Below are 72089 nucleotides of genomic sequence, written 5' to 3'. Positions count from 1 at the left end.
CCCCCTCCCGTGCTTAGTTTGCCACGTTGGTGTAAGAGGAAAATCGCAGTTGTGTATCAATTGTGGCGGAAAGCGATACAGAGAGTTAAAGCGTTATTACGATAAACGAATAAAAAACGCCGTCATCGACCCCACCGCCGACTCCGTCAAAGACAAAATCATCAAAACTCCTCAAGACTACATTGAAAGGTTTATAATTAAACCAAATAATGAATTAGACAAGTAGTATTATTATACAAATGGACCAAGAGTTCAGACCTCACCCTGTGTTTGTTAATTACGAGGCATCTCGCGACGGCGTTGTTAGAAATTGTAGACTGAAGAAGCCGGTTGGTACCGTAAATAATCACGGATACTTGCGATTTAATGCTGGGAAAAAAATCTGTCTTATTCACAGGATGGTGTATGAAGCGTTTAACGGACTGATCAACGACGGTCTCGTTATTGATCACATTGATGGATGTCCTCAAAATAACAGACTGTGTAATCTAAGAGCTGTTACACCGAGTCAAAATTCCAAATTTGGAAAAACAGGAGGGATGAGAAAGGCAAAACCCGTAAAGTCATTTGATACAATAACGCACGAAGAAAAAATATTTCGCTCTATGAATGCGGCTGGTAAATACTTCGATATTTGTAGTAAATCAGTTCGAGATGTTGCGGAGAATATAACTAAAACAGCGATCTCAAAAAAGACGGGTCACAGAATTCGATTTTCATATATAACATCAAAGGGAGATAACTCGTTTTGTGATAGCGTTGCATGACAAGAGTTACGTCCCTTGAAGTCCAATTAATGTTGCGATTAATTAATCATTTTATAATGAAAACTAATGAAATACACGCTGTTATCTAACAGCTGTATTCTTTTTTTTAATGTTTTATTTGAGTATTTGGTTTCATTTAAATGCCGTGAAACACCATTAATAAGTATTTAAGGGTTTAACGAGTCAAGGGAATTCAAATTAACACACACCTTGTGACTGACTCCGCTGTATTAGTCACTTTATATATAAGATGACTCGTTATAAGCCTGGGGCTTTCGAAAGCCAATTTAACTAATCAAAACTAACCCACGCTCTTGACCCGTGCGTGTGGTTGTCTTTTGTTCACAATCATGCAACCGGGTTAATTTAATTGGGTTGCTTTTGATTGGTTGAATTGGCCGTAGAGTTCCGCCCCGCCGTTTTATGTTTGTGCTGTCTTGTGCCGTCCCATCATCCATCAATCATTTCATTGTAAATATATTCATCCTTAATTAAGTACATGTAGTGATGTCCCCCCAAGCATATCTTCTGGGCGGTCTACGATGACGTTTGTCACCCTAGGCCTCCCTCCCGGAGATGTATGTTTTGGGGTTCCCTTGGGCTCAGATGGATGCGAAGGCACCCAAGGGGTTTGTCCTTAATTAAGTATATGTATATGCCTGCAATCTGCCACAACACTCGAGTGGAGATTTACGGCATTGTACTGTCCATGTATGCCTGCAATCTGCCACAACACTCGAGTGGAGATTTACGGCATTGTACTGTCCATGTATGCCTACAATCTGCCACAACACTCGAGTGGAGATTTACGGCATTGTACTGTCCATACAAAAATGATCCCAATAATTTTATTAAACTTTAAACTTAAATTTTATTAAAATTTTTGATATTAGAAATAAGATGTTTATAAGAATATGGATTCCCAAGACATCAATAATATATTAACTGAGATTTCAAAATTAAAAAATCAAGGAATTGTATTATCTGATAGACTCAACAGCGAGGAAATATTATCCGATTATGAGGCTATAAACGAACAATCGAAGCGAGGGCGTTTTACGCTAGCCCGCGAGTATTCTTTTATAAAACGATTACAACATACAATTAATGAGAACCTGTATGGCAATGACGTAAGCGTATTCATTGGGTTATTCACTGCCGTTGAAACAATACGAAAAAAACTCGGGCAGCTTTATGAAAAACGCCGCGAGATCTCTAGTAAGATTAAAAACATTAGGAGGATTATAGACGAAACCCCAGCTTGAAGTTACCTGTGCCCACGTCGCGTGACGAAGTCGGCATACAAATGTAACATTATATATATGTGATGTATGGAAAGACCCGGCGGAAAATTAGAAAATTTTATTTAAAATTGCTGATCAATTTACAATAATGGTAGGTGAATCACTTACTACTCGGCTAGCCAGAGAGCGGCTAGCAGCGCTTAGAAAGTTTATACCGTTACGAGACAGAGTGAGAGAGAAACTTCAAACGCGACAACAAATGCAAACTGATTTTGCTGTTGGAAGTGAACAGTTATTTGCCCCGGTAACTAAAGCGACTAAGGATGTTACGGCGGTAACTGTACCCGTTCTTGGTGCGCTTGAAAAGATAGCGGCAGAGACAAAACAAACAAAAAGGTCTTTAGAAACACTCCCTGCAAAAATAGCGGCTGCTACAACACGGAGGCCATCACCACTCGCTATAACCGAACCACAAGAACCTTATGTTACAATGGCCGACGAGGAAGAACTAGGCGCTACTGCGAAAGAACCAGAAGAAGAACTAGGCGCCACCGCAAGAGAACCAGAAGAAGAACTAGGCGCCACCGCAAGAGAATCGGAAGAAAAAGAGGAGAATATACCCCGTGTTATACTCAAGAAGAGCACAATAGATCAAATTAGAGGCTTCAGCAGCAGGGAAGAATTAATTAATTTTGCTGCCAACAATTTTGCTAAGAGCATACGAGATAAGAAGCATATCAATAGCGGTTACGAGAAAAATATAAAGTCGTTAAAGGACTGGGCAAGAATAGTGTATTGAGCAAGTAAACATAAAGATGCATTACCACATCGTAGTAAATCCGATTACGACGCATTCCACAAGGAAGTTAAGAGTATAACACCAAAAAAAGGAAAAGGATACCCTGTTGGTAAAGAATCCTACGGCGTTACCTGCCCTAATAGTGTTCTCAGTGATATATCACGGCTGGAAGTACTAATCGGAGGAAAACGAGCCGGAAATAACTCTACGGAAATAATCAATGAGGCCGCTGATATTTGCAAGCGGTTATTTACAGGCGGTATTATGGACATTAATGCATATCGAACGCTCATAGACGAGCTCGTGGATGATTAATTGGAAAACTGGTGTTTTTAATAAGGATGATCATACACTACAACCATGATAAACCAGTACTCGTCTACGTGGTAAACTCGCGATTGCCTGTTTACCGCGCGTACTATGGCGATGGTCTCGGTAGCACCATTGCGGGTTATTTACAAGAATGGCTCCAAAAGTAGCGCCGTTAGCCAAACACTTAGGAATGAAGGCTATTGATGTTATTCGTGATAAGGGAATCAGCGCTATTGGAGATGTTGCCGGAAAGGCGCTTTCAGCCGCGCGGGACAAACTAATGTCATTGGTGAAATCCAAGAGATTCTCAAAAAGAAAACAGAAACCACCGGTAATGCCATCAACGACAGTGATGCCTGCAAATGTCAGTAAAGTAATAAATAACGCCGTGGAAGAAAAATTAGAGTCGTTGGCGGCGACTTCGCCATCCGCCGATGCGGCAACCAACGTGCTCATGAACGCGATAGCGGGAAGTGGTCTACGACGAAAAAATCGCAATTGAAAACATCAACATGATAAATAATAGAATGTTTGCGCGTACCGCTGATCCCGCGTTTGATATGGACGCCCCAGTGCGCAGGGATGATTCTGTCCGTGATTATCAATTTTATTCTTATTATGCAGCGCAACCTGACCTACGATCGCGAATTGAACTTCAGGTCCAAGATACCAGTAAATACTTTCTGCCGTGTGAAGCGTTTATCGAAATCGAGGGAGAACTCGTGACAAATGCCGCCGATAATACACCATACGCAGATGACCATCGTGTTCGAGTTGGCTTCGTCAACAACGGTATCATGGCGTTATTTGAGAGCGCCAGATATCTTATTGACGGGCGAGAAATTGAATCAATAGAACGCGAGGTTGATGTTGCAACGACGATAATTGGGTTAGCGAGATACTCGGATGATTATACAAGATCGGCGGGCCCATCTATGATGTTTGCGAAGGACACCGCTAATAACGCTGACCATCTTCAGTACGTCAACGTGCTGGTGGAAAGAGATACCGCAGTTGCTAATCAAGCTGAAACAGCCAATCCAGACCGCAGGGTAAGACCGGGCGCTGAGTTCAATATCATAAAAAGTCTCAACGGTAATTACAATATGGGATTCGCAGCACGAGTAGGAATGTTGCAAGGACCACGCCGACAGTTTTCATGCGCGATTCCACTCCATCATATATTTGGATTCTGCAGAAATGTCAGGAAGGTTATCTATGGGGCTAAGCATACAATCGCGCTGACGCGAAGGGGCGATGATAACAATGCAATATGGCGTGCTGCTGGCGTCGCTGCCGGTAAAGTCGTTTTAACTAAAATGGCATTGTGGATGCCGGTGCTGACTCCATCAGTTACCACGGAAGCACGATTGTTAGCATTTATGGAACAGGGAGGGAAATCGCTGTTGAGTTGGCTAGCGGTAACAACTGATGCTAAAGAGGATAACGTCGCCGATACGTTTACATGGCACCTAGCATCAAAACAGGGTGTTTCAGCCCCGCGTCATATATTCATAGCGCTACAGAATAGGGAACGATTGGGCAGTCAAGAACACAGCCATATGATATTTGATCAATTAGGAGTCAGGGATGTTTCGCTGAGAATAAACGGACAACAGGAACCATCCGAGGATATACATCTTAATTACGGCGACAACCATATCGCACGTGTGTATCATCGATTGCTGTCATATATGGGCCGTGATCAAAACGTCGACACTGGTTTGCAAATATCACAACTTGATTTTAAAAACCTGTATCCGATTTATTACTTTTCGTTGGAACATCTTGATTTAACGACACAATCCGTCGTTGATATACACTTCCGAGCTCGTATAGCCCCGGCTGGTGCCAATTACAGAGCGGTTGCTCTCATTCTCAGCGATAAATCAATGCTGCTAGAAGGTGTTGGTGGACGAATGAGAATCGTTGATGCGCCAGTGGAAAACATGTAATTGAAAGCACAAAACGCGTTTACAATAAATGTCGTATAGTGTCGTCAGTGTAGAGTTGACTGATGGTCAAGTCAAGAAATTACGATCAAAGTCGGCTAAACAATGCGGAACCACAATAACGCTGAAGCCGTCGCAGATGGCGGGTGGTAATCATAAGATATCGTTGACGGCGCGTCAAATAAAACATTTCAATGATGCGATGAAGAATAAAAAGGGAGTTCAAATAGATTTTTCAGCCGCAGCAATTAAAAACATGGAAAAGACCGGTGGGATATTTCCGCTGTTAGCTGCGATTCCGGCATTGATTGCCGCGGCCGCACCAGCAGTGGCTAAGGCGGCGGCATTAGGAGCCGTTGGTACCGCGGCGGGAATGGCATTAAAGAAGGCAACCGGGAAAGGCTACAAAAAAAAACGACCCGTGGCCGGAAAGGGTCTAAGACTACCGGGAACCCCGTATTCATGGTACTCGGGAAAGGGTCTAAGACTACCGGGAACCGTTTATTAACGCAAGAGTCTATGACTCCGATGTCTAATTTTGATTTAATAGACGCCGCAAACGCGCTAGCGATAAAAAACTTCAGAGGTGTTTTTATGAGGGATCAATTACCGGCGGCACCAAGGAATATTGAAACCGGCATAATTAACCTCGATGGGTCCTCCGGAGCGGGAACTCATTGGGTTGCGTACGCGATTGATCCGCGTGCGATCGTCTATTTTGATTCATACGGGTTAGCCCCGCCGAAAGAGTTCATGCGGTATATCCGGGCGTGTTCAGCCCGGGCGTGTTCAGCCCGGGTTTTTTATTCCACGCTGCCAACACAGCAATTAAGTGACCCACCGATATGCGGCCGTGAGGTATTGAACGTACTCGCGGCGATTTCATCATCGCGGAAACCACCTCATGTGGTTGTAAACGAATACACTAGTGGGGTCGTAGAGGCCCGGCGGGTTAATTAGAAACGCTGGTTTTTTTTACAATAACGATGATTTATATTTGGGGACGACCGGTTTCGGCGCTGAAAGAATCCACGGAAACGGCCGCCGCCGACATAAAAAAACTAATTGAGGATGAAATCGCTGATACGTTGAATTTAACCAGTGTTGACCCGGGCGAAATAGTTGTATTTCAAGACCGCCAGGGTAAATTGAAATCCAGTAATGTGTCGCTGGATGACATTTTAATACGACAGCGTGATGCCGCCGAAGACACTATCGCGTTGTATACCAGCGACGGACGACTCTAACCGGGTGAATCCATCTTGACGATAAATGGAAAAATAAGTACACTTGGCGACAATTATATAACCATGTCGAATTCGTTAAAAGGTTCACGTGGTGAATTTAACTTGCAGGAAATTCATTTCAAGGCGATGCTAACGCATTTCGCCGATGTGCAACACATTGTCGATAGTTTTTTTCGGGGACTCCCGACGGCAACCGAACCGAATTTTGTAATGATAAAAAATGCTATTTCGGAGCTTATGGCGCTGTCGGCCAATTTACCCCCGTTGCGAAAAAATGTTAACAGGATCGATGACAACTTTGATAAATTCTTTGGTAAAAAAAATACCAAGCCGGATGAGATTACAATAACTATAAATGATATCACTGCGTATGGACAGGAAATAAAAACAATCAAAACTGATGTTGCAACAAACAAAAGGAGTGTAGACGCGCATGAACGGGAAATAGAAATAATCGGCGCTAATGTTGCAACGATCATAAATAATGTAGACTCGCATGGACGGAAAATAGAAACATCAAAACTGATGTTACAACGATCATAAATAATATGGACGCGCATACACAGGAAATAGGAACAATCAAAACTGATATTGAAGCGAACAAAAAGGGTGCGGACGCGCATACACAGGAAATAGAAACAATCAAAACCGATATTGAAGCGAACAAAAAAAATGTAGACGCGTATTGGCGGGGAATAGGATTAATTAAAACTGATGTTGCAGCGAACAAAAAAGGTATAGACGTACATACATATGAAATAGAAACAATCAAACTTGATGTTGCAGCGAACAAAAAAAGTATAACCGAGAATACACGGGAAATAGAAACAATCAAAACTAATGTTGCAGCGAACAAGAATAATATAGACGCGCATTGGCGGGAAGTAGGAATAATCAGAACTGATGTTGAAGCGATTAAAGACGCGCTACCGAGAGTAGCAGAGCAACTCGAAAAAATAAAAACCCCTCATGAGAACATCATCAACACAGTATACACAATTCGGCATGGATCATTCGATTGGACTCCTACACAGAATACAGTAAATATCACCGCAACTGTTAAGGGCATTTATCGACTGACACTGGTTTCAATGATGCAGTTTAATATATTATCGTCGAGTTCATCCGGGTTTAACAATACAATATCAACAATTATAGACAAGAACGCAACTGAACTGTTTACAATTTATGCCGTTGATAGAAATCTAACCGGGGCAAACATTACATGGTATGTGGAATTTGTAGCGAATCTAAGTAATTAAAAACACTAGCTCTTTTAAAATAAAAATGACCACCAAGGAAATTGAATCAGAGGTATCACCGACGTCACATCAATATCGATTCGATACCGCAAAAGAATTTTCCGCGAACTTGAAAACGCTTTCCGAACAATACCGTGCAAAAATAAAAAAATACCGCCGAAAAATAACCGCCATCGACGCGGTCGTGTACTCGGTGTCGGGTATAGTGGCCGGTACCGGCGTCGTTTTATCCACGGTGACCACGATAGCCCCGATCGCTGTTCCAATCGCCGTCTCCGCGATGACAACAATTGCTGGAGTCGCCAACGCAATCACTAGGAAGATATCATCGTGTTTTCAGAAAAAACTCAACGAGTATACAGTAAAACATCAAATAGTATCCGACGCGTACTCGAAATTATCCGGGTTGATCTCGTTGTCAATTGATAATTTGTTCGTATCCGATGTTGAATTCTCCACGATGGTCCAGTTGTATAGCTCCGCGATGTCAAAAATCGAGGATTTTCAACTGGAAGCCGGAACCACTTCAATGGGCTCTGGTTGTTGAAATTAGACACTAAAGACAACGAATAATAATAATGTCGCTGAACCCCGAAGGGTTTCAATTACTTCAGCGGATCGCGGAGAACACCACTCCGGTACAAACAAGTATGATATCGATAACGTCAACGAAACCCGAATTCAGTGTGAACTTCCCATCGCCGGTTCCAGTGAAGGAAATAGCGCTGGCAAAATTGCGAATATATCACAGTTGGCCTAATATCCGAGCGGACGCATTTAACGGACAACAACCTAATAACTCGCTGGTTTTTGCACGGACAAATAAACCCGATGGGACCCCAGACTGGGAGGAGGTTACAATACCAACTGGGTCATACCAAATAGAACAAATCAATAAAGAATTTCAACGCAGGATAAAATCGATCACAGGAAAGGAATCAAAAATCGCTATTACGGTTCATGAACCGACGTTATCGTCGATGATTGAAATAAGCACACCGTGGTATATGGTTGATATTTATAACAGTTCAATAAGAACCATACTAGGATGGCCTGAGAATCCACCTCATAAAACCCCCGCGGACAAGCAATCGTATCATGAGATTAATCCCAATTATCAAAATAAATTGTATAATATGAAAAACGCGTTATTACCCAGTATATTTTCATTTCAAGACAGGAATAACATGCAATGGTATTTTCAGCATGGGGAAACTCCTAAATTGCACACCACATTCGTAATTAGTTTAAAGAATATCACTGATATGTTTGCCGAAATTAATCATTATTACCAATTACAACTAGAACAGCTACGAGAGACAAAAGCACAAAAACACGTTGAGGTGTTAAATCAACTTATATCAGACATGGAATATATCAATGAACGAATCGTTAAAGTAATATCCGATAGCAGCGATGATAATAAACAAAAATTCCTAACCGAGTATAATATCACAGAAGCCGATTTACCTGATTTCAAGTTTCCAGGATACAACGCGCCAGAACTAAGAAAGTCTCTTAATGATTTTATCAGTTCATCAACTCATATCCTCAGACACGATAACGGAGATGATGGTAGGCATATTGCTCCATACAACGTAAATATCGCATCGGTGATAGCAATTAATCTAGTGTGTGATGCTATCGAAGGGAGTTACCAGGTGGATACCAAGCAATCAAATCAAGCTCAACAGGGGTATATCCTTTATTCATTTTCACCAACAGCCCCTCCGGGATTCTTAATCGTTGAGAGTCCGATTAATCCGGTCTATATGCGATGCCATGATCGGTTTTTAACGAGAATTAATTTTAGACTAACCGATCAGTCAAATAACCTAATTGATCTACAAGAGGAGGAGTTAGTGATCACTCTGTTTGTAAGATCATAAAGACTTTCATTGTAAATAACCACTTAGCAGCAGGGGGGGCGATGACATCGACGCGGTCGTCGATGTGCTTACCGGACGCTGACGACGCTGGGGATCAACGCGCAGAAGGTGTTAATTAAACCAAATGACGATTGGACGATCCCCAACGACGTCGTCGTTTTTTTTTTACCAGGCGCTGACGACACTAGATCGTTGAGTGCAGAAAGTAATAATTAAGCAAAATAACGATTGGACAAAATGTCCGATTCGCCCCCCCTGCTGCTCATATACATTGTAATATAATAATAAACATATCAAATTATAATGTTAATATTGCATAGGAAGGTGTCTTATGAATGACACAAAACATATACAGAATAAAGCAAAATAGAACTTCTATACACATGAAAGAACATCTGCAAGCATTGTATTTTTTCCCTTGGTGTGCCTAATAACCATGTGTATTCCTGTAAATTGCATCTCAATAATCTCTGATTTTTATTTTTTAATTTGCTGTTGAATGTAACACGGTTGTGATCACTTAATACAATAATATGAAAATTAACATACACTTATAAGTGTTGCCAAGCCAAGGTTAAAGCCAAGCACTCCTCAATAGTTGAATAATTTGCCCAGTGCTTATTTAATTTGTTTAAAGGGGCCCCGAGTAGGCGAGCGGTCTAAAGTACTCTCCGTTATGGATCACTGCCACCTCACCTCTGTCTGCATGGGTTCGAGTCTCAGATTCAGCTAATGTGGGTATGTGAGAAAGCTCACCAGTAGCTTCTTATGGGTCGGTGGTTCTTTCCGGGTTTTTAACGGGTTCTTCCTCCACCATTAATACTGGCCACCATGTATAGCCTATTGTGTGCTGAAAAATGGTGTTAAACCCTACAACAACAACAACAATTTGTTTAAAGAAATAGCACTAAATGATCTACACCATTTCTTTTCTTGAATTAATATGCAAACCAACCCTAACATTACTTAGCATCAACAGACATTTTAAATGATTGAAATCTGGAGCTGAAAGAACTGGTGCACTCTTAAGTATGGCCTTTAATTTATCGAATACCTCCTGATATTTTTCAGACAAAGGAAACTTGGTTTTCTTACTTAACAGATTGGTCAGGGGTTCAGCAGCTGTAAAAATTTGAGCAAAATATCCAATGATATCAAGCCATACCCAAAATCGCACCAGCTTTATACTATTGGCACTGGGAATTCAGAGATCAGCTTAACTTTAACAGGTTTATCTTGACTGTGTCCCACAATATGACCCAAAAATATATCACATGCAATGCAAATCTAAATTAATTTTCAAATTTGTATGGAGTGCACTGAAGAATTTCTGAATTGTTTCCAAGTGATCTTTCCAGATATTTTTGTAAATTATAACATTATTGATGTAAGTGTCACAGTTATCTACACCAGATGTAATCATGTTCATTAAACATTGGAAAGTACAAGATGAACTTTTCATCTCTAACAGCATCAGTTTATATTGATGATGTCCATCTGGAGTTATTAATGCTGAAATTTCCTTTGCCTTCCCCATCTGTGAGTGGAATTTGCCAGAATCCTTTCAAAATCAAACTTCGTGACATATTTTGCATATCCAATTTTGTCATTGCAGTCCTCGATTCTTGGCAATGGAAATGAATTTGATTTAGTCACAGTGTTAACTTTCCTATAGTCAATGCTCATATGGAAAGTATTACCTAGTTTCAGAACAAGAATACATAGTGAACTCCAGTCACTTTTACTTGGTTCTGTGAAATCATTCTCCAGCAAATACGGAATTTCTTTGTTTCAAACATTCTTGTTTGAGAGGGTTTATCCTGTACAGATGCCCTTTCACAGATGTGGAATCTACAATTTCAACATCGTGAAGATTTTATTTGTTCATACTGGAACATCTGGAAACAAGTCTTCGTATTCAAATAATAGCTGTTTTAAAGCATTGTTGTTTTGTGTGTTTGTGGCTGTAGATGTGTAAATTTCTGGTCCAGATTATTTAGAGTTTCAGAATTATGAAGATTGGTTATGCCAAAGTCACTACAGTCTCCATGTGTGGAACAGGTACAATTAAATTGCATGATTAACAGGGCTATCTCTATCAACATATCGCTTTATCATAGTTATATGGCAAAGTGTTAATGATATAATTTAAGTCGCTTACTTTCTTTTCAACTGTATAAGTACGATAAAACTTAGCCTGCAGAGGATTTTGAGGCATGGGCAAGAGAGCCAGAACTCTATAACAACGCTGAAAAAATACATTGTATTAAGTTCAATTTAGACTTGGTCTTTGGTAAGTGACCAACACAGTTTACAGTTATTCTGTAAAATGGTTTACAAAATACAACAAAAGTTTGCAGATGAGCCTTGGGCGTTTTCTGATTTGGTTTTCCTACTATTTGACAAGTATGTCAAGAGCTACAATATTTACAAACATCTCTTTTAATTTTGGGCCGATAAAAATGATCTAAGATCTTGTGATAAGTCTTATCGACCCCTACACGATCAGGTAAAGGAGTTTCATGGGATAGACTAAGAATTTCCCGTCTATGCGACTTAGAAACAACAAAGTGACCACGCGTTACCAGCGGTTACCCAAGTGTTCTGCATTTTCTCCTAAGGATCCAATTTGTAGCAAAATAAACAGGTACTTATATGGCTTCAGTTTTGTTAAAAGCCCTCTGAAACAAACAGATCTCCGGATCTTGTTCCTGTTCGACAATAAGTGATTGTCTTTTGTGAGCCTGATTAAAAAATAAGGGGATGAGTAGTAAAATGATGATCACCGTGATCAATAGCGTTTGATTGATCGATGCCAGGAGCAAAAAAGTGTCCTCATCAAAAGCCCGACCAACGCGTGTCAGCTAAAGGAATAATTTCCTGATCACCATAATTTTCAAGAGCTTTTTTTTGCCGTAGCTCTATTAACCACACGAGCTGGGTATAAGTCGGGGATTTCAGTAGGATCGAATTTCAGATCAAAACAGGGCTTGTCAGTTAAAGTGGATTTACCCCAACCTTATCTCTAGCCAGGTCATTGATTTGTAATAAACGGATATCCTAGGTGGCAAAGACGTCTCTGTTCCTGCTGTCACGAGTCCTGAGGTTTTAATGACAAACTGATACGATGGAGAGGAACATTAACAAAGCCGCACTCTACTCCTAGAATTAAAAGACTGTCTGTAGAAGATGCCTTCTCAGAAAAAAAAGGCAAAGTACCTGTAACAAAATACTCTTAAGAAGCTCCTGTGTATCTTAAATTTTAATATGGTCAGACTTCGCAGAATTACTAATAAGTGGTATAGAAACTTTTGACATGAATGGCTTATATTCTCCATAATAAAATCAGTGTGGTTTGTTTTATCCAACAAATGTATTACTTTCAATACATAACCATAACCTTGACCTCTTAGAAATAAGAGCATATGTAAAAGGGTTGTCTTGATTCTATTGCTTATTTTTCAATTTGTAGCAATCCGAAATAACGTGCCCTTTCTTCTTGCAATAGGTGCACGTATGACGAGATAAGGATTTCTGATCATTCTTATCATAAACTTGATTCCTAAAAGTAAATGCGAGATTGAGATTTAGAAGAGTTTGTATGAGATTACAGTGCCTTTTTACCAATAAACTGCAGAATGGGAGACTTACTGATAAAAGAAACCTTGTGTGTCATGGAATAAGCGTCGGCTGTGCGAGCAGCATATTTTAAAGCTGCTACCTTTTTTCATTTAGGTAGGGATTGACGTCGCCGTGGACTCAATACTTGAACTCTTCAGTTAATATAAGTTTTCTGGGGTTTATCTTTGTCTTGACCAGCCTTCTTGACTGAGCATCACCTATCAAATAATTGTTCTTTTGCTCTTGCAAATTTGACATGGATCTTTCAAGTTTTTGTTTTGTTTTTTTTTTGTTTTTTTTTGTTTTTTTTTTTTTTGTTTTTTTTAATCGATCCTAAACCTTTGTCGATATGACTCGGGTACCAGCTCATGGCCCTTTAAGACCCATTCCTTAACAAGATAATAATCAAAACTTTGTTGTAATGACAGTTAAGTATAAACTTAACGAGCTTGACCAATAAGTACACATGGGAATAACAGAATCTGATGCTCACGTTGTCGTTTCATATCTTCACTAAATTATTCCATTAAAAATGGGAAAATATATATCTACTTCTTTTTTTAAAAATGGGAATAGTAACCTTGTTTTTCTAGTGACATCAAAACCCGAATTTGTGTATAAAGGCGTGGCGGAGGGGGGATATTTTCCACTTGCCAGCTCTAATTCTTTTAATCTAAATGGAATTTTGCCTTTCTTTCTTCTCTTTTTATCTCCTAATCTGTATTGTAACGTTCTTCTTTTTCTCTTACTCTAGCGTCTGTATTGCCCACTCTTCTATTTCTCTTTGCATTTGCATTAGCCTACCTTCTATTTTTCTCTCCCTTTCTTCTTTTACCAGGTGCATTCGTCTCTCCTCTCTATTCAACTCCATTTGCTGTTTTCCTCTAAGTCTCCATTCTCTGTCTTCTTTCTGCAGCTGAAACTTAATTCTGTTTCCTTCTTGTGTATTCATTTCAGTTCTATTAGTTTCATTTCAGAGCCAGACAGACTTACTAATCAAACTAAAAGCACTCTTAGCAGAAGAAATTTTTCCCCACCAAATATGTGACTAATATGAAATTTCCATTCTGGAAGTTTCTAAGGTCAGAATAAAGACTGTTTTTTAAAACTCAAATGGAAGTAAACATGTTTACTAATAATAATGGTCTGAATATTTAATCTTTTGTGGTAAAGAAATAATAGACTATGCATTATGTTGCTTACGGAATAAATGTTACTGGCCAGGTACACCATGAACTTGATTCTTGACAGGGTTAAGTACAAATTACAGAGTTCATAACATATAATCATTGAGAAAGCCAACAAATTATATATATATGGTGTAACCTAATACTGTAAAGGAGAAAAACACGTATACTGTATTGATCACTTTCCCAACACCACGTATAACAATATTAAAATAATAATGTGCATGAAGAAGCATACATGGGGACACATGCTTTGGCCATCTCAACCCCATATATTTTTTCAGTTAGGACAGTGGTTTGGGGCAAATCCATTCTTTTAACAGTTACATAATTGCTCTCCGAATTCAATTTGCGTTTGGATGTCATCGATCTGCAGAAGATTTGGATTCTATTACTAATGGTGCCGTCAAGTTGGGACTGGCTTTTAGCGTTTTCTTTTGTTTTATTTTTGTTCTATTTCTTTGCTATGGAAGAACTGAATTGATACACTTAGGTTGTTATATTGCAGAACCAGGTAATTAGGACAGCACTGATACATTTTTATTTGTCATCATGTACATGTAATGGTTTCGATACATTCCAATCAGTAACTGGCCTTATTGACGACAGGGACAACGTCTTGATCAGTTATGCAATAGAAATAATTCTCATGACTGCAAGTTAATACAATATTCTTTTTAAATAAATTTAAACAAGGGTACACATCTGTCGAAATGGGTTTTATGGATATTGTCACTGAATTATATTTTTCTCGCTTCATCTGTATTTAGTACGGGAAATCAAAAAAACAATACCTGTCGATTTTCAACATGCAAACAATCAAACTAATACTAATTCCATCCCACGTCACCCCAAAATAACACTAATTCTATTCCACCCCACCCTTAGATAACACTAATTCCGCTCCACGCACCCCAAAATACAATAATTCCACCCCACTCAAAAAAACTAAGTCCACTCCAAAGTAACACTAATTCCACCCTACCCCACCTGAAAATAACACTAATTCCATCCCATCCCCACCTGCCCTAAGATTTTAGGTGTGTTTGTTTTTAGTTTGTTTGCTTAATGCAAAAGGTAGCTTTATATTGGGAAACATACATCCAACATACACAGTTTTATTAAATATTAAAATAAATGAAATGGCATTGTGACAGCAGTTTCTTCGTTTATAAAAAAAATAATATAGTGAACAAGTGAGTAGTTATTCTTTTCTTTTGAAAATTGACGTGGATTGCAGCTCTTGAAAAGAATAGTTTTTTTTTTTTTGTTTTTGTTTTTGTTTTCAGGTCAATATATCTTGATTTCTATGTAAGTTCATTAAATGCTGCAATTTTAAAAGTGTTTTCCACAGGCTTATAGAGATAGGGTACACAATTCTACAAAAATATGCACTTCAGATGTTTAGTATTGAGCCCTTTGTGGTTGAAAACAACAAATACGCGTTCACGGCATTTCCCGTTGTATTCATTTCTGAGACTGATTAATGTAAATTTCACAAAATTAGTTCAGTTCTAATAAAACAGAATTAGATTTCTGGAAATATAACGTTTAACATTTACAAATGGATTCAATGAGTTATGATTGTTTTCTGATGATAAAAGCTTCTGTTGAATATAATATATATTTACTTATGCATGAACCAGCATGGAGTTACATTGTTAAAAATAAGTTTGCAAACCTTCCCGGAACCAAACTGGTGGTCTAGTGAATGTCAAGACACGCACGATATGTTATTAGCCCTGGTGTTTGTTCCCAGTGGTGTCACGGGGGGTGGGGGGGGGTGCGGGCGGTACGGACCGCACCGGGTGACACCATCACAGTGGGTGACACCAAAATGACTGCATGAAAAAAATTGAATTTATGTGCAGGAAGGAGGTCCATGGGGGTGACACCATGAGTTACTGCACATAACTGTGTATAAAATTTTAGAAGTTGTATGCAGAAAGGAGGTCCTTGGGGGTGACATCATGAACTACAGCACTGGGTGACACCAACCCTAGTGACTCCACTGTTTGTTCCACTACCATAGGGGACGTCCATTAATTATGTCAACAATTTTTAGGCAATTTTTTACCCCACCCCCCTCTTGTAAACAACTGTCAAACTTTCAGTGACCCCCCTAATAAAATTTAACCCCCAACCCTTTACAAACTAACAATATTTTATACGGCTGGCTTTTATGCTAAATATATGCTAAAAATAGAATTATGGAAATTAAAAGGTCTACAAATAAATTTTAATACATTTATTCTACTTGTTTAACAGATTTCAAATTGACTATAACACTTTGAATTCATGAAAAAATCGAGAGTTTATATTCCAGCTTCTATCATCTTCCCATAGGGAAGCCAAATGTTCCTCAGTTGTTATAATGGGCATAGTGGCTGATTTTTTTGTTAAAAAAATAACATTGTTGACGTCAATTTATCTTGAACTCCCCCCTCCCCCATGTCAACAATTGTCAAACTTCTTCAAACCCCCTCCCCTCCATTTTGTTGACATAATTAATGGACGACCCCATATTGAAGGCCATCATAAAAGTGACGTCCATGCTCTTCAGAATGGAAATTGATTCAAATATCGCGTGCTAGAGTTCATGTCAAACATAATGCACATTCCACAACACTGTTATCTAGTAACTTTTATTACATGCCAAATGTATGCACATTAACCGTTGTCACGTTGTTAACGTTTCAGTTGCCGAGAGCTTGCTTCCTGGTGCAAGAGGAGCCAGACAGGGTTTGGCAGACCACGTGTCATATTGATCTTGAATCTGCAAAAAGGACGCATTGATAAATACATGAATGAACGATAGAATAAACACATGAATGGTTAATAAGCAAATATATCAATGGAAAACGCTTGAATAAGTGTACCATACATAAGTGTTACAACTTGTATAAAATGTGTAGGTACTTTAAGAGTCAACTTCGGCCCTTTAATCATAGGTATGGACTGTAAGGTTTAATCCGTACCTGTACCAAATATCCCCGTCCACAAAATAAGTCATCTTATATTAATCTGGTAATTGATTATTAATTAATACTATACTTATTAGGATAACCGTTTATTTTTTTTTATTTTTTTTAAAGAAGTATGTTTTTTATTGAAATTTTGTTTTGCTTATTTTAAATTGAATAATGTGATTTATAAGACTTATACAACTAGATATTTGTATTGAAACAATTTTTAAATAATATGTAAATTTTCAATGGGTTCGACTGAATAATTCTGACACAAATTTTCGTTTTCGTTTAAAACGGTTCGCTGATACTTATATTTAGCGCTGACATGCTTTTAAAATCTTTCCAGAATCGCCCCAGAAAGGCAGTTTTTGTATTTCGTGTTCATTTTTTAAAAAAGTGCATTACATTCACTTAATACATTAAAGATAGCCGAATGTTGATACTGTGTATAGAGAAGAATTTAAAATATTCAAACCCTCCGCGAGAAAAGCTGCCTTGTTTATGCATCGTTCGGGTGAAAAGCTGATATCATTTCATTAATAAGAGAAAAAAGTCTTCCTTATAATGATTAATCCTAAAGTTTTATATATTTCTATCAATTTTATGAGCGAGCGAGCGAGCGAGAGAGAGAGAGAGAGAGAGAGAGAGAGAGAGAGAGAGAGAAATAGCTGTAAACAATACAGCATGTGGAGCACTCGTTCAACACATATAGCATTATTTAAGTACTTCACCGACCGAGAATATCGGCTTTAGTATATATATTGTCAAGACGGTCACTGGTTTCTTATTTTCATCAAATGGGTCTGTACAATAAATTAAATGAAGAAAAAAAAATACGGTAAGACAGATTAATGCAAATGTATTTGCTCAAGTGCGCAATCCCCCCCCCCCCCCCGCCACGATCTTATCATCGAAATCATTACTGTGACAAAATCAATTATAACTCAAAATTATCTAGTTATTTTTTTTTATACATGGTAGTTATCACTTCGCTACGACTCTATGGTCATGCACTAAGAAACAGAAAGAAGTAAAACCAACAAGTTTTCGAAAACCTAACAAACAATCGAATATACTTATCAAAATGGCATTATCCAGATTTCCTTTGTATTATTCAAAATAGTACCAGAATAATATTTTAGTTAAATGAGCACTTTGTACTTCCAATGAATAATCATAACAAATGTCTCCTCTCAAATTATTTAAACACAACATAAAACACATCTGTCGACTGATTTCAACATATCGAATAGGAATCCGGAATAGTAATGAATTCTAAATAAGAACGAATCTGATTGCTCAGTACTCTCCTTATATACACATTCAAGAGTCTAATACGAATAAAGGTGTCAATCTATCGCACGTGAGAAATCTTACTATTGAATATAATATTTCGAAATACATATTCGTGTCAGCTAACAAATCCATAACATAAACCATTAGTCACAAAACTATAGATATACATATCACAGTAACAACTTAAACTCCTATATATTCAGTGGTTATTATAATCATTATTTGAATTATTTGTTTAGTTTTACGTGACTTGTTCGTTTTTATTCTTTTCTGTTACTTGCGTTTGTAACCATAGACACGTAACAAAACCCAAATAGGCCTTAAACGTTTATCACAAGTCCAAATGTATAAAGTTCCCACTGAATTCAACTGGTATTCGAAATAAGTTCCAATAGTTAATGGGCTGTTGTGCCTGTAGTAGCCTGGGATGTGAAGATGTGCCAAGATTCTTTTGATGAATCACTATAATGTAATCCAAAGTGTACTTGTCTGAAATCACTGTAATTCCAAGTTAATGTTTCTGTCCAAGAATATTACTGTGCATATTGTAATTCCAGTGACTAATAATTTGAATAAATCTAGATTTAAAGAAAACGTAACACGATTATACAAATGATTTTGCTTCAGATGTTATCAAAAGAAGGAGTAGTTTCTCACGTAAACAACTTTATGTTTTTAAAAAACTAAGACACAAGAGGAGAACCAGGACGAGGGTCAAAATAAAAGAATATAAAAACTATTATTAAAATTATAACAGGAAACATGGTTGAATCAGGTAGATCAGGTTTTTCATGGGAGAACACCAATGTCCGAGACTCATATTAAGATAAACATGTCTATATTAATAATGCTCTGAACACCTAATTCACAATCAAAATGAAATATCTAGCTATTTAGTCTGTTTTTGAGAAAAACAACGTTACTGGGCAGGTACACAATGAACTTGATATTGGACAAGATCAATTTCATATTACAATTATACATAACACATAATGATAACAAGACAAATGAAACATACATAACACATAATGATAACAAGACAAATGAAATATACATAACACATAATGATAACAAGACAAATGAAATATACATAACAACCTATTACATATCAATAGACATAGCTGGCGATCCAAGTAAGGCGAAAACTGATCAGTAGTATGGATCAATCTATCTGACACCTTATACATTTGAAACCCTAGTATTTAACATCGGACAAACTTTGACAATTTTAAACTACAACCACAAGTATAACAAGGGATACTTTCTTAACTCAATCCGGGAAATATAGAAGATCCGTCATGTTACAATAAGTGATCCAATCGCCTTCAAAGTAAAGGAAGGTAGAGTGCATCTTTTAAAAACAAGAGCCATCTCTATAAGAAAAGCAGAATTACATTTACAGACTTAAAATAATTTTTTTTTAAACCACAAAAACGGATGAACGGCGAGAAGAATGTATTCGTTTAACCCCAGTTGTTACTAAAAAGCAAAAGAGGTTCTACAATTTCAACTAAGAATCAAATCATCAGATCAGCTTTGATTTTGTATATCAAAGGCATAACATTAAGATAGAACATTAACTACATTATCTGTTTCCACTGTTAACACGTTGATGCAGCTATTCATTAACATGAGGTTATGGTATGACAGTGTTGGTACACATATAACTATATAGAAAAGCTACAAACGTAACACTGGATTGCGCAGTTGGTGGTGACGGCATATTGTTTTTACAGAGCGACATAGTTGTGAAATGGACAGTAACATAGAATACAATAAAATCTTACAGAATTCCCAAGATTCTTTTAAACTTAAATAACAGTAACAAGAAAATCAATTGATATGGAAAGAAGGCAAATGGTGTAAAATATACAAAGAGAAGAAGGGCTATGGTGATGACTGTTGTGCTGTCGGTATGTCAGTGCCTGTAAATAACACATCTACTAATTAGATTCGATGCTTAGACATGAAAAACCCTCTCACAACACAAAAAGGAAAAAAACAGGAATTCCTGTACATTTTAAAAGCCAATGTATTTATTACACTGCCAATTACATTTACAATTTCAGCTGTTTTGTATACCTATTTATTTTGTAAATACTTTTACATAATTTTATCAAATGTTTGTAATTTCTATTAATGACTCTAAATTGTAATTATCATGAATTGGTGGATGTGATCTGTTTTTAGATATTAAAGATCGTAAAATTCCATAGGCACTATAAATAGATGCTTACGTACGTCTTGACAGTTACTAATAATATAATTATTAGTAAATATGTTTACAGATTCAACCTTTTTTCTATTGGAAAGGTCGATCAAGTGGTATCTTAGAAGAATTTTGTAATTTCCGATAGGATGGGTTAGGTCACATGAATATGTATTTTGAAATATTGAGTAATATGATCTTTACCTATTGTATGTTGTGAAATATAGTCGTAATAGAAGGTGCATGTAACGAGCAAAATGAGTGATCCGATTCGTTCCTATTTTGGAGTCGTTCTTATTGTTTGTGTTCCTGTTGTAACAGCAACTCTGCGGACATGTTACGTATTGTATTTATACATTATTTGAGAGGAAACACATTTGTTTTTGCTGTTCAGTAGAAATAGAAAAAACATAGAAAGTGTTCAATTTTGGACTATACAATTATTCTGAAACTATTGAGATTTATTCAAAGAAGTTCTGGAGAACGCCATTTTGACAAGGTCATGCTGCTTTTCGGACCTGTACATTTCCGGTTTTGAAATTTATTTATTTTTATTCTCCGTGACTTTAAGAGGACTTTTTACTGGATTATTTTAGATTCACTTCATTATAGTGTTAGCTCCTCTCACATTTTCGATAATAACGACGATAATTAAATTGTTTGTTAAGTTTTACAAAACTTGTTTGTTTTACTTATTTATGTTACTTAGTTGATAACAATAGAGTCTCAACAGCTGATTATTTTTTATGTTAGCAATAAATGCTACGGTCGAGACCAAATCTCTCTGCTAAATTTCCACCTGGATCATAAATTAGAAGACATATAATAATTATACACGAATGTTGAAGAAATGGTCTATTACCGGGTAGAATGCTCCTTATGCTACGTAGCCCTTTGCTAAATCTTTCATATATCCTTTCCACGACCAAATATTTACAAGAGTCAAATATTTTCATTGACGTTTGTGGTAATCTTAGGAAAAGTTGTTTAAATATGTACCGTTCAAATCTTATGTATTGTAAGTACTTAACAACGACAATTAAAAAGAATTTTGCGAATACACTCGTATTAAAATATAACGGAATAAGTTTGTTAGCATTATAAAAAAAGAAAAAGTACAATTAAAAATTTAAAAGAAAATCCCAAATCAAGAACTTTCTAGATTAATGGACACGTTGGCACCACTGGCTTTAATTGCGCATTACTATCCAGTTAGAGCGGCCATAAAAGCCATGTCGTCTGCCGGACTTGGAGTAATAAACCAGCGATACTGAATAATCATCACGTTAAGTTTCCGGTAAGGATGTATACCGTAGACTGTATGTCGTGTACTGAGCTGCGTGTTTCTATATTTAACAAACATCACATTTCCTAATTAGTGGTGTTCAAATTAGCGAGATTTTATATCGGGTCGTTTTGATTATATAAACAATGAAAGACACTTTAAAAAGATTGGTCAAGCTTTTGATATTACTGCCTAGTAATAAAATGAATTATAGTTGGTAGGTTCGTGTTGTTTTATTTTATATTTTATTTCTTTTAAACATCGCATTACATTATTAACATATGATGCTGAAAACTCCAAGCTAAGAACAATTTCTAAGGGTACATCAAATCGAGGCAGCCAACATGGGCTGGCATATGCAGTTTTCGAAACTGCGACCTTTGGATTACAAATCAAACATCTACCAAATAAACTATCGCGGCTACCTAATTATGGAAGAGGTCTTAGAGTCTGTAACCCACCCAGTATGAATCTTTGCGTGTCAAGAATTCCAACGGAGAATGAGATACTGACAAATATTTAGCCGAGATCTCACTCATGGGACTTAAGTGATTGCTGACCAACAAGACTGGGGTGAAACATTACGCAAGCTTGTTTTGACTACTAGTGTTTGGATGATTGTACAAGAGCTTTTCCATCCGAGTGATTGATCTAAAGTCCTTACGTAATAAACACAACGGAAAGTCTTTCTTACTTCGTTATTTTAGGTATAACATTTATGCAATGTTCACGATATATATCTATCTGTGTATGTATGTGTGTGTTTTTTGTGTGTATGCGTGTGTGTGTTCCTCGTGTTCTGTTCTTTAGCTAAAAGTGTCTCTAGAATACCGTTTTACAGGGAATTGTTGTTGTTGTTGTAGGTTTTAACGCCATTTTTCAGCACACGATAGGCTATACATGGCGGCCAGTATTAATGGTGGAGGAAGAACCAGGGAAAACCCCGGAAAGAACCACCGACCCACGAGAAGCTACTGGCAAGCTTTCTCACATACCACACATTGGCTGAATCCGAGACTCGAACCGGCGCAGACAGAGGTGAGATGGCAGTGATCTGTAACGGAGAGCGCTTTAGACCACTTGGCCACTCGGGGCCCCTTTACAGGGAATAGTTATACCAGTGCTAATATTTGGGCAAAACATTGTCGGACATTTTATTGAGTAGTCAGGGAAATCGTGGACTTTTTATTAAAAAGGATTTCCTAAAATGGTACTATTCCCATGAATTTATTGAATTTTAAACTAGCATGGGTACAATATATAAATGGGTGCAAGATATAAATGAATAATATGTGCTGATTCATACTTTCATATCTTATTTAATTGTTTTTACGTTTTATGTATCATCGAAAGCATGTGCTATTATTTAAAGAAAAGGAACATGAGCGAAATCATACGGTCTATTGAATTCAATATGATGATGAGTTGGACTGTGTGTCTAAGTAATTATGGGGGGGAACTGTAACGTGACAGATGTGTGTAATTTAAATAGTATAAACAATCTTTAAGCAATATCTTATGACTGTGCTGACGTGATTTGTAGTAGCTGCGTTATGGATGGAAGTGAGTCACTAGTTTTAAAAATGGGTCACTATCGTTAGAAAGTGAGTTGCTATAATTAGAAAGTGATTTGCTAGTATTAGAGTGTGATTTTCTAGCATTAGAAAGTAAGTCACTAGTATTAAAGAGACGCTACTATTAGAAAGTGATTTATTAGTGTTAGAAAGCGAGTCACTAGTATCAAAAAGTGAGTTGCTAGTATCTGACAGTTAGTTACTAGTATCTGAAAGTAAGTCACTAGTATTAGAAAATGAGTCACTGATATTAGAAAATGAGACGCTAGTATTAGGAAGTGAGTTACTTGTATTAGAAACAGAGGCACTATTACTAGAAAGTGAGTTACTAATATTAGAAAGAGCGGCACTAGTATTAGAAAGTGAGTTACTAGTATTAGAAAGAGAGGCAATATTATGAGAAAGGGAGTTACTAGTATTAGAAAGTGCGATACTAGTGTTAGAAAGTGAGCTACTATTATAAAATGCGTTACTAGTGTTAGAAAGTGCGTTACTAGTGTTAGAAAGTCAGTTACTAGTATTAGAAAGTGCGTTACTAGTGTTAGAAAGTGAGTTACATATATTAGAAAGTGCGTTATTAGTGTTAGAAAGTGAACTACTAGTATTAAGTGCGTTACTAGTGTTATAAAGTGAGTTATTAGAAAGTGCTCAGATGTACAGGCTCTGGACTTATGAATATGTGTTTGTCTAACGAAGTTTGTTGGGAATTATTTCTAAAATGTAGACTAAATCATAACACTGTAGTTTATATAGTATATTTTGAATCCTGAATAAAAAGAATGATTGAAGGTAATGATCGCTGGTTATAATGCTCACAATAATTCGTATAATACAAAATATAGTAACCTGTATTGACCTATACTATAAGGTCAGAGGTGTAAAGAAAATAGCTCTTTCCCCGTCCACACCTGGTATTAGGAATAATAATGGGAGATAACGCTTTCCACATTTACCAACAAGCTATGGAATAGTATGAGACAAGGTTCCAAAATTTGTTTCATCGAATAATTTCAGTAAATATCTCCAACCAGATCTGGACTAATCGTACCAAAAAATAATAAAGACAGGATTATTTATGTTTTCTATTAATCGTTTCTTAATTCAAAACGCATTTTACATTATACTTGTTACGTGATCATCCCTTAATTCCATAGAATAATCTTATGGTGCTCCGGCTAAAACTGAAATACACTTTTGCGTTGTATGTGCTAATTTTACATCGGAAATGTTTTTCACTTCCTTGAATGTCGTAATTAAACTACTGCCATTTAATTCTCTCTTCATTACATGTCCAAGCTTTAACTACATATATATATTTCATTTCTTCTTTGAATGTCCAAATTTTACTACGTATATGTTTTCACTTCTTCTTTGAATTTCCCAATTTTACTGCGTATATATATTTTTCACTTCTTTTTATAAATGTCTAATTTTTACTACGTCTATGTTTTTCATTTCTTCTTTGAGTGTCCAAATTTTACTACGACTAGGTTGATTTTGATTGGAAAGCTCCAAGAAAGGGGCTTACAGGCTTACAAGATTTGCTGTGCCATAATGAAAGACACGATGGTATGAAAAAGACTAATATACACAGATCTGTGCCATAAATGAAAGACACGATGATAGGAAAAAGACTAATATACACAGATCTGTGCCATACTTGAAAGACACGATGGTATGAAAAAGACCAATATACACAGATCTGTGCCATGATTGAAAGTTGTTGTTGTTCTAGGGTTTAACGTCATTTTTCAGCACAAGATAGGCTATACATGGCGGCCAGTATAACTGGTGGAGGAAGAACCCTGGATAAACCAGGGAAGAACCACCGACCCACGAGAAGCTACTGGCAAGCTTTCCCACGTACCCACGCTAGCCGAGCCTTGTACTCGAATCCACGCAGACAGAGGTGAGATGGCAGTGATCCGGAACGGTAAGCGCTTTAGACCACTCGGCCCCTCGGGGCCCCTCATAATTGAAAGACACGATGGTATGAAAAAGACTAATATACACAGATCTGTGCCATAATTGAAAGACACGATGGTATGAAAAAGACTAATATACACAGATCAGTGCCATAATAAAAGACACGATGGTATGAAAAACATTAATATATCCAGATCTGTGGCACACGTATTTCTGATTCAGGTCGCGTTATATTGTATACATATGTTTTTAGAATTTGAGTAAAATCAATAATTCATGCCAATAGACTAGTATGTAACATGGACAACTGATACTTAGAATTTTTATCTATATCATGCTGAGTCTTTCTTTCGCTCTCATTATTTTTGCATATTGTTGTAGAATGTATAATTATAGCCCCAGAGTGTACTAAGTATTACAAATTAAGAATATAAAACAGTTCATGTTTACCTTCCGCTCCGATGGCCTAGTGGTTAGAGCGTCCGCCTCGGATGCGTGACGTCGCGGGTTCGAACCCCGGCCGAGTCACATCAAAGACTTACAAAAATGGTACTAACAGCTCCCTCGTTAGGCGCTCAGCATTAAGAAGTTAGTGTTAGGATTGGTCGGCCTGGTGTCAGGTTAATGTGACTGGGTGGGGACATGGTGCTACATGTCAGCGGCACGATGTATCAGTGCTGGGTGTCACCATAAACTGCCGCACTGCAGACATTGTAGCGATATGACTGAATTTGTTTTAAAGCTACGTTAAAAATCCAAATCACACACACACACACACACACACACACACACACACACCTTCCACATAGTCGTGTCACATTAGGACATTATAGATTTTCGCCTTCCGCCGCATCCTTTGACAACATGCCATATACATGTATCGAGCTTTTAACAGTTGTGTTTGGTGTATTCTTCTTCATCTTCTTCATATCCTTCTTCATCTTCTTCATATCCTTCTTCTTCTTCTTCTTCTTCTTCTTCTTATTATTATTATTATTATTATTATTATTATTATTATTTATTATTATTATTATTATTATTATTATTATTATTATTATTATTATTATTATATGATTATTATACAATTTAAACTAGATTGATATTATTATAAATGTACAGACGTATATGGGTTCGCAAAAGAACACCTTGAAAGGCAAAGGTCTGTAAAAACTATTAATGTCTCCTATGACAGATTTGACATGTGAGTTTGAGACAGAACAGACAATAAAACTCTAGGAGTTCTTTTGGACATAACATGTTCAAATTATCCGCAGAGAGAGAGAGAGAGAGAGAGAGAGAGAGAGAGAGAGAGAGAGAGAGAGAGAGAGAGACGGGGGTGGGGGGTGAGCACAATTGCGCCTTGAAATCGCATCATGATTATTTTACGTTAAATCATGGTGCGTAAAATTATCTATATCCACATCAATACAATTGTACAACATATGATGAAACTAACTGTACAAGCTTCACTAAAAACCCTCTTACACAGTTTCTGTAATATTTCATTTCATACGAAACAGAACTTGAAAACTGTTTCTATAGCAACGAATGAAGAAACTAATTAAAAGTGAAAGGAGATTTTTAAAGTCTCATAAAGATCAGAAAAGGGACCCATGCTTAATATTGCCATTGATTCCATATATACGCTAATGATGTAGAAAGTGCTACTGATTGCTTTTTTGGCATTCATTTTATCTCGTTGGGTATCGAAATCTGGGTTTTAAAAAAAAGTTAGTTTCTATACTACTGAAATCGATTGATATGCCTTGGAGGTCTGATTTCTTTTCTCTTTTCTGCATGACGATACGTTAACATAACTTATACACAAGGACACATCCGAACAATATGCCTCAAAACACGGCTATTCCAAGAATATGTGTAAATAGTAACAATAATCGGTCAATTTGTGTAAATAGCAATTATCGGTCAATTTGTGTAAATAGCAATACTCGGTCAATTTGTGTAAAAAGCAATAATCGGTCAATTTGTGTAAATAGCAATAATCGGTCAGTTTGTGTAAATAGCAAAAATCGTTCAATTTGTGTAAATAGCAAAAATCGGTCGATTTTTCTAAATAGCAATAATCAATCAATTTGTGTAAATAGCAATAATCGGTCAATTTGTGTAAATAGCAATTAAGGTAAAAGTATCTGTACGTGATTAATGATTCCCTTGGATATTAAACAAACAAATGAAAATAATTATACCTGTTGAAGCAATTATTCAATATTTAATTCGAATTTTTTTTTTTTTGTGGAGCCTTAGAATGTTTCTTTTGTTGCAAATGTTTATGAATTTGGTTAATTAATAACACAAGTTGTCTAGCAAGCCAAATCTTGCTGGTTCAGTTTCCTTTAACAAAATGCTATTGAATCAGTTTTGATTAATTATCTAATATAGTAAAAAAAATTATTTGAAGGTAAACATCATGTGCTATTTAAACCCATCAGTTATATGATATATAATTTTATATATGATTTTAGCATATCAAGGTTATGAGAAACAGCCATAAGGTAACAACTACAACTGAAAACGACTTTTTGCCTGTCTTGCTCGCTTGGGTGGCTATCTGGTTGCTCGCTTGCTTGGTTTTTAACGACACTTTAATATCTTATTGACTCTATCATACTGAAGAAGCAAAGAGACAAACTCTCCGGACTTTTATGTGGTATCCAACCCTGTACCGCTGGATTACGAGTCTGATGCTCTACCAGTTGAAAAGAGAATGAAGTGTAATGAACTAATCCTGTTTTGATGTGAAGTATAATTAACTAATTCTGGTTAAATGTGAAGTGTAATTAACTAATTCTGGTTAAATGTTAAGTGTAATTAACTAATTCTGGTTAAATGTGAAGTGTAATTAACTAATTCTGGTTAAATGTTAAGTGTAATTAACTAATCATTATGCAGTTGAAGTGTAATTAACTAATCCTGGTTAGATGTGAAGTGTAATTAACTAATCCTGGTTAGATGTGAAGTGTAATGATGAAATGAGCTTAAATTTTAAGCATGTGAACTCTTTTGCTTTGTCAACTCCAAAGTCATTCAGCATGTTTCGGTTCATATAAGGATACGATCCTGCAAAGGAATAGGAAATACATTTGTAACTGTACATTGCATCTAATAAACATTTCTAAAGAAGTAATATGTGAACAGGCTCAAAGACAAAACTTCATGTTGGCAATGATATTTCGCCTCAAACGATCAAAAAGAAATCCAGAATAAAGAAACCTTCAAATATGATACTTCCTATCGGAATGCGAAACACTTTTATCTCCATTAGCTACAAGTATTTATTCTTTAAGGCACAAACATAACCAAAACTAATTGCGTGTTTGTTGTTATTTTTGTTGTTTCTGGAGAAGCTTGAAGTAGTGTGCCCTCATAAACTTTCAGCCAATTTGAGAGTAGTCTCATTATGTGATATTGCGTCACATAATGTTGCTGTAGATCAGCGTCCACGCTTTCGTTATAGTAACGACATCCAGCAAAAAGCCTTGCCTCTGAACTGCCAGCTGATTACGCGACGGCACATTCGGGTCTATGATGTTTGCTATTGGGCGAGGGTTATACATGGATATAAATTGTAATTCCATTTTAAATACCCATCGATTTTTTCATTCGATCTGCATATCATGCTTAGAGAAGCATACAGTTTAGAATAAAAAAATATATCATGTTGATTTTATAACTAATCTTAATGGAGTCGTAACAATTGAATATTGTTTTCCATTTGTTATAAAGAAGGCGAGTTCTATCGTGACTCGTAGTTTCACACACATTTTAGTTAAATACCATGGCAAGTTTCAAATCTAATGCCATGACAAGTTATAAGACTAATACAATGACGTATTTTCAGACTCAATACCATGACAAGTTTCAATACTAATACCATGACACGTTTTAAGACTAATACCATGACAAGTTTCAATACTAATAATATGACAAGTTTCAATACTAATACCATGACAAGTTTTAAAACTAATACCATGCCAACTTTCAATACTAATACTATGACGCGTTTTAAGACTAATGCCATAAGTTTCAAGACCAATACCATGACGCGTTTTAAGACTAATGGCATGACAAGTTTCAAGACTAATACCATGACAAGTTTCAAGACTAATACCATGACAAGTTTCAAGACTAATACCATGACAAGTTTTAAGACTAATACCATGACAAGTTTTAAGACTAATACCATGACAAGTTTTAAGACTAATACCATGACAAGTTTCAAGACTAATACAATGACAAGTCTTAAGACTAAATACCATGACAAGTTTTAAGGCTAATACCATGACAAGCTTTTAGACTAATACCATGACAAGTTTCAAGACTAATACCATAACAAGTTTCGAGACTAATACCATGACAAGTTTCAAGACTAATACCATGACAAGTTTCAAGACTAATACCATGACAAGTTTTAAGACTTATACCATGACAAGTTTCAAGACTAATACTATGACAAGTTTTAAGACTAATAAAATGACAAGTTTTTAGACTAATACCATGACATGTTTCAAGACTAATACCATAACAAGTTTCAAGACTAATACCATGACAAGTTTCAAGACTAATAACATAACAAGTTTCGAGACTAATACCATGACAAGTTTCAAGACTAATACCATGACAAGTTTTTAGACTAATACCACGACAAGATTCAAGACTAATACATAACAAGTTTCAAAACTAATACCATGACAAGTTTCAAGACTAATAACATAACAAGTTTCGAGACTAATAACATGACAAGTTTCAAGACTAATACCATGACAAGTTTCAAGACTAATACTATGACAAGTTTCAAGACTAATACCATGACAAGTTTCACGACTAATACCATGACACGTTTCACGACTAATACCTGGACAAGTTTCAAGACTAATAACATAACAAGTTTTTAGACTAATACCACGACAAGATTCAAGACTAATACATAACAAGTTTCAAGACTAATACCATGACAAGTTTCAAGACTAATACCATGACAAGTTTTTAGACTAATACCACGACAAGATTCAAGACTAATACATAACAAGTTTCAAGACTAATACCATGACAAGTTTCAAGACTAATAACATAACAAGTTTCGAGACTAATAACATGACAAGTTTCAAGACTAATACAATGACAAGTTTTAAGACTAATACCATGACAAGTTTCAAGACTAATACCATGACAAGTTTCAAGACTAATACCATGACAAGTTTTGATACTAATACCATGACAAGTTTCAAGACTAATATCATGACAAGTCTTAAGACTAAATACCATGACAAGTTTCAAGACTAATACCATGACAAGTTTTTAGACTAATACCATGACAAGTTTCAAGACTAATACCATGACAAGTTTCAAGACTAATACCATAACAAGTTTCGAGACTAATACCATGACAATTTTCAAGACTAATACCATGACAAGTTTTAAGACTAATACCATGACAAGTTTCAAGACTATTACCATGACAAATTTCAAGACTAATACTATGACACGTTTCACGACTAATACCATGACAAGTTTCAAGACTAATACCATGACAAGTTTTAAGACTAATACCATGACAAGTTTCAGGACTAATACCTGGACAAGTTTCAAGACTAATACCATGACAAGTTTCAAGACTAATACCATGACAAGTTATAAGACTAATACCATGACAAGTTTCAAGACTAATACTATGACAAGTTTTAAGACTAATACCATGACAAGTTTCAAGACTAATGCCATGACAAGTTTCAAAACTAATACCATGACAAGTTTTGAGACTAATACCATGACAAGTTTCAAGACTAATACTATGACAAGTTTTAAGACTAATACCATGACACGTTTCAAGACTAATACCATGACAAAAGTTTCAAGACTAATGCCACGACAAGTTTCAAGACTAATACCATGACAAGTTTCAGGACTAATACCTGAACAAGTTTCAAGACTAATACCGTAACAAGTTTAAAGACTAATACCATAGTTTTGAGACAAAGAAATCTTAAACGATAGCAATATTTCCGTCACGATTGCGATATAGTAATTAAAACACGCCCATGAGCAATAGTGGATGTTAATGCAAAATTGTATTATGTCCAGAACTCGTAAAATTTGACATGTCAGTCTAGAGAAATTGTCAGCGGGAAATAAACTTTGATTTGATGCTATTTATATGGGAGGTAATGTCACTTTTTTTAAAAAGGTTTTTTGTTTTTTGTTCAAAGGAAAGCCACGAGGTTTAAATCTCACTGTAATGTGAGTTCAGAACTATCTAAGGACCAAGACGTAGTAAAATTTGGACACTCAAAGAATGAGTAAAAAACATAGAGGTAGTAAAATTTAGACAAAAATGTTTTAACGAAAACAAACCGAAAACATCTCTTCATTCCGTTCGGAAGCCAAAAATGAATTAATGGACACAACATATAATAAATCTTGAAAGTGCTAAATCTTAAAACACGACTTGAAATTCCTTTCAATTACAAGATTATATAGTTCTCTACGTGACCTAATGTCATAATTAGCATTTTCTACAAGCAAAGCTACTACCTCATGGAAAAAAACATTCTGGATTGATCCTGATGTTTACAAAATAAAAACCAGAACCTAGACTATATTAAATGCACTAAGGAATTTCCGAAACCTAAAACTAGACGCAAATAAAAATATTTACTTTTATTAATAACAATACTGATTTTAAACCGATATATATAGAGTATAGTTTAGCTATGTATTAGTTGCTTACAGAATAAAGTAAATTTAGTTCAAGCAGAACTTTTGGACAATGTCATGTCCAAGTTACAATAGCCTGCAATGAAATAAAAAATAAAATAAAAAATAGCAAACAAAGCAAATTAAATATGCATAACACCTGAGTGTTGGCGTCGATCAGGTACGTTGTTGATACTAAAGCCATTTACCCAAGCGGCGCGAGCGTGCAAGAAGCTAACGTAAATAATACATTTATTAAGAATATGGTGAGCTACATATTAAAGCTTAACCTCGTGCCAGGTCACGCAAAGCGACAAACGTCTCTATTAAAGCAGTGCTGGAGCAAGGGCATTTTCACGCTTAACCAGCGACTATCGTATTCTCACACTCACAGAAAAGCTAGGCACTGTATACCAACACACCAATGTCACCATTCTCTCGCACCGACCTTCTCGACTGCCACTTTACCGATTTTCTGGTCACATGATTGAAGTCTAAGAGGACCTTTCTCCCACAGCCTGGGAAGAACAAGCTTTACTTTAAACACGTCTTTTACCAGATGGAGCACCTGATGTTATTTATGCTGACCTCGAAGCTGTTAACATGCCAGTTAAAAGTGAAGAGGTGGACCACACCTACCGCGATACTTATAAAACCTCCATCCAGCCTCCATGTGGCTTCTGCTACCTCATCAGATGTGACGGCAAAACCTAAACTTTCATAATATATAGAGGAAATGTCGCGGTAATCCAAGTGACAAAATGTATGGGGAAAGAGGTGTTATACCTCCCAAAGAAATTAGTCCACCCTCGCACTTTGTTTACTACATCGGCTAACAGTGCTGCATTTGAAGTTGCTAAGGCCTGACCCATCTGCCGAAAGCGGCTGGGTAAGGACCAAGTGAGAGACGACTGCCACATTACTGATAAATAATCAGGAGTCACCCATAACAGCTGTAACCTCCTGGTACGGCTACGCTCAGATGAAACGAAAGTAGCCGTTATCTTCCACATGCAGAGGAATTACGACAGTAGGCTTCCCAACAACATGGAAAAGTATATTACCATTTACATGGGCTAGTTGCAGTTCATAGACATATATCAGCTCTTGCTCCGTAATCCATCCAGGCTAGCTGATGAATTCAGCCAGAATGATTTCCACTTTTTCCGTCGATATACCTTTATGGAAGAGTGGGGTCAATTTGATGAAATGAATCTATCTCCCACTGAAATGTTTTATAGCACAATTAACATTATGGATATATTATGGGGCTGTCAGAATGCCCAGAACTTATGGAATGCCATAGTAAGTAAGAAGAAAAAAAAAGTCTATCACTTCCTTTACCTTACGACGGCCATGCTCCGTTTATGCAGCCATATTTCCAGTCTTCCGGGTAACCTTAATGAACACGTGTGACATTGACCCTCCTCACTACTTAGCAGTCCTGTTATGGGGCTTTGACGCCCTGCTAAAATCAACAAGCGCAGTGCTCGAGCTGGTGACATACACTGACATGGATATCTTTATTAAGCTAGACATTCGAGGCGTTATCTATATAGCAAAGTCCAATACTTCATGTCCCTGGACTACGACCACTCCAGACCTAACACTTGCATCATCTACCTTTTCGACAAACACCTTTAGAGTTGGTCCATGATGCAGAGTCTACCAGATATTCTGTGGTGGTATTGGACTAGAAGTGGTGCACGACGCTAACAATGACTACCCTACAGCCCTAAAATCGATACCTTTTGTAAAACTGGCTATTTTCTGATCAGCGTGATTTAATGAACAAGCTGGGGGTCTTACACCGGATTTACAAAGCTAGTACCAAATCTGGTGAAGGAGGATTGCTACATTATTCACTAAGAAAACTACAAGTTCTTCGCATTATTTGCATGAGGGACACGAAGATTCTTTAAGCGCAGGAATGAGCAGAGCCCTTATACAGCACATTAAATCCAAAAGAATACCGACCTGCTGACTCAGGCCACGAACCAGTTTGACAAGGGCTGATTTAAACTGCTCAATAACACTCACTTTGGTAAAACGATATAAATCTGCGAAGCACATCCGCGTCGATTTGGTTCCGCGTGAGGGTCAGGGGGACAAGCTGTGAGACGTGATCGCCACGACAGTCTTTCAGACCCGTAAAACCTCGCGACGGCACACCCCATAAAATCCAGATTCAATATTAACCACTCCACATGCCAGATCATTCTCAATCAATCGCAAGGAGCAGAAGAAAGAAAACAATTCTAAATAAAGAAATACAAATTTGAATAGCGTACCAACCTTTCCGCAGAAAAGTACGATGACGAACAGACACATCTCGAAAACAATACCTCAACTCCTCGATCAAGAAGTTGTTCGAAATGGCATTGACAAGTTATGTTAACGAACAAGTTGTGCTCAGTGTGGCCAATCCTAGCGACTCTATGAGCGGCAATGTGAACATGTTAACAAACATAATCATGGGTCTGGATGTCCGTTACAGGAGACCATGATGCAGTGGGAAAACGATACCGTTGAGCCCTGCTAATCAGTGGCGTTGACGCGCTTAGAAAACCATACGGTGAGGGCGCGGTCGCAACTTAAAAATAATATACGATAACATGACAGGCCTCATAGGTATGACCTCGAATAGTATAGCATGTGTCACGGAGCCGGTAAGTGCCCATGATGCAATAGCACATAAAAGACGTGCTAGTTTGCTGAGCGCTTAAGATCTTGAAATGATGTAAGATGTTGAAATCCAAGGAGTGGTAAGGGTCTCCAATGGGACAACATTGCCAGGAGGCTGGATATGACTTCAAACAGGATTGTAAATTTAATATAGTAAGTACGCCTACAAGATGATGCCAAAATTGTATTATATTGACGCGACTGCCTGGCCATCAAACGTTGCACTCCTTTGACGATATGACGAGTGGGTACCAGAAGAAAAAAATATTTTCCAGCTCAAGTGGAAACTGGAAAGTCCTTTTCTGGCACGAGTAAGTTCTGGCTATATCTATCTGTGATGGGTTTGGAGAATACAGGCGGCATCCCTGCTGGCAGCGATGGAGGACTTCCGACGAGACGGCCTCAAAGCTCACAACTCACGGCTCCTTTTCAACCTTAACTATTTTAGATTCTGCAATTAGAACTCGCGTCAACATAATAAAACCATGGCCTGGTAACCACGAGAACCACACCATATGTAATTAGCTAGTGGATCAAGATTCTTACGCCGACTTAAAATAGAAGTATCTTTGCCAGCACGGGATCAGCTCGTTATAACTTCGGTTTGGGTTGATCAAAGAAGCTATTAATAAGTGGAGTCATCTTGCGGATCCATGGCGTAATCGGGGGCAGCTGCATATAATCGTACAATCGTACATTCTCTGCAGTAGGAAGCGTTAAGGCCGCTGTATGATTATATTTATGATGACGACGCAGATGTGACTAGACGATGAAGAGCCCAAATTCACCGGCATCAGTGGGTGTAATACTGGGTTCTTTCTTTTAGAAAAGATTTACTTAGTCGCATTTCACTCTTCGGACAAAAATACTGCAAATTGCTTACGGTCCATATTGGCGGCAGAGATGCTTTAACCATCGGCAGGCTGGTTTTATCATCGCGGAAGAAAATAACAGTCTAGGAAAACATCGACATTTACATTAGACTAATTATCGTTGTGCGTGTCCACCAAGGTGAGAGGCTGGAGGTCCGCGCCATCGGGCTTGAAAGAACATAGGCAGTTGTAGGACTCGACTCATCAAACTTTCAGAGGTACAGACCGTGCTTGGAAGCAGAGCTGCGGTGGTGTGTCTACAAGAAGTGTCACCGTTCCACAAGCTTGGTTTACGACGTCGATGGTACCCAGACTCTCATGTCCATGGTAGCCTGGAGTGTCGTTCTTTAGGCTCTAGCTGTAGCCTGTTGTCCCTGATCGGGGAATACGCCAGATGACGGATTACCACGAATACCAAAACGAACAAAACAAATTCTCGCCCTGGAAGAGGCCAAGCTCAACAGGATAATGGACCGCAGTTCTCTGGCCATGCACGGTCGCCTCAGCTCTAAAGAACACTTTCGGCTCATCCTCGACGAGCGCGACAAGTACGAAGTGGCCAAGAACGAGATGCGGTCGAACATTCGGGCAGCTCGATCTCTCGACGTGGACGGAAAAACTGGGTTCATCCGTAGAGGACGAAGCTGGCAATGCTAGTTGCTGTTAGGATGGCATCTTTAGATGTGCTGCGCACTGCCTGCTAACAAAAGTGTATAGCATTCGGATAGTTGATCTTCTCCAGCTCGTTTGACTATGAGTAGCATCCGCTGCATTTCTGAGCTTACCAGCTTCGTACGATTCCTCGAGCATATCGCCGTGTATGGTACGAGTCCTCCAGCCTATCAACGTGTATGACGTTTTATACAAATGGATTTGATAAGGATGGTGAAAGTGATAATTTCCAAACTGTTTCTTTTCATAGCTTGCAACTATGTTCAACTGAAAGAATTAGACAATCATAACTTTGAGCACATATATTTTTGACAACAGTTAAATCATAGAGGTAATTGGTAATTTTGAATATTCTAATTCACTTACCATCTAATTACTGTTTTTGTCATTCTCTGTCCAACTGATACTATAGTGAGTAATTTAGATAACACACACACACACACACACACACACGTTACATATATAATCTACAGTATTAAGGAAATAATGTTAGCTTTGAATATTTTCGTTAAAAGACTTATTGAAATCACTCGCAGGGTGTGCGCTTGGAGTAAGATTCTGTCTTTCGATTTAGAATGAAATGTAACATTTAAAGCTGTGCTTGTTTTGATGTTAGTAAACGGTTTTCTGTTGCAGAATCTTTGCCACCGTAAGCATGGTACGCCTGTGTTTGTGACCTGTAAAGGATCTAAGTGTTGAAAAGCTTCTCTTTCTGAAATGTACTTTGAAAACCGTTGGACAATAGTTTACTATGGTTTTATAGATTGAAGCAATAGCTTATGAAGATCGGTGTTGATTGGGAGTCGCAGAAAGACAGCTGATAGCACATAAAGCTTAATTAACAGCAAACACAGATGGAACATCGCAATGTCGTGTCCAGAACTGGATTGTTTGTGGTTTGGAATACGTGGTATTGCATATAAATACTTGCTCGTAATTGTTTACTTGGGAGATTGAGAGAACTTTACATGGAGATTGGAGAAATTAGGGATTATATATATTGATTCTGATTCATACCTGTAAAAATGTTGGAATCACACACACACACACACACACACACACACACACACACACACACACACACATATATATATATATATATATATATATATATATATATATATATATATATATATATATATATATATATATATATATATATACTATCTGTATTATGTATGTGATGGAGTAATGATTCGTGGGTTAGATCAATATTAACTATTCTGAACTCTGTTATTGGTACATACATTCGCGCAATATTGAATTATACCGAGGCTTGCCTGAAAGAACGATCGCTGGATTGCAGGAGGTCAATTTTGTAAACTTTGCAATATAATCCCTAATAACATTATAATCAGCGCAGTAATAACTAATTTATATCCGTTATCTTTACCGTAGATTTATGTGAAAGTGACCATTGCCTATTTTATGGCCTTTTCCAGAGTGCTTGTGAATGTATGTGTCGATCACATGATTACAATGAACATACATTATTTATAAATAGGCTGAATAAAGGCTGTATACGAAGAATAAAACTTAGAATGACAATATATTAATTTCAAAATTTATCGATACATGTACAACAAATTATTGATTTGTTTTGAAGCTGCTGTTGTGTATTTTTGAATTCATTTACATTTCATGTATAATTAATCTATGGTAATATAGCTTAAATTATTTTTAATTTACTGCATATCAATGTAATGTAATTTTCTTTACTAGGAATGTGTGTGTGTGTGTGTGTGTGTGTGTGATTAGGATTTTTATCGTAGCTTTAACAATTTTTCAGTCATATCGCTACGATGTCTGCAGTATGGCAGTTTACAGTGATGTCTAGCACTAGGGCATCATGCCACAGACATGTAGCATGATGTCCCGCCCAGTCACATTATCTTGACTCCAGGCCGACCAGTCCTAACACTAACATCTGAATGCTGAGTGCCTAGCGAGGCAGCTGTTAGTACCATTTTTGTAAGTCTTTTGTATGACTCGGCCGGGATTCGAAACCACGACCTTCCGCTGCCGAGGCCGACTCTAACCACTAGACCACCGGTGCGGTCCTAGGAATTTGATATTTTCCAGAAAATTAAGTTTGACCTGAATCGTTTCATAAATACCTAATAATAGAAACGCTGTTTCTATTTTTGACCTAGTTTCCGACCTTGATTCAGAAATCACTGAGACAAGTAAACAACCTTCTATTTTTATTTTATCTTGGAGTAAATTGATTGGGTTTTATCAAAGGGAGTGCGTAATTTTTAGATGTAAAGAGCCTCTATTTCGCAATTCTAGGTTTCCCAAAATTGCGCAGTATTTAGCTTTAATAATGATGTTTAGAGAAATATTTCTCAGTTTGGGCTTAAAACACTTGATGTCAAGGTGTTTGTTTGTTTGTGACCGGTTTGGAGTTACATTTTAATTCTAATTCAAATTATTTGGATTCTAAAAGACAATTTTATTCTTGGAAATATTTGAGTGCTCATACAGAATTCTTGGACAAGACATTTCTCTAAATTTTATTCGGAAATTCAAACACCGGAATATTATTGTTTGTGAATTAATAAAGAACTGTAGACACAACATCACAATACTGACTACATTATACGTCATCCTGTTCTATTTTGGATTTTTCTTCGGGACTTGAACTCAAATTTCATTACTAGGACTTCTAAAATTTAATTCGTGGATTATTCAAGGACTTATTGTGGATTTTATTTTTAAAACCGTAAGTTCTTTTTATTCTTCATTTTTACAGTGTTTCTCCAGGGAAACAAATTTTTTGCTAAATTTTTCAAAGCTTGTTGTTTTCACTCTTTTTTTATTGTTACTGTTTATTAGAGCCTAAACGTAAGACTGCTTTTACTTGAATAATGAAGCTTCAAGATGAAATAGGGGTTTTATTCTCTATTTTCACCACCCGACAGCAATGTAAAACTTAATTCAGAACTTTTCGATTCCTCCGCCGCTAACACCATCATGGTCTGTAATTTAGATGTCTCATTTAATGTGTCATACTTCTATAACAATCGACCAATACAAAACACATTTGCATTGTTCAGGAAAAGTATAATTGATTCGGTAACGATAAACAAAACCCACCGCCACCCAAAACACTAACCCAAAAAAGTGAACTTGATATCAGGAATTTTCACTTTCACAAATAAGCATACACATAGCATTTGACGATAATCCGTTATACATGCACATGTCATTTGACGACTATCCGTTGTATATGCACAAGCAGTTGACGACAATCCGTTTTACATACACATACCAAAGGATGACAATCCATTGTACATACACATATCATTTGACGACAATCCGTTGTACATACGCATAATATTTGACGCCATTTGTACATACAAATAACCTTTGACGACAATCACTTGTACATTCACATAACATTTGACGATATTCCGTTATACATACACATATCATTCGACAATTACCCTTTGTACATACACATTGCATTTAACGACAATCCGTTCTAAATATACTTAGCATTTGAATACCCTCCGTTGTACATACACAAACATTTTGACGATAATCCATTGTGCATACACATATAATTTGACGACAATCCGTTGAATATACACATAACATTTAACAATTATCCTTTGTATATACACATATCATTTGATGACAATCCGTTGTACATACACATAGCATTTGACGATAATCCATTGTACATACACGTAGAATTTGACGATTATCCTTTGTACATACACATATCATTTGACGATTATCCTTTGTACATACACACACCATCTGAAGACAATCCGTTGTACATACACATAGCATTTGACGATTATCCGTTGTACATACACATAGCATTATAAGATAATCTTTTGTACAGACACATAGCATTTGACGATTATCCGTTGTACTTATATATAGCATTTGACGATTATCCTTTGTACATACACTTACCATTTGAAGACAATCAGTTGTACATACAGATAGCATTATAAGACACTCTGTTGTACATGCACATAACAAGTGACGATTATCCTTTGTACATGCACGTAGCATTTGACGATTATCCGTTGTACATTCACATATCATTTGACGACAATATGTTGTACATACACATTGCACTCGACGATTATCCATTGTACATACACATAACATTTGACGATTATCCATTGTACATACACATAACATTTAACGATTATCTGTTGTACATACACATATCATTTGAAGACAATACGTTGTACATAAACACAGCATTTGACTGTTATCCGTTATACATATACATGCTATTTGACGACAATCCGTTGTACATGCACATAGTATTTGACAATTATCCTTTGAGCATAGACATAACATTTGACGATTATCCCTTGTACATACACATAACATTTGACGACAATCATTTGTACATACACATAGTATTTGATGATTATCCATTGTACATACACATTGTATTTGACGACAATCCGTTGTACATACACATAGCAGTTGACGATTATCCATTGTGCGTACGCAGAGCATTTGACGATAATCTGTTTTACATACACACATCATTTGATGATTATCCTTTGCACATACACATTGAATTTGATGACTATCCATTATACATGCACATAACATTTTGACGAGTATCCATTGTGCACACATAGCATTTTACGATTATATATTGTACATACACATTGCATTTGACGATTATGCGTTGTATTCAAATTATTGCTCTACAGAGTACTCTTCCAGTCCGCGGTCAAAATCTGGAAAGCAATTGCATTTACTGAATCCTAAATTGACTGTTATGATAATTTTATCTCAACCTATCTAAACTCAAAATAAACAAGCACTAGAGAAAGATTAGCAATAACAAGAAACAACACACACACACACACACACACACACACACACACAAGAAAAAGCTTCCAAAATCTTTCGATACATTCATTAATCACTGAGAATGCTTAAATAGTTATGCTGGTAGACATTACATTCTATAACGTGATGTCGGAATGGTGCACACTAAAAATGTTATGAGTAATCATTACACAAGGCATCACATTATAATCTGACCTTGGATTCATTACACAAGGCAACACTCTTTAGACTGACTTTGGAATCGTTGCACAAGGCATCGCATTTTAACCTAATCCCATAATTATGCGCATTAAAATAAAGTTTTGAGTGATATTTACACAAGGCACCTCTGATTCAGAACGATATACCACCGTAAAGATGATATGCACTATCTGACGTCAGCAACGGAGTCTTCGAGCATCTGCCACCAGACGATGCAAATATCGAGAAAGATGGAGACATCTGTAGTGTTCATTCAAAGCAAATAGAGAAAGAAATTTTAAAAAGAAACTAATGCATATCTTAAAGTTCTTTTAAAATATAAAATATATAACTACAAATACGAATGCCAAATCATGACAATAGTTCGACAATATACAATCAAAGCCTTTAAATAAGTGGAAAGTATATGCCATTATAAATCAACTGAATACTTTAGAAAATGCAGTTACATTTGGTTGTGTTATCTGAGTGTAACATATACAAGTTTAGCCTATGACATTCAGAAATCGATAATCGCATAATGATTCGAGTTCTCAGAGGAATGAAATGTACCCCTGAGCTGTTTACATAATAATTGGAGCTTTTGGTATACTCTTTTGTATTACAAATAAACGAAGCTTGAATTTTGAAGGAGAAACTAAACAAACTGTCATTTTAAAGTGCTGTAGGAATCCATTGGCAATATGATATGAAGTATTTGTTGAAAGTTTCTGAGATCAGGGCACTAGCAAAAAGCTTGCATATCAAGGCATGTGCTCCAACGGAGTTAAGTAGTATTGAAAAAATATATATTTTGCATAACAATGAACTATTTCAGACTGGACGTTCGGAATTGGGAAGAGCGTCCGTTACTTTTGCTTTAGTGATCACTACCGAATTCATAATATGACTCACTGAATGTCTTTTCTTCTTTTAGACCAGGTCAAATTGCACTAAGGTACAGTTTTAAATTATCGTGTCGTGCCGAGATCTCATTTCCATTGCGCAGTAGCGTGGGAGTTAGCTGCTTCATGAAAATGGGTGTTTACTATATTGAAGGTGAATACGGAAATAATCAGTTATCCTTTAGGGGCTTCTGATAATATCCAATGAAAGATTCATTTCCTGAATTTAGTAGTCATCCCCATATATTTTAGTATCAGCTGAGGAAAACGTTTTAAGGTCTTGTTGCAATATGTATTTGAATGCTACACGCATTAGCAAGCAGAATAGGACGTTCCAATACCCTTGTACCTCAGTTGATCCTGATTAGCTTTTTCAATCCTGTTCTACCCATCTCTCTCTCTCTCTCTCTCTCTCTCTCTCTCTCTCTCTCTATATGTATATATATATATATATATATATATATATATATATATATATATATATATATAGAGAGAGAGAGAGAGAGAGAGAGAGAGAGAGAGAGAGAGAGAGAGAGAAAGAGAGAATTATAAAGATACACCAGACAAAACGGAAAGTGCTATCTCTGGATTCTATTGAGTAGGCAGAATTAATATTTAATACAAATAATACTATCATACAGGTTTAGAGAATTTTTAATTCGTACTCTACGTAGATTCGAACCCAGGTCCGCGGGTAAACGGCACCCATGGCCTTGCATGCATGCACGAGCACATATTCCCTCACTACTAAGCACACATCACCAAAAAAGGATGTAACTCAGTCGGTGTTATATGGACTTGTGTGTAGCAGACACACTCACATGACGACATAGTAATTAATTCTCATGTATCTACAGTCTTTCCGGATTCCTATGAAAGAAATCAAGGCATATTTAATTAATTATAGAGCATTATTACAATATACCATACAGAACATGTAAATATAAACATATGTTTGGAGAACTGTATTGGGAAAAAATGAGCTAAAGATAAAATATTATCTTTTCTTGGTTGCGCAAATTGCTATTAATTTCTACTTGAAGGAACCCTCAGGACAGAAAGTAAAGTACATTACATGTGACATTATTGGGGGTTGGATATAAAAGTTCGATTCACTGATCTGTGTCATGTTCTTTCTGTCTGTGGCTGTGAAAAAGTCAGTTGCATACCTGGATGTTTATGTAGAAAGGGCTGGCTTCACACTAAGTACGTGCTAAACCGATCGACTAAAAAATGCCTGTCTTTAACCACATGTAATTGTAAGACACAACCAACACACAACTGGCCATCGTTTAGGTACATACTGGTGACATGGTACAATGCCACATTTCTTCAAGGGAAGCATTGAATAGCTTAGCTTCACTGCAAAACTGCATCCAACTGAAAAAATGCTTAAAAATACCTTACATACTTGCTTATAAGTCGAGTCCAACTGCAAACAACAATAAATACAGTGATCTACCGTCGCATAATTCACAGGCAAATGAAAATCTATGTTATTTGTTCTACTGCTTAAATTAGCTTGGGAATGTCTTGCCTTGCATTTTAGTATGAACCACATTTATATTCCCTTACCACAGAATGATATCTTTTACGTTGAAATGTGCATGATTTAAAACGTTTTGAAAGCATATGTCTGCATGTTTCCTTTCTGTATTTGTAAACAAGTATAGTATTGCACATATTTCCATTATAATCAGTACAGAAAAGCCAGAAAGTATCCGATGCATCACGTAAAAAGAAGGCAAGTTGTATTCATTGCTTGATACATGCAGGACTCATTGATCTTACGGAGAGAGAATTTGTGCCTGCAAGCAAGCAATATCGATGAGTTTCTATGTAAAGGGGTCCAAGCACTGTCAATTATGTATGTTACTAAAGTTATTAAAGAAACCAAAGCGAGTTTTCCTGCATTAGCGACAGATATATTCATGGAATAGATTTTTGTGAAGCCTGATGAGGTAAATTAAAGAGGAAAGCAAAGAAAAACAAACTTATACAGATATGTCTGGACACTAAAAGAGATATGAAGACAAAAGGTTTCTTTCACCAAAGTCCGCTAACTTTCAGATCGTGATGTTATCAGATTAACTTCAGTATAACAAATCCAATCAGTACCGTAGCTAGGATATTTTGGCTCCTATGTAAACTTGCCGATGGGCCCCTGCCTTATCTATAGTATAACAAATAATTCGTGGATTATGAATTCCCATTTAGTCGAACAGCAATCTCTTGACGCGGGGTATTAATCCTATTTAATAATAGATCAGTCTCTTGACACAGATTATAAATATACATTCAGTCTGAGATCAATTTATTTATGAATATTATGAATTTCCAATTCAGTCTTAGATCAATCTCTTGACGTGGATTATGAATTCCCACTCAGTCTTAAATCAATCTCTTGACGTGGATTATCAATTCCCACTCAGTCTTAGATCATTCTCTTGCCAGAGGTTATGAATTTATATTTGTAGGAAGCCAAATGTGTTTCAATATCAAAATTGACACTTGCTGTACTCTGTCTTGAAGTTCATGTCCATACTTAAAAACCGCCATGCGTTGAAAAAAAATTATATTCGTCATAACTGCCCTTATTGATAATGTATCTAACGATGTAATGGTGAATGTGTGTAAAGTAATTGAATGAAATAATGGCGTAATAATCGCGAGATTGAAATATCTGACAACGTATAACGTACTTCTAATTTTTGAACCATATACATAATGTATGAAAAATGTATGTACTATGGAGCCTTGGGACCAGTCATGCAAACATATGAAGAATTTAGCTGTAGCTTGTAGGTACCAGTCATGAAGAGTTTATCTATAGATTATAGGTACCAGTCATGAATAGTTTATCTATAGCTTGTAGGTACCAGTCATGAAGAGTTTATCTATAGCTTGTAGGTACCAGTCATGAAGAGTTTATCTATAGCTTGTAGGTACCAGTCATGAAGAGTTTATCTGTAGCTTGCAGGTACCAGTCATGAAGAGTTTAGCTGCAGGTTGCAGGTACCAGTCATAAAGAGCTTAGCTGCAACTTACATGTACCAGTCATGAATAGTTTAGCTGTATCTTGTACGTACCAGTCTTGAAGAGTTCAGCTGTAGCTTGTAGGTACCGGTCATGAAGAGTTTAGCTGTAGCTTGTAGGTACCAGTCATGAAGAGTTTAGCTGTAGCTTGTAGGTACCAGTCTTGAAGAGTTTAGCTGCTGCTTTAGGTACCAGTCTTGAAGAGCTCAGCTGTAGCTTGTAGGTACCAGTCTTGAAGAGTTTAGCTGTAGCTTGTAGGTACCAGTCTTGAAGAGCTCAGCTGTTGCTTATAGGTACCAGTCTTGAAGAGTTCAGCTGTAGCTTGTAGGTACCAGTCTTGAAGATCTCAGCTGTTGCTTATAGGTACCAGCCTTGAAGAGTTCAGTTGTAGCTTGTAGGTACCGGTCATGAAGAGCTCAGCTGTAGCTTATATGTACCAGTCTTGAAGAGTTCAGCTGTAGCTTGTAGGTAACAGTCTTGAAGAGCTCAGCTGTTGCTTATAGGTACCAGCCTTGAAGAGTTCAGTTGTAGCTTGTAGGTACCGGTCATGAAGAGCTCAGCTGTAGCTTATATGTACCAGTCTTGAAGAGTTCAGCTGTAGCTTATAGGTACCAGTCATGAAGAGTTTAGCTGTAGCTTGTAGGAACCAGTATTGAAGAGCTCAGCTGTTGCTTATAGTTACCAGTATTGAAGAGTTTAGCTGTAGCTTGTATGTACCATTGATACAAATAGTTTATATTTATTTCAGGAATTAGTTTGCCCGAGTAAAATAAAGTGAAAGTAATCATTTATCTAGTTAGTACTTTTTGTTCTGTTTGCTACTGTTTGTCTTAAATATCTCTTTTGTATTTTATAATTGTTTGTGTGGACATTTGATTTGCTTTTATTTTGCAAAGCATGTAATAAAATCAAATTCAGTTACAAAATGATGAAAATTTGGAATAAAATATTTATTTCTATGCAATGTAGCAGCCTATCGTCAATTATTTCAGAAGAAAAAATCGAACGCTTTAATTAATTTAATTAAGTTTTAGTTCTTCCAAATCGTCACGACGCCTCTATTTAAATAAAGAAAAGAAACGTCTTCGCAAAGGCATTTCGACAGACTATGTTGTCTCACAGTCTATATGAACAAAGATACACATATATCGGCAATCATTTATTCCCATACATTGGAAACTATTGGGTTTAATTAAAACATCTCTATACAGACGCAGCTTTTAATGTTCAAAAAATCGGTCATATGGAGGGAATGGGCTCCGTACAATGTATCTAGTGCAAATTGTTTAATTTGCCACTGGGGCATAATGGGGGAGTACAGTAAGTAGCGACGATGATCCAAACGCATATGTACTTTTGTTACGACTCTATGGTCACGGACTTAAGTAACAGAAAAGATGCAAAACCAACACGTTTTGTAAAACCCAAAAAACAATTTTATTTTTAAAGTGATAAACGAAAAGTGTGAGAGGAACTTACATTATAATGAAGTGAATCCAAATGTATCCTTATAAAGGTCTTTGAAAGTCCTCAACGAATGAAAAGTCCCTTATAATTTCAGTTCCGGAAATGTAATGGTCCCACAAGAACCGTGACGTTGTAAGGATGGCTTTGTTCAGAATTCTTTCCAATAATTTAAAACAGGTCCAGAGAAATATTGTTGTCCAAATAATGAATACTTTTTATCACATCTGAACACTCCAAACAAATGTTTTTCCTCTCCAAAAATATATAAGTACAACATAAAATACGTCTGCGGACTTGCATCAGGAAAACAAAAAGTGTGAATGACTCATGAATAAAACTGAATGCTTAACTTTCTCCTTATATACACCTTAAATTCCGACTATATTTCGCAATGGACCCCATATGACAACATACGCTAATGATTTACAACGTACTAAGTCACGACGTACTACATCACGCAACCAATGGTGAAGCCACATAATTCTTCTCGACGCTTCCACATTCCATCAGTCATTCAGAAACTACGCCATAGACGCCATTTTGAATCTTATTATTATGAGTCTTATTACTAATTGTCAACACGTACATAAACAACTATTTATAGCTCCTATTTGATTTGTGTTTTCAATAGAGCCGAATTACGCGTACACTTTATAACAAAAAAAATATTCTATACTGCTTACAACAATCAATTAAAATTACGAAAGTTAAAAAAATCACATACCAGAATTTACAGAAAATATAGATATGCATAAAAATACTTTTATCGTATTTTTCTGAATTACATGTATGGTACTTCAGGTTGGGCCGTAATGACTGCTAGGTTAAGTTGACATAGAAGCATCTACCCAAAGCCAGGACTTCCGGTTTCACTTGTCATAACCAGCATGTAAGGGAAAGCGTAATCATAAGAATTTAAGAATGTAAACTACTACTACTCATACTGCTACAATTACTACCACTTATTATTATTATTATAGATTTGTAATTGAGCAAGACGAAAAATTGTATTACAAATCTAAGACTGTTGAAGTAAATGCGAAAAGCTATGGATAACTGTCAAAAGAAAAGAACTGTCATGTCCAGAGTGGAGCTTGCTCAACTGACGACACGAATAAGATCCGAGTTGTAAGGACGACAGGAGTAAGATCAGAGTCGTCACGACGACAGGAGTAAGATCCAAGTTCTAAGGACGACAGGAGTTAGATCCGATTCGTAAGAACGACAGGAGCAAGATCCAAGTTGTAAGGAGGATAGGAGTAAGAAATGAGTCGTCACGACGACAGGAGTAAGATTCGAGTCGTCACGACGACAGGAGTAAAATCCAAGTTGTAAAGACGACAGGAGCGAGATCCGATTCGTAAGGACGATAAGAGTAAGATCCGAATCATAAGAACGGCAGGAGTAAGATCCAAATTGCAAGGACGACAGGAGCAAGATCCGAGACGTGACGACGACATGAGTAAAATCCAAGTTGTAAGGACGACATGAGTAAAATCCAAGTTGTAAGGACGACAACTGCACTAATATAATCCAGACAGATATATCCTGATTACACATGATATAAATATTTTTAAAAAAAGTATAAATCTAGACCCATTTAGCCATGATATACACTGAATGTGTTATCATACGGTGTGCACTGAAGGCACTAATATGTGTAATCGTACTGTATGCACTGTAGGCTCTAATATGTATAATCATACGGTGTGCACTGGTGGCCCTAATATATGTAATCATACGGTGTGCACTGTAGGCCCTAATATATGTAATCATACGGTGTGCACTAAAGGCCCTAATATATGCAGTCATACTGTGTACACTGTAGGCCATAATATGTTAATTATGCAGTGTGCACAGAAGGCCTAATAAATGTAATCATACGGCCTAATATATGTAATCATACTAATATATGTAATCATACGGTGTGCACTGTGGGCCCTAATCTATAGAATCATACTGTGTGCACTGAAGGCCCTAATATATGCAATCATACTGTGTGCACTGTAAGCCATACTATGTGCAATTATGCAGTGTGCACGGAAGGCCTAATATATTGTAACGTGCTCCACCCCGGGGGTTAATTTCCCGGCGCAGGCTCCCTTATATTTAGAGAATTTCTTCCTGTTTCGATGGTTCGGCAATCCTCAAACTGAGACTTTGAATTGGTTGCAATAGTACAATGTACTGGTAGTACATAGTATGTAATCTGATAACAGACGAAATCTCTGTAGAAATAATGGCTTCTTATACTAGCTACTTATCCGTGAGGAAATTATTTATCTAAGTATATAAACAACATAAAATCTGAATGAGAAAAATAGAGGATTTATTTTAGTCTTAACATGTCAATAAACACTACAATATAACAGAATTCACATATTCTCTTCCTAGTCAATAAATAAATTAGTATAACAGAACGTACATATGCTTATAACCAGCAGTCTCCACAGTTAGTATTAAATAATAATATTGATCAAATATAATTTACTGTAATACTTTTATATGTTTATAGGGGTAACATTAAAATCCCAATACAAACGGATTCAAATAAATAGAATTAACAGGCGAAACGGGTGACCATTTCTTTTACGATAAAAATATAAAGTCATACAAATGTACCGAAATAGCGTTATGGAGGCCCTATATCCCTACGTAAGAGTATTCAACACTTTATCTTTGGCTTTGGTTTTCCTTAGTACATAAATTTATTATTAAATTTTTATATTGCATAAATGAATGTATATTTTCTAATATTATTATTTCTACTTAGAGAATGATAACATTCCCTATCACTTTTGGAAACCGATAATATATTGTAGTTGTATACAAACCCGATGCCGGTTGAAGGGAAACTGACTGGTTTGCGCGACACCCATATTTATAACCTTCGGTTGCACTACACAGTGTAACACTCCGCCAAAATAGTACATATTGTTAACAAGTATTTAAGACTCAATAAATACTAAATATCGTTAAATTATTGAGATACAAAACAAACATTAAATGCTAATTATATTATTACAATCTTAATCGCAAACGTATGGTCAAACACTAAAATCCTTGTGTCACACGTGTAAATAGTAAACATTGGCCTCCAAACAAGTTGGTGGTGCGGGAAAATTAGAACATGCACCATCCTAATGCGTTATCCTCGCAGGTGAAGGTAAGTGCATTATTTTCTTGTTGAGCATAACTTATTCTACGTAAAAACTAGTTATATCAAATGTTTATTGCTGTTCAATAATGATTGCATATACCGCGTAGTGGAAATCTGAGGTGCCTCCAATACGTAAAATTGCCTCCAAAACAAAGATGGCGGACATCGTGAAATACATTGAACGTTGTACATAATGTGAATGATACAGAACATGTGTTTTGTAATACATGGAACTTAACATAGTCTCAGAATATCCAATTGCATATGAAACTAGCATATGTGTGATTTACAACATTGAAACAATGTAAACCAATGATATGACACATTGGAGGTGCCTCCAGTATATAAAGTGCCTCCAAAACAAAGATGGCGGACATCGTGAAATGCATTGAACGTTGTACATAATATCAATCATACAGAACAGTTGTTTTGTAATACATCGAACTTAACATAGTCTCAGAATATCCATCTGCATATGAAACTAGCATATTTGTATTCATGTAAAATTCGTAACACTACCCCCAGTTTTTCAAAAGTTGTCGTCCTCGACAACATATTCATCATCATGCAACATGAAGTTTACACATAAAATAATTAAGAAAACTACCACACGAGATTTCTAGATTTTAAACTTTCCACTATCTCTGAGAACCATTATTAGAACCAGAAATGTTTCATTTAAACAATATGTTAGAACAAATATTTTACACTAGTACGACGAGTAGTATAAAATCTATAAAAAAAAGGACATGATATCTTCTACTGCCAACCCCCCCCCCCCCAAAAAAAAACTTTTGTACATTTCAAATACCTACCGCAGGCCCTACTATTTCTAAATATTACCATATTTTTCATATCCAAACAGGGATGCCCTGTAGCCCTCGAATTACATTGTCAGTAGATTTATCCCTGACCTCAGCTGCCTTCCGGAATGATTCCAGGAGACCATTTGGATCTTCAGCTGAGGTCACTATGTCTCGCAGAGCGCAAAAGTTTTGGTACCGCATGAAACGGACGCTTTGGCCATCTACAATCTTAGGCTGAGCGGTCCCTGGCAGAGCAAGGAAATTATATTTTTCTAACAAGTTGTTTCTGTGTGGCTGCCCATCTGGATTCAGCTCTTTTTCCAAGGTTAGGGCAGCTATCTCCCGTGGCATCAGCTTGAAATCTGCCGTCATCGTTGACCACTTTCGAGGGGGCCATCTCAACATCTTTCCCAAAAGAACCGACTCCTCTTCGACTGCACTCCAATTCCTCATAGCTGGAGGGTATAGTGGCATGCCACCAAAAGTGAGGATGGACAAAGCCTCATCTTTTGCTACCCTGGGAACACTCTCCGCATTGAGAGGGTTCTCTTCACCTGGGTGGCTGGCAGTTGCAGTACCTGTAGGCAAGGAGGTAGCTTCTTTCCTGGGAACGTTTGTTATATTATCATATTGATCCCCAGAATGATGTGGCTGTGTGGCCTCCTCTGATGGTTCGCGGGCCACTCTTCGCGGGGACGAAAACAAGGGTTCCGCCAGCTCGATGGATTCGGGAGAAGACAAATCATTCATCCCATAATCAAGGTCTATTCTGTCCGCCAGAACGGATAACCGTTCGGAATCACTGTCTGAATGATCCATCTTCTCCTCCTTCTGGCTCCTTCTTCCTTCATGGTCTCCAGTCACATCTTCATTGATGCCCTTCTCAGGCTGCTTCTCTTCCATCATTCTCCTTATGGCTTCCATTTTCACTGGCCTATCCATCCTCCAACTGCTGACTGGAGAGTATGCTGCATAGCCCCTACCAAGTACGGGGTGCACATTGTTCATGTGCGAAGTCAGATGTTGTTGTCTGCTCTTCGCACATGTGTATGTGCAGCCTTCATATGGGCAACTGATCCGGTCCCCGTGCTTGTCTCTGCAGTGTTGCCTTAGACTTTTCTGGCTGGTGTAGGTAGCGTAACACTGGCTGCATTTGTACAGCGTCATTTTTGTTGTTGTTGGTGTTTGTTACCTGTAATGACAGAGACAACACAAACGTGGTTATGTATAGTTTCTTTACCAATAAAACACTGATTTTATTGTTACCCCTTTACGCTATCAGTGAGACCGTTGCTTATATTGACACCCAAAGTGGTAATTTAAGAGCAAGATGAGGAGGAACAATAAATTGTATCATCTTTCATGCAGTTGCTTTAGTTATCCAGCGTGCTAAATATCCGATTAGAACACATGATGTAATCATACCCAGTTACACCTACAACCGTATGATCTCCGATATTGCCAATATCAAGAGCATGGGAATACATAAGTATTTCACGTAATGTAACATCCTTCGTCTGTCAAACTCCTAACAGATTCAAGGTTAACTGATTCGATTATATGGCATATGCTGACATCAACTTAGGTAACATTCTGCTGCTGGCACTTCTGCTTTCAAAGCTGCCATTAACTTGTTCCCTATCCTTTCTCGTATTAGACTGTCTATTATCGTTGCATACTTTTTTTTTTTAAATATTATATTTCTTTGTCTTTGTCTTCCCTTTCCCCAGGCGCGTCAGTCTGTTGCTTGACCCAGTTCTGATATTCCCCATGAAAGGGCTTCAAAGTGTCATGATGTACAATTTTCTCTTTGGCATTTGGGCTCTTCCTCACTTGATAAATCAGATCTGAAATCTGACCAATGACTAGGTACGGTCCTTCCCACTTCTCTTGCAGCTTGGGAGATTTTCCCTTGGTTTTGGTTGTAACTCGGATGCAAACAGCTTCTCCTACTTTGTACTTGATCTGATTTGCTCTGTGGTCATATCTTCTTTTCTGTCTATTGCTTGCTTCAATCATGTTCCCCCGTGCTTTTTCGTGGATATCCCACATCTTCTCTTGGAGTGACATTATATAATCAGAATCGTTCTTAGTGTCTCCCAAGTAAGGTGGTTTTCCATAGAGTAAATCGACTGGTAATTCTATTTCTCTTCCCATCATCATCATACTTGGCGAGTATCCAGTGCTCTCGTGTACTGATGTCAAATATGCCAATGTTGCTAAGGGTAAATGGGCATCCCAATCGCGTTGATCTGCTGAGATGTACTTGCTTAAAATATTCTCCACCGTTCTGTTAAATCTTTCAACCATACCATCACTTTGGGGGCGGAAAGGTGTAGTTCTTGTCTTGTCAATACGTAGGATTTCGCACAAACTCTGAAATAGCTGTGACTCAAATTGACGGCCTTGGTCCGTATGCAACTGACGGGGCACACCAAAACGGCAAATAAACTGGTTGACAAATAACTTAGCAACCGTTGAAGCCTCTTGATTTGGCATAGCATAACATTCAGTCCATCTAGTGAATTGATCCGTTACAACTAATATGTATCTGTTTCCGAAAACAGTTTCTGGAAGAGGACCCATGATGTCCATAGCCACTCGTTCCAGTGGAGCTCCAACAATGTACTGCTTCATTTTAGCTCGGTTTTGACATGGCGTGTTTTTCCTCATTTGGCATTGTTTACACATTGCACACCATTCGGATACACTGTTTTTGTATCTTAGCCAATAAAATCGTTCTTTTTCTCTTTCAAGTGTTCTGGATATACCAAAATGTCCAGAACCAGGGTTGTCGTGAAGCATCTGCAAAACTTCATTCTGCAATGATGATGGCAATACTAACTGATACATTGGTTCTCGTGTGGGGCCATACCAGACTCTGTAAAGTACACCTTGTATGACTTGTAGTCTATTCCACTGAGACCAATATTCTTTGCAGTCCACATTTTGAAAAGATATTTCCTCCCACTTTGGTCTTTCTTGATAATTCTCCTTCCATTTGATGACTGTTGACAAAACGTTATCATTCATCTGAGCCTCTCTGATCTCAGATTCAGACTTCCTTTGAAACCAGTTACTTTCTATGCGGAGCGTTTCATTAGTTTTGTCACTGTTACCCAACTGCATTCCGCCTACCATCCTAACTTTTGCCAAAGAAGTTTCATCGTCTTTAATCTCTTGCCTTTTACAGTAGTCACATGGATAGCATGGTCTACGTGATAAACCGTCAGCATTGCCATGTCTTCGGCCTGGTCGATGTTGTATGGTCACCTTGTAAGTTCCTAAGATTTCCAGCCACCGCGCCATTTGTCCCTCTGGGTTCTTGAATTTAAGGAGCCAGTTAAGTGCTCCATGGTCCGTGCGAACAAGAAATTCTACTCCATACAAATAATGATGAAAGTGTTTGATCGATTGTACCACTGCAAGAAGTTCTTTTCGGGTAACACAATAATTTCTCTCAGCCTTGGAGAGTGCCTTACTGTAATAAGCAATTACTTTTTCAATACCATCTTGTACCTGAGATAGTACGGCTCCAATAGCACATCCACTTGCATCAGTGTCCAAAATGAATAAATGTTCTACATTTGGATATGTAAGAATCGGGGCTGAGGTGAGGAGATCCTTTAATTTCTCAAAAGATTGTTGGCACTGTGATGTCCACTGAAACTTTACCTGTTTCTCAGTCAGTTTGTGTAATGGTCTTGCTACTTCTGCAAAATCTTTGATGAATCTGCGGTAATAGGAACAGGTTCCAAGAAAACTTCTCACGTCATGTAAATTCTGGGGTTGTGGCCACGCTTTAACTGCTTCAGTCTTGGCTGGATCAGTCGATATGCCCTCACTGGAAACAATATGGCCAAGGAAAGTGACCTTCCTTTTGAAAAGCTCGCACTTTTTGGATGACACTTTTAACCCTGCATCGCGGATTCGTGAGAGAACATCAGCAAGCCTTTTGATATGAGTGTCTATGTCTGTGGAAAACACGATGATATCATCCAAATAAATGAGACATGTCTCCCAATGAAGACCAGACAGGACAAATTCCATCAAACGCTCGAAAGTCGCTGGGGCATTGCACAGCCCAAATGGCATAACATTAAACTGATAAAGGCCACATGTCGTCACAAATGCTGTTTTCTCTTTGTCTCGAGAATCCATTTCAACTTGTCAGTAGCCACTGGCAAGATCAAGGGTTGAGAACCAACTTGACCCTCTCAGTGCATCAAGTGAATCGTCTATGCGAGGGAGTGGATATGAATCTTTCCGTGTGACATGATTGAGGAGCCGGTAATCAACACATAACCTAAGTGAACCATCTTTTTTGTAACGAGAACCACTGGAGCAGCCCAGGGACTCTTTGAAGGTTCGATGATTCCTGAGTCCAACATCCGCTGTATTTCTTCTCTGGCTTCCTCTCGCTTACTAAGAGGCAGTCGTCTTGGGGCTTGCCTTATTGGAAGCGCATCCCCAGTATTAATCCGATGGTGAACGACATTTGTCCTCCCAAGGTCTTCTTTATTTCTAGCAAAAATGTCCTGATATGACCAAAGGAGTGTTTTAACATCTTCTAACTGTTTTGATGATAATTGCTCTTGACAGTCCACCAGAATATTTTGTAAATGCTCTGGGCAACCATCTTGAACTTTGACGGAGCCAACACGGTCTTCTTGGATATCAATGTCGTCTTCTGGTATTTCTACTTTTTCACAGACTGCGGCACAAATACCTCTGTACAGTTTCCTAGTTTCATTGGAAACATTCGCTACCCGTAGGGGAATTTTTCCCCTTCGAGGATCAACGAGAGTCCTTGCTATAAGAATTCCCTCTCTTGCTAATCTTGACCCATGATTTCTACAAGAGCACTCTGGACGTTTGAGACATCACCTTTTACATCGGCCAAGATTATCTTTTCGCTAGCTGGAGGTATTATCAATGTTTCGCTTATTGTAATTCGAAAAATAGAGTCCAGCTCACTTTCCTTTTGGCACAACAATTTTTCTCCATAAAAAGTGAGTGTTCCCTGTCTCATATTTATTTGACAGCCATGTGCATGTAGAAAATCGTATCCAAGAACGGCAGGTGCGTCCACTTCAGCAACAATCACCTTATGTTCTACAACTTTGTCTTTAACCTTTATAGTGGCTTGTACGTATCCATAAGGAGTGACAAGTCCCCCATCTGCCATGCGTAGTTTTGCGTTATGTTGTGTAAGTTTCGGTCTCTTGTGCTTTGGAATGGTGTTATATTTATCTGGATGGACAACTGTAATGGTAGATCCAGTATCTATCAAGCAGTTTACTTCAACTCCACATATTTCTGTTTTAATGTATAATCCATCTGGTAATGATTCAAACTTAACAGCTTCTAAATCCTTGGACCTTTTTGTTGAGGAGGCCGATGTAAGGTCCATTACACCAGCCGATTCAAGTTTTCCGATCTCTTTTGTTTGTTAGTAAGAGCTCCCCTGTTGCCTTTTGCGAGTTCGTCCTTCTGTCTCTTCATACACTCTCGTTTCCAGTGTCCTGGTTTATTACAATAATTGCAATTCCCCGGTTTTCTATTGCTAGAACCATTCCTAGCTTGTCCCACAAGTGTTGATGAAATTTGTCCGTCAGTCTGAGCCTGTATCACAGAAGCTCCATATACCGCCGCATCCATGACGTCTTTATCATCGCAATCTTCTCTCTGATGTCTCATGCTGTTTTTGAGTCCAAGCCTCCTTCTTCTACCAGTCTGAAACGCTTCGTATTCAAGGGCTATCATTAATGCATCCTCGGCTGTTTTTGCCTTCCCATGATGTACGGCCCATTCCATTTCAGAGTCATTCAACGCATCTGTAAAATAATCAAGGCATAGCTGTTGTCGAATCTCCATCTGTGCAGAGGGATATGCCAATCGGACTAACCTCTTTATTTCCTGTGCCAACTCAGGAAGTGTCTCATCCCTCTTTCTTAATCGTGTCTTAATCTGAGCCCTATATAATTCAGCCTGATTCTCAGGTTGGAAACGTGCCGTTAGCGCAGCAACAAGACAATCAAAATCTCTACGTTGTGATACTGAGAGGTCGCTCAGCACCCCTTGGGCAATTCCTCTCAAAGCAGTAGCTAACTCTAGAGCTTTGCTTCTTTTATCCCAGTTATTAATCTCAGCCACCATTTCGAAATGGACAATATAGTCCTGCCAATTTGTAGTACCATCATAAAAGGCTGGTTTCCGATGTTTCATCTGACCCCCATTGAACCGGACATGAGACTGACTTCCACTTAAATAACCTGGATCATCTCTGACATCCTGTAACCTCCCAATTCCATATGACGGCTGGCCAGTTCCGTCACCACCAGCATAGGAAACAGATGTCCCAAAGATCCCCTGCCGTGTCTCACATTGAAAATCCCTGGATATTCCCGTGGTGCCCAGCACAGTACCCAAATTACTGCTTGAGCACCCCGCCCCAACCTCGAGGTTTGAAGCATAACTTCTGGAATTACGTGTTCCCCCAGTCTGGGACACTTCTCCTAGACCACCACCAGAAATTCCCCTGGAATGATCCACAAACAACGGCTCCTCATGAAAGTCAAGTTGTTGTCTCACTATTATGGTTCTCAGGTCATCATATGCCTTTTGTAGCATATCCAATCGATAATGCAAGTTTTCCCTTTCCTTACTTATCTCCTCCGACGTTTGACAGTTTTCCCTCTGGCATGTCAGTTCTGTTTCAAGGTCACAATCAGAAGCTGGCATCCTTAATTGCACTTCTCCACTTGGTGTTCCCGCTGTATAGGCAAAGGCCTGCGTGAGTTTAATTCTCCCGGCACCGGGTTCGCTGTCTCCACTGTACCCTTCTGTGGACGACATATTCCTTTCCATTCTTTTGAAGTATCAAAAGATGTTTCTTCCAGGAAGATCCTCACCGCTGCCACCACTGTAACGTGCTCCACCCCGGGGGTTAATTTCCCGGCGCAGGCTCCCTTATATTTAGAGAATTTCTTCCTGTTTCGATGGTTCGGCAATCCTCAAACTGAGACTTTGAATTGGTTGCAATAGTACAATGTACTGGTAGTACATAGTACGTCGTCTGATAACAGACGAAATCTCTGTAGAAATAATGGCTTCTTATACTAGCTACTTATCCGTGAGGAAATTATTTATCTAAGTATATAAACAACATAAAATCTGAATGAGAAAAATAGAGGATTTATTTTAGTCTTAACATGTCAATAAACACTACAATATAACAGAATTCACATATTCTCTTCCTAGTCAATAAATAAATTAGTATAACAGAACGTACATATGCTTATAACCAGCAGTCTCCACAGTTAGTATTAAATAATAATATTGATCAAATATAATTTACTGTAATACTTGTATATGTTTATAGGGGTAACATTAAAATCCCAATACAAACGGATTCAAATAAATAGAATTAACAGGCGAAACGGGTGACCATTTCTTTTACGATAAAAATATAAAGTCATACAAATGTACCGAAATAGCGTTATGGAGGCCCTATATCCCTACGTAAGAGTATTCAACACTTTATCTTTGGCTTTGGTTTTCCTTAGTACATAAATTTATTATTAAATTTTTATATTGCATAAATGAATGTATATTTTCTAATATTATTATTTCTACTTAGAGAATGATAACATTCCCTATCACTTTTGGAAACCGATAATATATTGTAGTTGTATACAAACCCGATGCCGGTTGAAGGGAAACTGACTGGTTTGCGCGACACCCATATTTATAACCTTCGGTTGCACTACACAGTGTAACACTCCGCCAAAATAGTACATATTGTTAACAAGTATTTAAGACTCAATAAATACTAAATATCGTTAAATTATTGAGATACAAAACAAACATTAAATGCTAATTATATTATTACAATCTTAATCGCAAACGTATGGTCAAACACTAAAATCCTTGTGTCACACGTGTAAATAGTAAACATTGGCCTCCAAACAAGTTGGTGGTGCGGGAAAATTAGAACATGCACCATCCTAATGCGTTATCCTCGCAGGTGAAGGTAAGTGCATTATTTTCTTGTTGAGCATAACTTATTCTACGTAAAAACTAGTTATATCAAATGTTTATTGCTGTTCAATAATGATTGCATATACCGCGTAGTGGAAATCTGAGGTGCCTCCAATACGTAAAATTGCCTCCAAAACAAAGATGGCGGACATCGTGAAATACATTGAACGTTGTACATAATGTGAATGATACAGAACATGTGTTTTGTAATACATGGAACTTAACATAGTCTCAGAATATCCAATTGCATATGAAACTAGCATATGTGTGATTTACAACATTGAAACAATGTAAACCAATGACATGACACATTGGAGGTGCCTCCAGTATATAAAGTGCCTCCAAAACAAAGATGGCGGACATCGTGAAATGCATTGAACGTTGTACATAATATCAATCATACAGAACAGTTGTTTTGTAATACATCGAACTTAACATAGTCTCAGAATATCCATCTGCATATGAAACTAGCATATTTGTATTCATGTAAAATTCGTAACAATATGTAATCATACGGTGTGCACTGTAGGCTCTAATATATGTAATCATACGGTTTGCACTGAAGGCCCTAATATATGTAATCATACGGTGTGCACTGAAGGCCCTACTATATGTAATCATACAGTGCGCACTGTAGGCGATAATATATGTAATCATACGGTGTGCACTGAAGACCCTACTATACGTAATCATACGGTGCGCACTGTAGGCCCTAATATATGTAATCATACGGTGCGCACTGTAGGCCCTAATATGTGTAATCATACGGTGTGCACTGTAGGCCCTAATATATGTAATTATACGGTGCGCACTGAAGGCCGTAATATATGTAGTCATACTGTGTGCAATGTAGGCCGTAATATGTAATATATATATATATATATATATATATATATATATATATATATATATATATATATATATATATATATATATATACACACACACACACACACACATACATACATATAATCATGCGATGTGCACTGTAGGCCCTAATATATGAATATATGTAATCATACTGTGTGCACTGTAGGCGCTAATATATGTAATGATACGGCGTGCTGTGAAGGGCTTAATATATGTAATCATACGGTGTGCACCGTAGGCCCTTATGTATGTTACTGCTGTTTAGTATTGTACAAAAAAGAGCAATTGGAAGCTTGAACATTTCTTTGACCAAGATCTGTACAAATGTACCAAGGATGTTGTGTTCGTCACTTCCCATGGCAGCAGAAAATCTTGAACGTTCTTCTATCCTTTATTAATCTCTTTCGAACTTTCCTTGTTAAAATTGTTTATGGTAATATCCGATACAGGTATAACGGCAGCATTGATAACCAATGATAATCTAGCAACTGAAGGTGACATAAAACATAGTGCCATCATGGTGATATTTTATATAGGGGTCTCGGCAACATGGTAGACACCCTATCACCTGAGGGTTACGTAAAACATCATGTCATTATGGCGATATCTGATATAGGGGTCACGGCAGCATTGATGACACCCTATCACCTGAGGGTTACATAACACATCATGTCATTATGGCGATATCTGATACAGGGGTCACGGCAGCATTGATGACACCCTATCACCTGAGGGTTACATAACACATCATGTCATTATGGCGATATTTGATATAGGGGTCTCGGCAGCATCGATGACACCCTATCACCTGAGGGTTACATAACACATCATATCATTATGGCGATATCTGATACAGGGGTCACGGCAGCATCGATGACACCCTATCACCTGAGGGTTACATAAAAAAAACATCGTGCTATGAGCATTGTGTCATCAGTATGGAAAGTGATCCTCTGCACATTGGTGTCGTCAGTTATTTCATCATTTGTGCGTCCCTTGGCTGTTTCTTGTTCTTGTATCACATACAACAGTGATACCATTGAAGAAGGATACATTTAGGAAATATCAACACTGCCAACAGAAACACAGTTTTATATATTTATTTATTGGTATTTAGTAAGAACACGGGTAACATATAACAATAAGGTAAATTAAATGTGGTTAAGTCACCGCAAATTGTTTCTGATTTTTTTTTTAAAGTAAAGGCAATTGTATGAAAATCAAGACTGGGGTTGTTGTCTACATTTGCATACACTAGTAGTGGACAGGGCAGCATGGAATATGTGTAAAATCCCTACAAATGACAAAACACATTTTATTTGTCATTAGGGATGGGTCCATGTGATGCAAAAGAACAAATGTATTATAATTGCACTTAAAACTGATCTTCAATGTAATTGATTTTCCTGACATGTTTACCCTCAGTGGAGTGAATACACGCTAGTATGGCGGTGTCTCGCTATTACGGTATAGGGATCTCAGGCACAAATATATGAAATTCCAATAAAAATGAAAAGAGTACTAAGGTGTAGGTCAAAGGGCTGTTTTTGTCTTACAAAGTGAAAAGGAACATATTCCAATGTCCCCTTGTATTGATTCGAGGAAAGTTTTTAAACAAAATTATTTATCGCAGAAGTGGTACGAAAATGCGTTTTTATACAGAAGGAAGGAGTGTCGTCTAGAAGTGTTCTCGTATAGTGTACGATGACGCTATTATATGCAACAGTAAGGGACATTGCCCAGAATTGTTCTAGTGTAGTGAATTGGTACGGAAATGCTTTTCCATGCAGGAGTAATGAGAGTGGTCCAGACGTGTTCTAGTGTTGTGTACGGAATTTAGTATTCGAATTTCCAGTCCTGGTTTAAGGTCCAAAGAGTACGAGTGGGAAATAAAGTCAGTCTATAACTGAGCCTTTTACTTCAAAATATTGCTACTCGCAGCTTCCATAAAACTGACGGCAACTAAATTCTCAGTGAAAAGTTCATTACCACGCGGAAATGCAATTCGTTAAACATTATTTTTGTCTGTTTCTAATCTCTAAATGACTTGAGGAAGTTACATCAAAATGATCGTGATAAATGTATTCTGACAAATTATTATTGGTGAGACTTCCACGTTTTAAATAATAACGAACACCCGACACACATAAGCAAACACGATTGTGTAGCGCTAACGTTTCAAAGTTGACTGTGTTCAAATGATCAAGTTGCGTCTTTATTTATCAATAAATTGTCTCGGTTCTCAAAGAAGTGTAATAACTTCCTTACCAAACGGAGTCGCTCTTGGTGAAATAAAACGGCTTTGATCCTGGTTTTGATCTTTTATTGAAGAAAAAGTAACTTTAGTACCTAATGACAATAATTATTTGTTTCTAATATTTTGACTTCCTCTTCATTGACAATAAAGTATTCGAACTGCGCCATGGTCATAATAGAAATTTCAAATTTAAATGGATGTGTATGGAAATAAATGCAGACATCATTACATGTAGAATTGACATTACAGGGACGTGCGTAGAAATAATGCAGTGATCGTGACATGTAAAATTGACACAACATGGATGTATATTGAAATCAATGTAACGGTCATTACATATACAATTGACACTGAATGGATGTTTATAGAAATAAATGCAGCAACAATTACATAGAAAACTGACACTGCAAGAATGTATATGGAAATAAAGTCAATTTTGCTTACATACAAAATTTTTGTTTACGTCAAAATTGAGGACAAATCTGAATCCGAATTCTTATGCTTCAACAGTGATACTCATACCCTTAACTAATAATGACAAACTCTAAAAAATTTGCCTAAATTAACCAATAATTGCTTTAGCGTATTAGTACTCGCTTACTTGTTTTTTTTTCTGTCAGCTAAAACACAAGAGGTATTTAAATCATTATGTGAAATTGCTGTTATTTCACGAAATTTCAAGAGTCGCATAGCGTATAGACTATAGATCAATCTTGAATGTTCGGGTCGGTTGAAGCTGCATAATGCGATCCGTGACGTCAGCTGTAACCAAACTTTGAAATCGCACGTTTTGCTTAAATATATTTTCTTTGGTTTCGTATAGCTAAAACTGCAAACAGTTAAGTGCTATCTTTCATTGATTTCTTTGGTATTTATCTAGTAACTGATTTTTTGTGTAAGGAGGACAACAATCATCCAAAGTCAGCAGGATGCAAACGTTTTTAGAGAACATGGGTATACATACAGCAACCAGTGTGTGATATTTATAAACCCGATGTGTAAGACTGCCAAAAGCAACCACTGTATTATCCTTCAAATCGGAAGTCTATGACTGCATATGGCAACTCTAGCATGATCCCTATAAATCGGATGTATAAGACTGCCAATAGCAACCACTGTATTATCCCTACAAATCGAATGTCTATGACTGCATATAGGAACCACTGTGTGCTCCTTATAAACCGGATGTCTTAAACTGCATAGAGCAATCCCAGTGTGATCGCTATAAACTGGATAACTATAACTGCATATGCAACCCCTATATGATCCCTGTAAACCGGGCGTTTAAGAAATTAGGAAACATTCATCTGACACTGGGCCTTGTTAAACACTCGAAAAGTACAAGAATCGTTGGAAAGAGCCGTATCTGTTCTACAATGCAACAATTATGTGCTACATCCGTTAACTTCTCCAATCTGATCCACACATGGGACTTCAGAAAGCTTGGTAAGGAGACACAGACAGACAGACATACAGAAAGACAGACAGAGAGACAGAGAGCGAGAGGAGAGAGAGAGATAACACTAACGGAAAACGTTAGAAGGGTTGTAAATGCATCTGCATTTCTGGTGTATATGTTAATATAGAACGGTACGTACGCCTTACAGATATTAATTTTCTTTCGTTGATATATGTCTGTCTTATATAGCAAAGACAAATTTTGCTATTGAGTGTAAAAATAGTTTTACGTAAGCTCAGTGGATAAAGACATTCAGATGACACAAAATCTATGATTTCTGCATATTTTCAAAGGATGTTTTAGGGATCCAAGCAGTCGTCTGTCCTAATGATTCGTCTCAGCTCATATCTGTCTGAATTATTGGATCTTCTCCTCAAATAGGAGCCAATAAATATGTCCCGATGGCAAATGAGAACATAACTACGTATATAACTGTCACTCAAATTAGATTTGCATGGAAATATGCACTTAAAACTTGTTATGTGCTGACTTAATGGCCACATTTCAAATTCGTATGCTTATATTAAACTTTTTGTGACATGTTCCAGAGAGGCACGCGTTATTAGCAATGACGAAGTCAATTAAACTCAATTGAGATAATTACCCGCAAATAAGAAAGGGGTTTTGTCTTTGCAAACCGAGGAGGTGGAGAAAGAACTCACCCCCCCCCCCCCTTCCCTACTAACAATATCTCAGTGATATTTCTGAAGGAAAGAAAAATACATTTTAACCTTTTTTTTTTATCAAATTATTAAATGCAATCACAAACCAAAATGTCCACTTTAGTTAGATCAAAAAACATACATTCTATGTTTTTTTAATTGGAATCTGAATGGTAGTTGTTGCACAAGACCGCAATTTACAAAAGCGTTCAGGTGTTTTTAGATTGTCTTTGGTAATTTTGTTTAATAAATATTTTGGTACGTTTTGCAATTGGCTGCACGAACCACTTCCATTTCATTGAGATAGTATAACGGTCACGATTGCTATTTTCATATATGTAACGGAGGTGTTAGAGACCGAGAGTTTAAGGTCGCTGCCAATGGCTCCGACACAAATTGCAATGAGGAGACAACACATGATCGTTATTATTACATGGTCCAATTATGGTCGTTATTATCACATGTTTCTATGTTTAGTACATACGTTACATAGTAAACATCTGTTTAATGGAGTTATACTAAAATACGAAAGCCTTTTATTTTCTTCAAACGGCTTAGGTAAATATAATATTTGATTACATTTTTCGTCACACATTTGTGTCAGTCAGACCAGCTAAACCTTCCCTGATCATGTTAACCGTCTAAGTTCAATACACTAAGCAAAAGAAGGCATGTTGTTTTGATAGAAGAACTATTTTATGAGAAAATTTGCTGATAATCTGGAAAGAAAAATATTGTAGACTGGGTGTCTGCCCGAACTACTTTAAGTATTAGAGTCCGATGTATGCGACTGATTGCCTAGTGAGATTAAAACGGGATAATTTACATTTGGCATGTAAAAGACTCGAAATACTAATTGTCGATAAATATAAATCATACGTAAAAACAACGAGCTGTCAGAAGCTTAAATGCTTTTGTAAAATTTAGTTTCGCCATGATGACAAGATGCTGTAATTGTTACTAATCAGATTAATTCAGTTGATGCCATGAAGTCAACGGCCTGAAGCAATACTTTGTCTTTTTCAAACACACATCAAAACGCATCTTCTACAATGGCTCCGAAATTGCTGACATTTAAGAAATCATTTTAATAGATATTAATATCCTATACCTCCAGATGACACGTGTGCACAACATTTTAAAGCTCATTTTCAATTACCTTTGTGAAAGCAGCTTCATTCACTTGTTTAAACAGTAAAATTTAGGAAGTTGAGGGAACAATGGATAGAAATTAAATTTCTTTGCAGTCTTGACCAAGTAACAGTGGTGTTCAATCAATCAAATCAAATTATACTGATGCACGTTATCGAAGTCAAAGACATTTCTAATTTGAATATTGTTTAATCGCTTCACACACACACACACACACACACACACACACACACACACACACTCATGAGAAAATGAGCAGTTCCAGGGTAATACATTACAAATTATTTCAGCACATGTCATACAGAATGATGTACAGAGATCATGTCTGCTGCGTTATCATTCGTTTTAAGAAAACATTACGGTGATGGTTCTCTGTAAAATTATGAACTCCATCTATCTTAATTTTGGACATTTGTAAACATAAAATATTGCTGTTTGTCCATTATGATAAATTAAAAAACTATGTATTCCATCTTCTTCTAGATGATGGTATTTTCAAATGATCTAATTCTGTATTCCACTTTGTTTTGGACGATTATATTTGCTAATTATCTCAATCTTTTTTCATTTTCTTTTAGGCTAAATTTTGTGGGTAAATTATCAAACTGTATTCCACGTGATACTAGATGATGGTATTTGTAACTTAACATACACTTGTTTAACTTTCTTCTCTGCTGTCTCCAGTCCTAACCTTGAGTGGGAAAGGAGCTAGCACCCCCACCACAAAGAGAGACCAGGCTACAGAAACCGACATAGCAGAAAATGCATTAGATCAATGGAAACAATTCAGAAGAGAGAGTATGAACAGACCAACTAAACCCGAGAGGGAGCTAACTTGAAAAATCTTCTCTCCACCAAGACTGTTATAAGACATGCAATGTGTACGAGACAGGGAAACAGCTAAAGTTACCAAAGAGATGTACAGGTGCAGCTTGGAATTCTAGAACAAAGTGAGGGTCGAAGGACAATGTCACAGAAACTCACATTCACATCAAGCGATATCCTCCTCTGTTCATGGCAGCCCATTAATGAAGACGATCACAGGAATGAAGCGCGGCTTATATTGAACATGAAAACAAAAAGAAGTCTGATGTAGTGAGAACGGTAATCGAGAGGATTGACAAGGACCGCTTCCAGTCAAAGTTCCAAAAGAGAACCATTGTGCAGTGTCACTATCCAGTTAATCCCGCTTATCAGGAAGCCAAAACCTGCAGAGCGTGTTTGACAGAGAACCAAAGAGAAATGTCACACTTGTAATGGGTTACATGAATGCAAAAGTGGGCAAAGACAACAAAGGAAGGGAACATATGGTAAAGCGGGTCATGGGAAGTGAATGATAACGAATAGTTCTTTGTTGACTTCTATGGGCTAAACGATTTTATATTTGGCTGGACAGCTTTTCCCCATGGTAGGATTGACAAATTACTTGAAAATCGCCATAGAGCCTTCTCGACCAACTCGCTATTTCCTGTTGTTTCAGACCATGCGCTGGTGATGGCAAAATCGAAGACCGGAATCAGCAGTATATAGAAATCTGGACTGCAGAAACAACCACGAAACGACACCAACAGGCTCATGACTGTTGATAACAGCATGAGTTTGACATTTCACTCTCCAAACAATTCGAGGGTTTTCGCTGCCTTTGATGATGGTCCATATAAAAGAAGTGGGAATGAGTTATGCGCAGCCTCAATCAACTTGCACAGAGACATTGGGATTAAGAAGACGGAAGTTCAAGGGCTAGCTGTATGAAGAAAGAAAGAGAAGCGTATATTTGCCGCCAAAGTTGCTAGACTTGATTATTATCGGCCTTGTTTGACTCTGTTGTCATTAGGGATCATTTTTAAAGTGGAAACACCATTTACTAGAAAATTCATTTCTTCTGTGAACTGCTCCTCACTGTTAATTTTCTGCTCAAAACCATTTGTGTCTTACAATGTATTAAACTACAGCGATATAATTAAATAAGGATGCCTGTATATTTTGACATTCTGAGTGTATCAATGGCCGAACATTTCTAGTCTGTCATGGAGTTGTCGAAAATTCTTTACAAATTAAATTATATTGTGTTGTGTGCGCAGCTAACGGAACTATTTGATCCTGAATATACAGTTTTGTGAAAGGCACATAATATTAAATGTTTTTCTTCTTTTCAATAATGAGAGCAGCCAGTTTCTCAGTCAATCTTGTTAGAAGACGCACTACGGGTAAAATCAGTTATATTACTTCCCGCTTCAAGCTGCACCCATTTGAGTCTTAGCAATTTGGGAGCAGAACAATTTACCAATATTGTATCTGCAGATTCTAGAAGAAGACGTATCTAAAAGAGATAAACGTTTTTTTCTAATGATTTCATACCTTAATTGTATTTAATGATATTTAGAAAATGCAGCCTTTTGCGATGCATGTAGACAGACATGATCAATAAGTTTCGAAAATTTGCCATAGTCAATGCCATTAAACCATGGTGTTTAGGATGTTCGGAAATAACTTGCTCGAATTTAAGGGACAACCGTGAACATAGAACGGATCCTTTGAGAGGCTCCAGCAAACACTAGTTTAGGAGACGATTCATAAATATTGTTTTTCTGTTTTAAAACGTCTTTCCATGACGACCAGAAAGATAATTAAGCGAACCAATTAAACGAGTGTCTATTCCGTGATTTTTTCATTTACAAATCAAGTCGTTGTACTAGAGGTGATCACAAGTTTTGAAACCACACAAAATTCACACAAACTCGAGTTTGTATAATGCATTCTAAATGCCATGGTACATCTATTAAACTTAAATAAAGTGCATCTACCGGGGGAGGGGGAACATACTCGTAATTATAAAGGAGTTTTTAAAATTTAAATGGTTGTAAAAGAGAGACTGATATTCATAATGTGGCGTTTGAAGTTTCAGATGGTTGCAAGTAAACTATAATATAACTTTTTTCATTAATTCCCGAGACCGCTTAGCAAAGAAATGGTTTGTGGTTTGATGAGTCGTTAGGACTCTTTTTTTTATAAAAAAGCTGGCATTATAAAAGTTTCTTTCCAAATATTTAGAAACATTTTCTCTTTTAATGATTGCTTTTAATAGAGGGTTTTGACAATGGCTGGATAGGTAAAAATGTAAAAAATACCATTTTGAGTACCATTCAAGTAAATCACACCGGTATGTTAGAATATTAGTGTCCTTCTGCATTTTATGCAATTTGAGTCGATTTCTCGTCATTTTCATTCTTTAAAGACCTGATTGAATTACTGAAGTATTGATGGATTTGTGATTTATTGTCCTTTTGCATGTCATCATGAATATCATTGGTAATATTCTGTCGATACGACCTATGCTAGAAGAAGCTGACTGTGTATGAAATCATGACTGATGATTCACTCTGAGAAACAGGATTGACGTTCCAGTGTTTGTAAAATTAACCGATACACATAGGAACAGACTGATACTCTGATGTTTTTAACATTGACTGATATACTGAAGAACAGATTGGTACTCTGATGATTTTAACATTAAACGATACGCTGAGGAACAAACTGGTACTCTGATATTTGTAACATTAACCGATATATTGAAGAACAAGGTGATAATCTGATGTTTTGTGACATTAACCAATACACTGAGGAACAGAATGGTACTCTGATATTTTGTAACATCGACTGATATGCTCGCTTTGAGGAACATATGTATATTCTGATGTTTGCATCCATAAATAGTGCTTAGTTCCAGACTTCAAATATAGGATAGTATATACAAGAGTGAGATCAAGGCTGAGACAACTCAGGAAAGCATTGTTTAATGAATACATGTAATATGCATTGCTTGGCATATTTAATATTTACACTTAATTAACTAAGTAATGTATCAGATTGCAATCCATTTTACATTGAATGAACTAATACGTTTGCACAGATAAAGTAATTAATACAATATGTTTCAAATATAGCCTAACTGAAAGGAAATATCAATATTACAAGGTGAATCAAAATTGTGTATAATCTCAGTATAAAAACAGTTATATATGTATGGAATAGAATATAGTTTAATACTAGTTGCAATAAATTCAAACATGTAATATGAAACTAGTTCTGTATAAAAACGAGTGCGAGAGTGGGACAATTATTTTTTCTGCGACTAAAATTTGACTCTAACTGACGCACACAATTTAAAGGGTTTCAACTGAGAAATATCACTCAATGGAATAGTGAGAATACGGGAACGCACGGACTAGCTAATTAGTTTATCAATTCAAGAATTTGATCCAATGTTCAATCCCTATTAGCTTTATATAGTGGCAGAATGCGATTTCCTGTATACATAGTTGCAAGATCTCGTTGTAATAACTACCTCTTTTAAATTTCGAAAATTGTCCTTACGTTGAATTCAATATAAACAGAGGGTCATCCGCTCAGTGAGTTGGGTGAGTAGTCCGCGCTTAAGCCGGGTGCGTTTTGTGTCAGTGACGTCACTGGTTGTTTGTGTAGACCATATCATTTACAGAATTCAGTAATAGCGGGTACCAGGCTAAAGAAAGCAATGTCAAGAACAGATTATTAGACAATATAAATAACCCTAAAGTTACTCTTACCGGTAATAGATATCTGAAAACATCATCAAAACATTTGTTTTGCTCTACTTCTCTTTGCCACGTCACGTACATCCGATTGTTAATTGTTTACTGGAAGTAAATATTTTTGCAAATAGTAAGCGGGTTTAGATCACTGACATTTTAGTCTTTGTACAATCGTGTTATTTGTCTCAAAGGGCTGACCCCCCCCCCCAAAAAAAAATCAAATAAAATAAAATAAATAAATACTGAAAGTAGCAAGAGCCCCATATACAGAAAGTCGATAATCCGCAGCTGGTATTAATCATAGATTATTTTATTTTCTTTCTCTGATAAGTCAGTTGATTTTAGCTGTATCTTATTTATACTATATCAAATTCTCAAACTGTTAATGTACGCCACAATTTAAGGATGATTAACTTTGAAATCACATCTTAATATCACTGGAACTTTGCTAGAAATAGAACAATACACGAAAACGTTCTAAGTTCAGTGTGATTTCTTTTTCAAGCAAAATAAGACGTATTTCTATCGAATGAGAATTTATGTAAGTCAGAACGTTCTCTACAAGGCATAAGAGTGGATTAGGTAAAAATGCATTGTTTTAGCTGACCTTGTCCAAAATCAGTGACGGGTTTGTAAACAACATTGTTTACATTTTTCTGACTGACGGATAAATATTAGGATTATTATCTTGGCCTGAGTCAAGGACATTGAGGTTACCTTCTTATTTATTATAATGTTGGTATCAGACCTAATAATAACAACTAAGAATTCATCTTGTAAACATTTGCAACATTCTACAATGAAAATGCTCATTAAGTAATATTTTGTTTTGTTTAAATTATTAGTTGTGACCTTGGTCAGGTAGAGAAGCAAAAAGTCTTGTTTATTGGGAAAATTATGCACACCTTCAACAACACTTAAAGCAGAAATCAGACTTATTATTGTGTCCAGCATTTTATTTAAGCTGGAATTTATTTGTTCACATTATTCACTGGAATTCAAAGTGCTCATTTAAAATAGTATTGTTGGAAATAGACTTGGACTTGTAGCGACATTCATAAAGGGATATATTCTTGGACATTATTATTATGATTCATCAAAAGACTGTTGGCACACCATTACTATTCAGGCCATCATAGACACATAACATTTATATCATTGGATTTATTTTGGAATCCCACCAGACTTTATTCAGAACTGTAATCGTTAGGACTTGTGTTAGAAATTTTAAGATTATCTGGGATTTATTACGCAATATCGTAAGTTATAATTTTACAATTTGACTTATATTTTCAATTGTTTGTTGAATTTTACAAAACGTGTTGGCTTTCGCCTCTTTTTTTACACTGTTCAAGACTATGGAGTCGTAACAGACAATGGGGGAGGGGATACGAATTCCTCTAAAATATTATAAATACTTGCTTTTTAAATTTTATGGTGTCAGGTATTATTTCACATTTTAGAAATCTTGAGTGAAACCAACAAACATTTACAATATCATCTAAAATGGAGAACTTGCGGTTAGACTCATTGATAGAGGATGAATTGCTCAAGCTTGCCAGACAGGATGATATTTTTAAGGCAAAGGCTTCATTAACGAGACAAAAGTAAAAGCTATTTTGGTCCAGTGTTTGGGGCAAAAGAAAGTTTGGAAGAAAAAAAGCTTGGGTTTGATTAGTTCGTCTGCATCTGCCTTTAATTTTCAAGTTATGGAATTAAAATTTATCTACAAGAATGAAATATAATTAGGAAAGCTTCAGCTACAGAAAGTGTAAACGGAGAAAGAAAGATAAAGAGAATACAAACCAAAGAGAAAAAAGAGAGAGAAATACCTAGAGAAATGGAAAAAGAAGAAAGGGTAATTTCAATTTAGTTTCTTATAGGTAACAAGTGGAACGCTATTCCCACTTTAGAAACAAATTCAATTTTGTTATGTTAACAGAAATATCACTGTAATACCAAAGTCAAGAAAAAGAATTAAATCAATACTTCCTCATTTTGAGAAAATTGAAGAAAAATTGAAAAAGGACAACAAAAACACATTGGACACTGTTATTACAAAAATTCCACTTTTTATCAAAGATCGTGACAGCTAGACTTCTCCGTTAGTACAGCTAAGTGCTGAATATGATCTGTTTAAGGAATGTATTTGATTTGTTATGAGTTGGTGCATGAGGCGTATCGACAGATGTTTCAGAACCAA

At 37.0% G+C, this 72089-nt stretch overlaps 1 protein-coding gene across 1 annotated transcript; it reads right to left on the bottom strand.

The window, feature by feature from the left end:
* Positions 1 to 55706: 55706 nt before the first annotated feature.
* Positions 55707 to 56285, bottom strand: LOC149802399 (retroviral-like aspartic protease 1). The gene has a single exon (XM_089951508.1). The coding sequence runs from the start codon at positions 56283 to 56285 to the stop codon at positions 55707 to 55709; it is 579 nt and encodes a 192-aa protein (XP_089807634.1).
* Positions 56286 to 72089: the final 15804 nt, after the last annotated feature.

Source organism: Sinohyriopsis cumingii, chromosome 3 (assembly GCF_028554795.1).
Source record: "Sinohyriopsis cumingii isolate HCF-2022 chromosome 3, ASM2855479v2, whole genome shotgun sequence".
Lineage (NCBI taxonomy): Eukaryota > Metazoa > Mollusca > Bivalvia > Unionida > Unionidae > Sinohyriopsis > Sinohyriopsis cumingii.
This window is presented reverse-complemented; position numbering and strand designations above follow the sequence as displayed.

Bases quoted from the DNA above. Each gene is read 5' to 3' on its own strand.
- LOC149802399 (XM_089951508.1), bottom strand. From the start codon at position 56,285: ATGGACCTTACATCGGCCTCCTCAACAAAAAGGTCCAAGGATTTAGAA.